Here is a 72,089-nt window from a genome sequence, read left to right as displayed (position 1 = left end):
GTGAAAGCTAGTTGTAAGCGATGAGGTTGGAGTGGGAGGATTTATAAGGAGTGTCCAGGTTTGGGGGAAAGCGTGGATGATGCATGGAATCTTCAAGTAGGTTTTCAAGTAATGACTGTGGTTGGCTCCTACTTCTTCATTTCACAGCAGAATAAAGACCACTCCATTCCCCTTTTCATCAGATGCATGAAGATGATGTGAGAACATCATGTTTTTTGCTTAATGGTTGTTTTTCCATAAGTAGAGGCAATTCATGGTTAATGATCCTTAGTTTGTTCCATGCAAAGCTGGGGCCTTTCAGTCATTGCTGTAGACATCAGTGTTCTCACTGACTCATGCTTTTTTCTACATCTTAAAGGGTCATCTATACTCATGTCGCATAAATGCTCATTCCGTCTTCCTTTTGATGTCCAGTAGCAAAGAACTTGTGGGATGATTAAATTAAACCTCTGGTTTCCCTTCTCTTCCAAGTTATATTCCTTCTATGCCTTCCCTGTCACAGTGCTGCCAGCACCACGTCCTAACGTCTGACTTTCCTTCTTCATACATCCGTTGAAGCATCCCTCCCACCTAACCTGCCACCTGGAAATGTCACTACCCTACTACATTCATCGTTACGTTCTGCTCACCATAGCCTTGACTCAGGCCACCACTGTTTCTCACATCAATCACGGACACACTCTCTTAGCTGATTTTTTTATGTTCTTGTCTCCCACTCTGATCTTCTTTTTGAAAATGTGTCATGAGATGCTCTGCCATGTCCATAAAACAGAAAGTGAGTCCCATGGTGGTCCAGGGAGGTCCTTTCTGATAGTACTGCCTCCTTCTGTTCTGTTCTGGTGCATGCCCATGCTGAGTAGTGGAAAACCTTGATTGGAGTATTTAGGGCTAGGGCAGAGAAGCTGTGATTGATGTGTGGAACTGAAGGTCACCAAAGGGTGAGTAAAAATAGAAAGAAGCAAGAGGTTCAAAGACAGATGTAGAGCCTTCCAGTGTTTAGAAGATGAGAAAAAAATACAGAATGAGACTGGCACTGGGAAGAAAGCTCAGTCAGTGAGATGTTTGCCTTACAATCATGAGGACTGTGCTACAGCTCCAGAACCCAAGTGCAAAAGGAGGGGGGGTGTGGTGGTGGTGTGTGCTTGTACTCTTAGTAGTAGGGAGTCAGAGAACTGGATCACTGGGCCCTGGTGAGAAGCTAGCCTAGCTTGTATGATAAAATCCGGGCTAGCTGGAGATACTGTCTAAAAAAAAAAGGAAGGAAAGAAAAGATCACAGCACCTAAGGACTGACATCTCTAGAAGCTCTGTAGTCTCCACTGGCACGTGTACACACATATGCACTTGTGTGCATATGACCATGCACACACACAAGCTGTGAGGCTGAATAGGAGGGTCCAGAGCAGTGCAAGGCAGCCCTGCTAATGTGGTCCTGGGAGCCAGTCGATGAAGGAGGCAGGCCCATGGGCTCTGTGGTGCAGAGGAAGGAGGCAGGCCCATGGGCTCTGTGGTGCAGAGGAAGGAGGCAGACCCATGAGCTCTGTGATGCGGAGGAAGGAGGGTGAGGACCAAGCAGCCCATCATTTTATCAGTGACAGGAAAGTGCCTGGTGACGTTTCAATTTCAGTAGAATGTAGAAGACGGTTCAGATTTGAACAGACTCTAGAGGGATCTGAAGGTTGTTGGGGATGAATGGTGGGCAAAATTTTCCCCTGAAAAGTGATAGGAAGTGGGAGTTGCTAGAGGCAGAGTGTACCCTGATTTCAGAATCTGCTCTCAAGATGGGCCATGTCTATATGTCCACAAACAAGAGAAAATTAATGACAGGCAAGAAAAAAGGAAGAGGCCAAAGGAATGTTCTGGAATGAGCAAGTGTGGGCAAGTGGAAAGGCTGGGTTATCTGAGAGCATGGAGAACCCTTGAGAATCCCTGAGAGGAGTTAGAGCCTGTGGCTCAGCAGGCCAGCAAGCCAGGGGTGGCATGGTGGGAGCAGCTAGGAGTTCTGCTCAGTTTGGTTAGGGGACATTGAAGGCAAGGCACACCGGTGGACTTGGGCCAACCTTCTTAGTAGGTTTTCCTTTTCTCTCATCAAACTGCCTAAAATGCTGCCTGCTTAGCATTCACCACTAACAACCTTTGTATTTAATTACTTGTCAAGTTTGCTGTCGTGTGAGCTTCCTGAGGATAAGGTTCATGTTCTTACTTCTGTAACCCCCAAACCTAGAAAACAGAGAGGCAAGGAAGTATTCAGTGTTTAATAAACTAACTCAAAGAAGCATTTTGTGCTCCCTATAAGCATTTTGAGATCTTTATGAAGTCCTTTAAATTTCAAGATAATAACAATAAAGAAGGGTCTAAATCACACAAGTGTGGAAAGAGTAGTAGGACTTCAGGGATACATTGTTCAGGAGCTGGAATTGACTCAGCTGCTTCCTGGATTAGAAGGAAAAGAAAGTTGGTTTCCATGGAAACCCTCCTGAGGCTGATTCAGCAAGTGGCTTATAATAACCCATAAGCTTCCAGGAAAGGAGCCCCCCTCACATATTAAAGTGTGGAAGCTTCAGGAAATAGTTTCAGACTGTGTATGTCAGTCGCAAATGCTCAGTCAGCTTCCTTCTTACCAGCAGGGAAAGATTCGAGTTCAGGAGCTCACAGGATGAAAGACTGCAGGGCTAGAGCCTGAAGAGAAACAAATCCTGATAAAAGATGGAGATCTGTGGTTGTGCAGCATCCTGTTCAGACTCCATATGCTTTTCTGCCAAGATCCAGCCCACGCCAGGAACTAACTTACAAACAAACATGTCTTGAAGATAGCTGTGTCAATAAGTTTCCAAATGTATAAAACTAGATTTTCATTTTTGTTTCAAAAAATTTATCAAGTGATAGAGTTAAAATAGATACAGAAATTCTTATCTCTCCTTTTTAATCTTAGGTTCTTGTTTTTGAGACAGTGTAATGCTATGTAGCCTGAAATTTCCTCATATTTGGAATCCTACTATCTTAGGTTCAAGTACCATGCCCAGCTTCTTGTCGTGTGTTAAAGTGTTACTACTCAGTAATTCATCCTTATAAACTGACTCTCACCTTTTCATGGTCAATGTGCTTTCACAGATCAATAAAGACATAGGCACAGGACTCTAACACACTAATATTTGAATCTGTGTTTGTTGGGAAGGTTGGGACCAGAGACACTGATCCGGGCATGATTATAATCTTAGAGAGCTTGTTGCAGGAAACGATTTTCACAGCTCTTCATCTACAACTTCCTAAAAGAGAGGTTTGAGTCATATTGTGCTGACTGGTCCTGTCAAGTTGGCCCAACTGGACATTAAGGAGGAGGGAAACTTAACTGAGGAATGGTCCCCATTTGACTGGCCTGTAAGACATTTTCTTGATTACTGATTGATGTGGGCAGTATCATCGTTGGGTAGTAGGCTTGCACTATATAAGAAAGATAACTGAGCCAGCCAGTAAGCAGTGTTCCTCCATGGTTTTTGATTCAGTTCCTGATTACAAGTTTCTGACTTCAGTTCCTGTCCTGACTTCCTTTGGTGATGGAGAGTGTCCTGGAAGCTATAAGATGAAATACACCCTTTCCTCCCCAAGTTACTTTTGGAGAGTGTTTCATATGGCAGCAGAAAGCCAACTGGGATGGCATGGATGTATGATTCCAAATGCACTAGGGTGTGCAGCTCCAGGTCCATAATGTGAGCTCACAGCATGCTGTTCTTAATTTTCTCTTTTACAGACTTTCTTTGAATCATTGCTTTCTCAGAGAGATGAGGAAATAGATTATTCAAAAGGGAATCTGGCTACCAGATCTTGTATTTGTCAAAGCTTTCATTTTGGTGACTTTCATCAGAAACAATATAAATCCCCAAACAGACTTAAAGGGACAATATTAAAAATTCATATGAACCTGAAGTGTCTCTGTAAACTGTCCATCACTTCCAGGGCTCTCCAAGAAGGCAGTGTTTGTAGCAATGGCCATAGACAAATGAACAAGTGTTTTTAGAAGAGATAAAGAGATAAAACTGAGTAGCCCTTAATCCTTAAGTCTAAATCTGTATGCTGTGAGTTTTCACAGACCTAGGAAAAGGTATTTCTGATGGTTGCACCAGTCTTAAGAGGACATGTTTCTTGACAATGAAACCTGATCTCAAGGTTAGGAAAAGGGCTCATAGGCGTGGACACAAGAAAAGGCAACATCCTTTTATTTTGTTAGTTTGAGATAATTGGAAATTTGAGGTACCTTGGTACTAGGATGATTTGAGCTCCTGCTGTAGGATCTAATTAATTCAGCTCAGCATCTCCCACTGAGCTCCTGTTCTTGGCTTTGACCCAGAGCTGGTCCCAGGATGAGACTCAGGATGCTTTTAACATCATTGCTGCTTTCAAGGGGTTTGCTCGTTGTTTGTATAAATTATGATTTAGGGAGCAAAAAATACTTAAAGAAGCAATGAATCATATGACTCACAGTAAATATTTTTATCCCCTAATTAAAGCAGACTATACAGAACTCAAATTTTGCTTAGAAGGATATTTAATTGAAATTTAAAAAAACATGAAAAATTTAACAATCAGGCCTAAAATAAAAATATGGCTTTACTACTTACTACAGTGACTTTGGAAAGGCTACCAGCTGTGGATAATATCACCTGCCCTCTAGTATTCCCATGGTAACTATAGATATATATGAGAGGGTTTGGTCCACTTCTTGGTTCCACATTCTCAAGAAGCATCGTGATTCCTTTCTTCCCTTCTTTTAAAAAGAATTGTTCTTTTACCAACATATTTTAGTTGCCCAGTTACTAGAAAGTAAATAAAATATTCTTAAAAAATGTGAATAAGCCTTCTAGATATGGAAAAGAAGTTCTACAGGACTTCTATGTCACTTCTTGTCTCTGCATACTACAAACTGAAACTGCTGTGGATTAATCAAGGGGCACTGCAGAGAGGAGACTCTCAATTTTCGATCTGAGCATTGTTGATAATGTTTTAAAAAGTGTTTGGAGGAAGCATATGTATGGTTTGTTTTCTCCTTGTTGAATTGATCTGCTGATTGACCCTTCAAGAGTAAGCTGTTCCATAGGAACCTATAGCCACAGGTCCTCCCTAAAAATCTAGATGATATTGTCCAAATCAACAGATGCACAAGTCACAATAGAAACAAGGAGCAAGGCAACATGACTTCTCCAAAAGATGACTTCTTCAAAAGATGCCTTCTCTACCATAATGGACTGTATTCCTCAAACCATGACCCCAAATAAGCCCCACCCCCTGCATCAAGCCATTTTTGTCAGGTATTTTCTTAACATCAATCATCAAAAAGAATGAGAAAATGAGCAATATAGATGAAAACATCAGCAACATGGATGAAAATTTAAGAAAGGAATTTGGCAGTTTTTTTATTTTTATTTTTTTTATTTTACAATACTATTCAGTTCTACATAACAGCCACAGATTCCCTTGTTCTCCCCCTTCCTGCTCCCCTCCCCTTCCCCCCAGCCCACCCCCCATTCCCACCACCTCCAGATCAAGGCCACCCCCGAGGACTGAGATCGACCTGATAGACTCAGTCCAGGCATGTCCAGTCCCCTCCTCCCAGATTGAGCCAAGCATCCCTGTATAAGTCCCAGGTTACAAACAGCTATCTCATGCAGCGAGCCCAGGACCTGGTACCACTGCCTAGATGCCTCCCAAACAGATCAAGCCAATCAACTGTCTCACCTATTCAGAGGGCCTGATCCAGTTGGGGGCCCCTCAGCCTTTGGTTCATAGTTCATGTGTTTCCATTCGTTTGGCTATTTGTCCCTGTGTTTTATCCAACCTTGGTTTTTACAATTCTTGTTCATATAAACCCTCCTCTTTCTCGCTAATTAGACTCCCAGCGCTCCACCCAGGGCCTAGCCTTGGATGTCTGCATCCAGATTCCTCAGTACTTGGATGGGATTTCTGGCACAACTATTAGGGTGTTTGGCCATCCCATCACCAGAGTAGGTCAGTCCCGGCTGTCTCTCGGCCATTGCCAGCAGTCTTTTGTGGGGGTATCTTTGTGGATTTCTGTGGGCCTCTTTAGCACTTTGTTAGAAAAAATCATCCTGAGTGAGGTAACCCAGACTCAGAAAGACAAATATGGTATGTACTCACTCATAGGAGGATACTAAATGTGGAACAAGGATGACTGAACTGCTACTCACATCACCAGTGAGGCCACCTGGAAAACAGGACCCTAAGAAAGACACGGGGATCACCCAATGACAGAAAAATGGATGAGATCTACATGAACAGCCTGGACATGAGTGGGAGCAATGAATGGTGAGGGTCGAGGGAAAGAGAGCAAGAGATCCCACCTGGATCAAGAACAAAGAGGGAGAACAAGGAATAGGAATTTGGCAGTTTTAAAAAATATGGAAATGTAATGAAAAAACTTAGTGTGTCAAATATACAGAGGGAAGAGTAGCACCAATAGATTCAAGCAAGGCTGACAAAGAATGTCAGATAAAGACACAGTGACAAAATACTCCATTTGAACATCAAAAAGGAAATGAAAGCAAAGGCGCATAACCATGGTGTCCAAGAGCTCTGGGGTGCAAAGGAGCTGAGATAAAACTGAAGTCATTATGAATCTTTTCAATGCAATTATAGCAGAAAAGTCCCCAAATCTAATGAGAGAACTGGACAAGCAAACACAAGAGGCATTTAGAACTACAAATAGGTATGTGAAGGGAAAAAGCTAAAACATTATAGCCAAGATGTGAAAAGTACAAGGCAAAGATACAAAGCTCTAAGAAGAAAAATGTCTACTCACCTACAAAGGCAGAAACATTGAAACAGCATCAGATCTCTTGTCAGCAATCCTAAAATACTGGAAACATGGAATGGTAGATTTCAAGCCCTGAAAATAAATATCTGCCAACTTGGTTGAATGTTAGCCCAGGAAATCTATCTTATAAAATTGTTGGTATATATATAGTAGGACAAGTACAAACAAAGAGACACAGGCTAACTGACTAGATTAAAAAATTAGGTCCAACTGCTTACTGTCTACAAGAAACACACCTCAAAGGCAAACACACACACACGGGTAAGGAGTAAGAATCTGAGGATGGAAGGCAATGTATCAAACAAGCAGAAGCTGCCAACAAGCTGGCAACCTATTTTCATAAGTGATAAAGATGACTTCCAACCAAAATTCATCTAAAGAGATAAAGCAGGCCATTACATATCAATGAAATAGTATACAAAGAAGATATAACAACTGTAAATATATGTGCATCTAACCTCAGGATCCATTTTTCAGAATACAAATACCAATAGACAGAAAGTTTAGCTAGATCCTGATACAATAGTAGTGGGTGACTTCAATATCCCATTCTCATCTCTAGATAGGCCATCCAAAATAAAAATCAATAAAACCCTTAAGCACAAAATGGATAAAATAGACTAAACATTATTGCATAATAAAAATTCTTAGCATCCCAGAGAATCTTCTCAAAGTAGGCCACATCCAAAGAACAAACCGCATTTTATGAAATTAAAAAAAATTTCTGATATCTAATAAAATTATTATATAATTGATTAATATAATAGAATGAACTTTGGCATTTATTATCAAGAAAAACCGGAGAAAATATACAAAAAACATTCAGACTGAACAATATGCATGAATGACCAGTGGGTCATTGATGAAATCAGGGAAGAAATTTGGAAACTTCTGGTATTAAATGGAAAACAAGAGTGTAATTTACCAGAATTTTTGAGGTATTATTAAGGAAGTTCTAAGAGGAAAGTTTATAGCTTGACTGTTCACATTAAAAAAATCAGAGAAGGGGCTAGAGTGATGGCTTTGTGGTTACAGATCCATAAAAAAAAATGAGATTGAAGCAATAATAAAGAACCTTATAAAACAGAAAAGCTTGGGACTGGGTGGACCACTGATGAATTCTACCAATTGTGTAAAGAAGAGCTAACATCAGTGCTCATCAAGCTGCTTCACTGAATGGCAAGCTGATCCCAAACTCAGTCACAAGAATCAGTGCTGCCTTGATCCCAAAACTAGATAAGGCTCCAACATAGGAAGAGAAATATAGATTAATTCCCCTGCTGAACATAGACACAGAAGTCCTCTAATTCTGGCAGGTTATCTTCAAGGATACATTGAGAAGATCACATGATGTGACCAGTTTGGATTCATTCCAGGTATATAAGTTTGTTTCAACATATGCAAATCATTAAGTATAATTCATCACACAAATGGACATGGGGACAAAAATTCACATGACCACCTGAATCAATGCAGAAAAGTCCTTCAGTGAACTTCAACAACATTTTAGGGTAAAATTCCTGAAGAAGCTAAAAGTAGAAGAAACTTATCTTAGTATAAAGAAGACCACATAGAACAAAACCATAGCTTGCTTATGCTAAATTGGAAAAATGAAGAGTATTTCTTCTAAAATCTGGAAGGAGACAAAAGTTCCCACTTTCTTCTAGCAATATAGTACTAAAAATAAAACAAGAGGAAGATATAAAAGTGATGCAAATATTACAGGAAAATATCAAATTATGACTATTTGTAGATAACAGGATCCTGTACTTAAAAGACCCTAAAGACCTCATGAGATGACTGGTAAGCCTGATAAACATTGTTGTCAAAGTAACAGGTTATAAAAATCAACATATGAAAATGACTGATTTTTCTTTCTTTCTTTTTTTTTTTTTTTTTTTTTGGTTTTTCGAGACAGGGTTTCTTTGTGTAGCTTTGCGCCTTTCCTGGAACTCACTTGGTAGCCCAGGCTGGCCTCAAACTCACAGAGATCTGCCTGCCTCTGCCTCCCGAGTGCTGGGATTAAAGGCATGCGCCACCACCGCCCGGCAAAAATGACTGATTTTTCAATAATGATCTTTGCAAAAAATATTTAAATTCATACTAAATTTGATGTGCATTTTGTTATCCTACTTATTAAGTAGTTTTGTTTTTAAGGCCTTTCCTATTTCATTAAGCCTTCTCTGAAGTATGTTGTTCCATTATAGAGAAGTATTACAGAATTATATAAATATTCCATTGTTGTGGAATCCTGTGATGAAATTAAATTTTACTTATTTTGAATAACACTAAACGTATCTTGGTCATTCATACACAGACATATTTTGGGGCTTTTTTTGAGAAGAAACAGTTGTATGTTTCTAGGTCAAAGTTTACTTTTGAGAGTATATGGTAAGATGCCTCAAATGTAGCATACCATCCTGAATATTACAGTTTTTAAAATATTTACATCTAAGCAATAAAGTAATGTATATTTTACAGACTTTCAGTTGTCCCAATCACAATGAGATTGGGGAGTTTTTCATATGCTTGCTGGCCATTTAGATGTTTTCTTTGGCAATTTGTCTAAAAAGAAAGTTTTTCTACATCTTTTCAGTCACTATTTCCTGAGCATTCTGTAGAGAATATGCACTAGAATAGGGTTGTTTTCATAGAGGTGTGTTAAACAACATCTCTAGGTTCAAGGATTTCCAGACATAAGGGACATATGGAATCACAAGTTCAGCCATGGAAACACAAGTGGTTTGCAGCAAAGCACAGCAATCTGAGAGAGAACAAGTAGTTCTAGAAGGAAGGATGGGACTTCCCAGGGAGGTGACTCAGGAAACGCTTTGCAGTATAGAAAGTGGGAAGCATGTACACACAAGTCTGGAAGTCTTGAGGGGCGGATATACAACACGTGGGAGTGATTGCTAAGCTACAAAGTGTATTAGAAAAGACTAGAAAAGTATGAGGCAAGAAGACAACGTATGAAAGAACCAGATGGTGGTACACCTTGCATTGACACTGAACTGCGTGACTTGGTCCTGAAAATGTACCTTAAGTCATCCCTCAGATCTAATAACTTCTGATTTCATAGATGAATAACTAGGTGTAATTTAGCTTTGTAAGTGTCTCATCTGTAAGCCGGAGCAATCTGTTTATACTTGTGCTGTGCTAAATGTGCTGTGGAAAACCCATCACTGATTACTAGGCGTTACCTTGGAGACATGGAAATTATTTTAGGAAGCAGAGTGCCTGGCCCATTGCTCAATCCCACCAGGGCCCAATTATTTCTCTGTTAGCACATCCATTCTTTATCTACTCAGTTCAAGGATGCTGTGACACTATTCTAGCCGCAGTCAAATTATGTATTAACCCTGTCAAAAATTATTCATCTTATACAGATTTGACTACCATAACTTTACCAAGTGATTGCATGCCATTCAGTTTAGGCCTGCAGCTACACCATACTGACCTTTTCATTGTTAGGATTTAAAAATACAGATGTTAATTTCATAGCAAATCACCCTTTCCCCACAAAGGTCAAGGGGGGCACTCTCTCCTGCTCAGGTTCTGTCAGCAGTAAAATCAGCCTATTTGACAGATGAGCTCTGAATGCCACAAGTACAGGGAACTGCTTAAATAAGAGCTGGGGCCACGTTCCTTTCATGCACATCTTCAAAATAAACCTTTTTTTGTGAATGTGCAAACACACACACACATGCACACGCACACATGCACACACACATGCACGCAGGCATGTATGCACACACCACACCATATTTACAGAAAAATACAAATAAGTATATACATAGATGAATTATCACAAAATAAATACCTCATGTATGATGGCTACTCTTGGTTGTCAACTTGACTACGTCTGGAATTAACTGAAACCCCAAAAATGAGTGGCACACCTGTGAGGGATTTTGCTTTACTTGAAGTGGGAAGATCCACTTCTAATCTGGATCTTTGAGGTAAGAAGACACACATTCAAATCTTATCTTGAGGTGGGAAAACACACCCTTAAGTCCATTCTTGAGGTAGGAAGACATACCTTTAATCCAGATCTTTTGAGTTTGGTCCATACCTTCTGCTAAAAGCCTATATAAGAGATGAAAAAAGGAAGCTTTTGTTCTTTGCCTGCTTGCTCTTGCCTTGCTAGCCAGTCCATTTCTTAACTGTCAATAGAGCCTACTTCTATGGGACTCCAGCATATACTGAAGACCAGCTGAGACATCCAGCCTCGTGGACTGAATTACTACTGGGCTCTTGAACCTTCCATTCATAAGCAGCCGTTGTTGAATTAACTGTACCATGGCTCATAAATCATTCTAATAAATCCCATAAATGCATACATACATACATGTATACATATGTGTGTACATATGTAGAGAGAGATTCATATACATATTTCTGCTTATACATGTGTATATATAGAGAGAGGGGGAGGAGAAATATAAGAACCCTGACTAAAAAAAACTGCTGTAACCACCAGCCATGTTACAAAATAAAATATTCGTGATTCCAGACAAGCTACACTCACACATTTCTAGTTCCAATCACTCCCTTCTTTCTGCTCAAGATATTGCCATTCTAACTTCTGTCACCGAAGATTGCCCTGCACTTTCAGTTATTTTAGTATTGCTGTTCTATATCTACCTTCTCAATACTTTCTTCCCAAGTATTCATGTTGTTGCAAATAAATATGTGGTGGTTTAAAAAGGAATGGCCCCTCATAGACTCATGTGTTTGAATGCCTGGCCCATAGGAAACAGCACTATTCGGAGGTGTGACCTTATTGGAATAGGTGTGTTCTTGTTGGAGGAAGTGTGTCATTGTGGAGGCAGACTTTGAGGCCATATTTGCCCAAGTCAGGCCTAGTTTTTCTTCATTATCATCTTCTGGCTGTCCTTATCCTTTATAACTCTAGCATCAAACCTTCCATAAGCACTGCTAGTTACTCTTCCAACCCAATTCTATGTTGTCTCAGGGCTTTTAGCCTGGCACTCCTCACATTGCTTCACTGTGCTTGTCTTCCTGATCTCCAGACTTTGAAATCAGACATGCCATATTTTTATTTGTTGGGATCCCAGCTTCTCTTCTAATGCCCAACACTCAACCAACACCACAAATATATTTGTTGACTGACGAACTGTAGCTGAAAGGAGAATTAATTTTGGATTCTTTGTAATTGATTTGTGATTTTATCTTGGATCTTTTCAAATGTCTCTCCCTGGCCAATACTCTCCCAATACTTTTATCTCTACACCACAACAGAAGAAAAGAGTAGATTTACTTTCACATTTTCAGTAGAGGAAAGTACATTAACTTTTTTTCCCATTGATTTCAAATTTGTGACAATGTAGGCAAAGACTAGTTCAAGGTTGCAAATATTTACTGAAGATGGCAAAACAATATTGTCAATCAGAATTTTTAAGTTATTCAGGAAATAAATACATTTAGCACTATTTTACTATTAAAGACTTACTTTAATTTTAATCATGTGTATGGATATGTGCACATGTGTGTAGTACCTGTGGAGGCCAGAAGAGGACAATGGATTCCCTGGATGGAATTGTGAGCCACCCAGTGTGAGAGCTGGGAACCTGGTCCTCTGTAAAACCAGTACTTGCTTTTAACTGCTGAGCCATCTCTCCAGCCCTTTAGTGTTAATGCATAAGAAAAATCCTAGGATAATTATCATCCATTTTACACATTACTTAAATTATAAAACATGGGTGTAAAATAAAATTTGCAGAGTAAGGAAGGAAACCAATGTATTCTGTTAAATGATCTTCCCTAGGTATCAGTGTGTATCTTAGAGAACTACAAAGTGATTCTAGGACATACTAGAACATCTCAGAGGTCACTGCAATGAATCCCACTATAAAGAATTACCCTTTAATTCAGAGGTGCCCTACCACACTCACCTGAAGGACAGTAGGCAACTCTAAGTACCAAATTCCTCATTAGAAAAATGTAATTTCCCTAAAGGTTTATGAAGAATTCCCCAGACAAATAGTACACCCAGTGTAAGCACAAATGCTACTCTGAGCTAGCAGATATTATTGTTATGCTAAGCTGATCTAAGTTAGTAGGCATCTTGTGTTTCTCTGCTATTCCTACATATGAGTGCAGCTATATCCCACTTACAGTAGTACAGGAATGAACCGTGATTTCCCACTTCTCAGTGCTGGGTTTTATGGCATGCTGATTTGCTGCTGGGCAGACATCTGACATCTGATGTTCTTGCTTTGTGTTGTGTCACATAGGTGGTCTTCCCTTGGTCAACTTCTTTTTTTCTAACAGGTTAAGTGGGCTCCATTCCAACTCATTTCATCCAGAGGTGTATGATCACTATCCAGATTCACTCAACAAGAAGACTCCACCCCACTCTCCCTTAGGTCCGTGATAGATTCTGAGCTAATCAAAACAGGACCACAGAGCCTTCTCTGCCATGAGAGCAGAAGTGTCCTCTTCTCAGCCCAAGAGCTACAAGGCTGACAGTGAACTACAAGGCTGATAAAAGACACCTTTTCTGGATATGTGAAAGGGTCTTTTTGGAAGAGAATAAAATGAACTCAAAACGCAAAGAAGACAGAGGTGAGTGATAGATGAATGAAGATAAACCTTGTGGGAAGACTCAGACATTATGTTTCTAGGGAACAGTACTTCTATGTTCTGTGGCATGCAATAAAACATCTCATAGTGGTAAGGAACTGAGGCAGTGGGACAAAAAACTAAACTCAGACCTGCTGGTCAGTATGGCTGCTTGTAATCCAATGCTGGTAGTTTAGAACAACATTCATCTTGATAAATAACTCAAATAACTAGGCTTTACTACCATAGAGAACAAACATTCACAAATATCTATTCTTTTTGTTATTAATTTCAAGCTATGAAAGATATTTATAGGTAATGTTGACCTCATTCTTTACCTTCTAAATTTAGTATTTCCTATTCTAAATTTACAAATGATCTCAGAAGAGCCCATGACCTCAAAGTGAGTGTCAGATTGAATATCCTAAAATGACCAGCAGTGTTTAAATCCAGGGTTCAAAGCCAAATGGAACCTGAAAATTCTCAGGAGGAACTGTTGAGGGAGGAGGAAAATGTAGCTGTTCCCTGGTCACAGCAGCATCTTCTCATGAATTGCATCATGTGTAGTAGCCTTATCTGCACAAGTTAAAATGCAGCACAGCACTAATGCATTCAAGAGTTTTGTACAAACTTTCATCAAAGGATTTTATGATCACATAACTTCCAATACTGCACATATTGTGAGATATTTCCAATGGATCCATAAGCATGTGTGCAGAGGCAGATCTCAACTTCAAGGTGACAACAGCTGCTTACCTCTTGTCTTGTTGGCCACTTGCTTTCTACCCTCATGGTGTAGAGAGCATGAGGTCTTTGTGCTCACAGATAAGCATCCAGCAAAGTTAAGCATGGAGGCTTATCTCCTCAACAGAGGAGACATGCTTACCTGTTTTTCACCCAGAAGGCTGGGAGTAGATGTAGTTAATAATAACTTGGTGACCTTTGTTCTCTGTAGGAGAACAGGCTTCACCTGAACTCCCCAGAATATTTATCCCAGACCATTCCTCCCTAGACCTTTATCTTCAGCATTGTTTCTTCCTCCCTCCCTCTCCCTTCCTCCCTTCCTTCCTTCCTTCCTTCCTTCCTTTCTTCCTTTCTTTTTCCAAGACAGGGTTTGTTTGTGTAACAGCCCTGACTATCCTGGAACTAGCTCTGTAGACCAGGCTAGGCAGGAACTTAGAGATCCCCCTGCCTCTGCCTCCCAAGTGCTGTGATTAAAGGCATGTGCCCCAACCCCAGCATTGTTTCTCAGTCAATAGAACCCATCCTTAGGGGAGATGTCACATTCGCTTTGTAGCTTGCTGACCTCAACATTATATGTATGACTATACCTGATCTTCCCATAAACCCTTAAGCTTCCCTAAGCCTTAGTATGCACTTGGGATTGAGATAATTGTTACTAAGAAACTTTTTTCCATAATTGTACTGCACGTAAATGTCTAAAACATAAACTGCCTAGTGTCAGCCCCTAGAAGTGTGATCCAACACTGGATAACTAAGTCATGCTGTACCAGATTTCCTTCTTGCCTCACACAGATTATCAATCTTCTGGTCTTAGTATTTCCAGGGACCCCCACAAACGGCACTTGGCACCAGCAGATCCTTCTTCATACTCCATGGGCTCTGATTTCCCTTTTACACTCACTATCAGAACCTTAAGAATGGGTAGTTGGTTATTCTAAGCTATTCACAGCAAATTTCTTCCTGTTGTCTTTGCTCTGTAAAAACTAGAGGTAGACATGTGGTTGTTGTGACCACTGAGACCTAAGTGCCCATGTGACCTAGGGAGGTTATGAGAAAACATTTGCTCTTAGTGAGAAGGAGATATACTCTGGGATGGTCTCTCATTATCTTGGCTTAGTCATGAATTCATAACCTGAAGAGCCATGGGATATTGCCGTCTCACGCTATGGGCATGAAGACAAAAGCCAGCTTTGCACTACTACAAGAAGACCGAACACTGAACCTCTGCTGTCACTGCTGAGTAGTTGAGCCAGTATGAAGTTGACTGACTTCATACTCACTGACGTATTAAAAACTATGAAGTAACTGTTTAATCAAACATTTCTAATTTGCAACCAGAATAGCAATACCCATGTATCGTTTGGGGTTTTTCTGCTTATAAGCCTGTCAGAAGGCTCCTTCCACACCTCACATTGCATGCCTCCGTTTCTTCAGGTCACTAATGCCAACTGTGGGTGGCCCTGTGCCCACTATGCACCACTGTCATTGAGTCTGTCTGTCATCACCACTGGACATCAGCTATTTGTTGTAATGGTCTCAGTGAAGTACAGTTGAGCCTATGATGCTAAACACCAGTCACTAGCAAGAGTATCTTCAAGGTCAGGGTGAATCTGGACTGAGAGGACAAGAATGGCTAAGATGGTCATGGAATGAGACCCATTTCATAGGATGCTCTTCTCATCATCCACTGAGACAAAACGCTCAATAAGAAAATTTAAAATAAGGAATTATTTATTTTCATTCATGGTTTAAAAGGATTTGCTTCGTGGCTGCTTGGCTACATACACTTAGGCAGATGGTCATGGCTGCTAGACCATGTGACATGAGATGCTCTTCATGGTACAGGAAGCAGTGGTAAGAATAGCAGTATTCACTGGTCATGTGTTATTATCTCTTCCATTCCATCACCATCACCAGTCCATGGGATTGTGCCACTCAGTCAATCACTTCTATACCTTCACAAGCATGCTCAGAGGTGTACTTCGCCAATCTCCCAGGGGATTCTCAATTCAGTCACATTGATAATGAAGGCTGACTATTACACCTATGAAAATGGAGTATCAATGGCCAGAAACAACTTTGAACTAGACTAAGATCTACTACTAGGTTGTGCCCCCTCCAGGTAACAATATCCATGTGTTCAGTACCAACTGAGAAGAGAGAATGAGAAACTGATTTGCTGTTACTAAAAGTTAAATATGGAAAGAAGTAACCCACTGGACTCAGTTCTACTGACTAAAACAGATTCAATCATTTTAACAAGAAAAATAAGAAAAAATATTTCCTCCTTTTCTATAGTCTTTGGATTTCCTCCTTCCCCTTCTCCTTGCTTCTTCCATTTATTTCATCTATTTTCTGAAACAGAAAAAACTTCTGCAACTATATAAAAAGATTTAACATTTGGGTGATCGTATCATATGTTCCTTCTAAATAGTCATGTGTCAAACCTTCTATTTTAGAAATTTGTACTCTAATTGTTGAGTTCAGATTCCACAGAACATTACATGGGAAAGACAGGCACCACTGAGCAGGGTTATTTTCACTTCCTCTTGGCAAAACAGAGTATAGTTTTGCAACCCCTTACCAGCACCTGTTCCTAATTTGTCTGTCATTGCCCCAACCCTTCAGAAAGGCTGCTGGTGTCCTGGGTGCTGGTCTGGTTGGCGTGCCTCTTATCATAATTATAGTCATGCTTGCAGGGGCAGAAGCAGGAGCAGCGAGGGCATCAACACTGCCCAGAGAGGATCCAGAAGAGGGCAGGTGTCGAGCTCCTCCACATGGGTGCTCCTGTCTGAGGGGAATGGGCACAGTTTCCAACAGAATTCATCATCCCCAAGAGGTATGAGCTGACTTGGGCTAGTTAGAAAAAAATTATGATCTTCAAAGTAAGTCGACAGCAAAATAACATTTCTATTTCTCCTCTACTCTGCTTCATAAACAAACTAAAATCACCAAATGCATTTATTGGGTTCTATTGCATACTGGTCACTGTTATGAAAACCATAAATACTACAGAGCACATCTCTCACAGTTACCAAGTGAATCACCAGGGCACTAAAATTAAAGAGAACATGGTGATCTCTGAATGTCGACAGAATCCTGTTGACTGTAAAACAATGACAACATCATTGAACACAAAGTAGACATGCTTTAGCTGCTATTCTACCTGCTGACTGGCTTATCTTAGATTTGGTGATAGAACCCTGTACAGCCTCTAGACAGCAGCACAGGGAATGAACAGGACTCGGGCCCATGATGTGCCCCAGAAGAAGTAAAAAGTAATGTATAATGTTTTAAGCAGTGAAATGCCAGCAACTTCCTATAACTTGCTGACATTTGGCACTCAGATATGCATGTGTTAGACCTCAGAAAATTGATTTAACTATAAGGAAAGAAAAATAAGAGACAGTTTTAAACTTGAGCAAAAATTGGAGAGGTGTCACTTTGTTAGTAAAATTTATAGTCATGGTTTTAAAAAAATGTATTTTTACCAAATTAGCTTAGACTGTATTGGGTCAGTCAGAAAGAAATGATGGTTCCATCATAAAATGATTACAAAGAAGAGTTTCTTGAGAACACTAATATTGCTGTCACACATAGACAAGGGCATCTGTCCCATGGACACCACTGCCTCTTTGACATGGAATCAAGGAAGGGATTTTGTAATGTGACATCACAAGAGAGGCCTGACTTCTCCCAGCAAGAAATGTGCACTCCAAGGGCTGGTAAGGTGGCTCATCAGGTAAAGCATTTTCCACAAGGCTTGATGATGTGAGTTCAATACCCACAACTCATGTAATGACAAGTGAGAACCTACTCAACAATGTGGTCTTCTGACCCTTACAAGGTGTACTGGCTGGTGTTGTGTCAACATAAGCTAGAGTCATCAGAGAGAAAGGAGCCTCAGCTGAGGAAAGGCCCCTTGAGATCCCACTATAAGGCATTTTCTTATTTAGTGATCAGTGGGAAAGGGCCCAGCCCATGGTGGGTGGTGCCATCCCTGGGCTGCTGGTCCTGGGTTCTATCAGAAAGTGGGCTGAGCAAGCCTTGTGAAGCAAGCCAGTAAGCAGCCCCTCTCCATGGCTTCTGTATCATCTCCTGCCTCCAGGACCCTGCCCTGTTTGAGTTCCTATCCTGACTTCCTTCAGTGATGATCAGCAATGCTGAAGTGTAAGCCAAATAAACCCTTTCCTCTCCAACTTGCTTTTTGGTCATGGTGTTTCATTGCAACAATAGAAACCTTAACTAAGACACACAGGCTCCATGGCATTTGTTCCCATATCACATGTATACACACAGTAACAATAAATACAATACAATAAAATAAAGAAGAATACAATTGTAGTAATATCCTTTGGAAAGAATCCAAAGGGAATTGCCTTTGCTAGACCTAGGAATAACTAAGAGAGCCTACTCAGCTACCAGGATAGCATGGATCGATACACATCCCCAGAGCAAGCTATCTTTACCTTATAGGACAGCTTCATTAAAATAAGACCAGACCCATCCCCTAAAAAAGCCCACACAGAGAATTTTATATTTTCCTTTTAAAAATTAGAATATATGAAAAGTCTTCAAAACATAAATTACTTATAAAATTTATTTAGTTAGTTACTATTTATTTTAGATGAAATCTTACTGTATATCCCTGGCTGGCCCAGTATTAACTCCCTCAAACTCAGCAATCCTCCTACCTCGGCTTCCTAAGATATATTGAACACCTTTGGCAACAAACCTTAGAGACCAAGTCCACGCTACGTTCACTATTATGTTTCATGAATGGTAAAGCTCTGAGTGTGATAAACTTACTCATCAATGTATATATGTTTTTTTCTGTTCCTTCACAGATTTAAAGATGCTTTGGTACCTGGGAGTTCTCTCCCATCCTTGCCCCCATTCCTGAAGCTCATATATAGTCCCCTTGCTCTTTAGGGGTTTCCTGGCCACTTCATTTAAGGGTCCCAGAAAGGGTTCCAGGGCTACTTTCTCTAATTTGGAGTTCATTGTTTCCACATGAGAATCTAGCTATGTAACTAACAGATCCCAACATTTCCACAGCTTAATTCTCTGTTGTTCTGTGCTATTTGTGGTCTGGCTGGAGGGCAGCCTTTTCTACCCCATTACTCAAGAACTCCAGCTCATCACAGTGAAAGTCTGTGTCCTCTTGGTTCAGAAGGCACACTTCCCCTTGATGGCCTTGCGTTGAATGCATCACCACACTTCTGTTCTGATATTTTCCAGTCTTTTTGTCTGCCCCTATCCAGTTATGAAGGCCTGGTCGAGTTGTCAGTCACCAGCTAGGTAGCAACTTCCCACCATGACTCTGAGCTAAAGAGAAAGACCTCGCTTCCCCAGATGTCTCTACCACTGACTTGTTACAGATGCAGACAACAGTTCCATGCTTGCCAGGGCGCCGTCACCAGCAGTATGAACTCTCACCTCAAAAGCCTATTGTAAGCCAGAGTCTTAAGTTATTTCAAATTAAGGCACTATTAAAATGTCTTTATAGCATTCCAGATTTCCCTATGTTAGCAAGTTGGTAAATTTGAGAAAATGAAAATGCTAATAGAAAAAAAAGTTAAATTTCCCCTACTACTGACATTTTGCTGGATGGACATGTTGTCAAACTGCCTTCTAGTATTTGCATTTATAATGATAATGATAGATATTTACAGCCATAGTGCTGTTCTCAGACTTTGTCTGTTTTGCAGAGGGCAGTGGTTAATGCAGAGACTCATAACATGTCAAAGTGCTAAGAAAAAGTGATTGTTGGAGACTCCTCCCTAAACAGGTTATCTGTACTACCACCTCCAAGGTCTGGGGAACAACATGAAAGAGGGATGGAAGACAAGAAAGAGCCAGAGGACAGGGAGGGGAGATCTGAAATGCTGGACTTGGGACACGACACAGCACGTATGAATACACAGCGGCTGTGGCCATCTGTGTGGATTTACACACAAAACGGTTTGAAGTGTGTGTGGGGGGGTTAGGCAGGAAGACACAGGGGTCAAAAGAAGTGAGGTAGAGACGAGAGAGGGTAGGGGCCACAGTACATTGTCTACATGCATGAAATTTTTGAAAATAAAATGTATAAAAAGGGGAGATATAAAGGTTACAGTCCTTATATTCTACTTACATAGTCATTTCCTAAAAATATTAAGTATGAAATTTTAAATGTTATATTTTAAATGATAGAAATTAGTGAAATACAATAAAATTATATAAAAATAACTATGTAGTCTGCATCTATTATGTACTAAAAATTAAATGACCTGGACTGGAAATGGTAAGGACTATGCAGGCCCTCATGCTTGTGAATAGCCCAGTGGAAAGTAAACAGACACGGGAGCCTAGAGGAAGAGGAGGGCATCTCTCTCTGCCATGTTCCTCACTGCAAACTTGCAAAAGGCCAATATTTGCCTCTGAGGCGCTAAGGACTCTGCTGTTCTGCATAAATGCCATCCTTCAAATCTTGGCACAGCCTCTACAGCAAACCTTGTGAATCTTGTGCAAATTTTAAGAGCAGGGCACGTGGTCCTCCATATCGTATCCTTCATCCGCTGTTACTTGCTGCTGTTTAATGTCAAGGTGTCTCAGCTGAGCCAAGGCTAGACAGTAGATATGGCCACATGGCTGAGCTAGCTGAAGTAGACTCCTCTCCAATGTATATTTCCTCCAGCTACCTGAAACAACAAGGAAGCACTCATGCCTCAAGAAAAGCTGACCTGATAGAATCCAGACTGCTGGCAAAGTTTTGGATGTGGTTTGCTCAACTCGGGATGGACCTTGAAGTTGGTGGGTGGCAGGTCCTAGGTTGGATGAAGTGGTCAGATCATGTATGTAAACTTGCTCAAATTCCTGCTCAGCATGTGAACCATGCAGAGAGGATGGGTTCAACATGCACTGAACTACGGCATGCCACCTGTACTTCTGTGGCAGAAGCCTTCTACATAAGCCATGGGCAGCCGCCTTCGACAAAAGCACAGACCTTGCTCTCAACGAGCAAAGCCAGACTTCTCTTTTTGCGTAATAATCATCTGGCACCCCATAAACCATCCTTCTGCTATTCTTTAGTAGTCACACAAACACTTTCCTTGGGCTACAGTGTGAAGCACACTATACACAGACCAGTATGTAAAATTGGCTCCATCCCAGCACCTCATGCAAATGATCCTTATCTCTCTGAGCCCGTTTCCCCCTGTTTAAGTAATACACAATCCTAGCCTTAGTTTCTCTCTATCTCTCTCCCTCTCCCTTTCCTCCCCTCCTCTTTGTATATGTGTGTGCGTCGGGGGGTGGGGGGAATACATTCATGTGTATAATGGGCTCACAGTGCATACTGTACATGTGACAGGCACAGGATAACCTCAGGTGTTGGTCCTTAAGAACCTTCAACCCTTTGTCTGAGACAGGATCTTTCACTGATCTGGAACCTTACCAAGCAGGCTGGCAAGTCAGGAAGCTGCAGGGATCCACTACACCTGGCTTTTGACATGGGTTCTGGGCATCTGAACTCAGGTCCTCATACCTGCAAGGCTGAGCCATTTCCTTAGCCCATGGTCTCCTTTCTAAGGATTGAGTATAAATATAATAATAAATAAGTATATAGTATTAGATAAGCATAATAAAGAATTGTTCATGAGAGTGCATTGTGAAGCATGATATAAAATGCAAATGTTCCCTTCCCCCTCCCTCCATGTGTGTTTGTCTCTGTCTCCCTGTCTCTCTGTCTCACTCTCTGTCTTTCTCTCACACTGTCTCTCACCATTGTTAATTTGTAAAGGCTCCTAGGAAAACCAATTTCATGAGAATAAAGGCCTCTCTGAAATTCTCATTTCTGGGAGACACTGCTCAGATCTATTTCAATGGCTGTGCTGTGTTTATTTAACCCAAACCCAGCAGTTTGTTCTTTCTGCTAAGAAACTGAAATGATAGAATTAAAATCAAAGCAATGTCCAGGATGGAAGCACAAGGCACACAGATATTCCTGGGTGGATATTTCCTGGGAAGCCACACCAGAGATGCCAATTAGTGAGACCTCTATAGAAAATAACTGATCCCTAAAATAACAGATAATACATTTTTTACACATTGTGGTAGAAAATACCTACTGTTAAATGATTTGTGGATCTATTTTCAATTTGAGATGAACCCATAATTCACAGAGGTTCTTCACAAATTATGAGTACTTAGACTTGTTTGCAGCTAACATTATTCAAGAACACTTTGTTGTATGTTATAACCTCTTTTCTGAGAGGGAGGAGCAAGGGGGGGCTGTGTGGCTGGCAGAACTTAAATGCCAACCCCAAGTTTACACTGGATAATTTTAAGGCAGAATATAGATTTTGCAAATCCCCTTACTTATCTTAAACTAAAGACAGATTCCCAGAATTTTTTAAAGTCTAATTGTTTCATTATTGGCAGGGTAAGCGATACCTTGATAACTTAGAATAATTGATACAGTATGTACTTTATCATCTTAAACTTAGTTTAGCCAACAGATTTTGAAAAATCATTACATTAAATTGAGAAGTTTGATCAAGGAACTGGTTGGAAGAACAAAATGAGTTATTAGCAGTTAGTGCCCAAACTAGAGAACATTCCAAATTGATTTCCCCCAGCATGCCCATTGGTGTCGCCTGGCTAAGCAGAGTTCACCAGCAAGCCAGACGCCTTCCTCCGTGCTCATTCATTTGTATGTTATAGTAAATAAATCCACATTTGTCAGCTTGTTCCCAGTTCCGTGTACATGATACTGCACAAAGTTTAAAGGAGTATTTTTTAAAGAACAAAAGATAAACCATTTACAAATAAGAACATTTCTTCTCTAGAAGTTAATTGAAGTGTCTAGTGAGATAAAGGTGATTTGAAACACATGGGCCAAGCACGTGTGAAACTGGAAAAAGAGGTAAGCACAGATCAATTTCAAATAAAGCTCCCCCTCCTTCCACACCCACCACCGATCAATCCTAAAGCCTAGAAATGTAGTAAGGTTTACAGCTTAGTCAGATAAAACAGGCTCTTACTAACTTAAAAGCCCAGAGTCCCATTATTCCTACCAATGGTCTCAAATGTATCCCTAGGTCTCCATGGTGTCTGCCCCGCCTGCTGCCATTCATGTTGGTGACATGTCCCTGCAACTTCCTCAGCTGCTGTGGCATCACGTCCTCCCAGGAAGGAAAACCCAAGGAGGTATCTGTGGTCTGAAGCTTGTGTTCAGCCCCTCTGTTGAGTTTCCTGAAGGGCACAATATCTCCCAACCTTTCCAGTCATGTGTTCTTCCTGAATCCCAACACCATCAACTAGTAGAAATGAGGACGTGACTGAACTGGATGTGGTTAGAAATGCTAACTGTAAAGCATTGTGCTGAAGCTAGACAAGGGCTCACAGCACCCCATTCTCCGGCCTATTGCTTCTGGTGGTGGAATGATGACTTTCTGTCTCTGTGTGCAGTACTTGCTCAAGTCTTCCCTTCCAGGTCCATTTCCTATTTTTATTATAGAAGAATAGACATAAAAATAGAATCGAAGGAGGTTTCTACATCAGCACACCCGAATGTCCACAGTAATGTTTTGTTCGTAACAAGAACTCAGTAAGTAGTTGTGTGTATGGGGGGGGGGCGTTGACAGTAGAACATAGGAGGGCAGCACAAATGATATGATGGGTGTCGGTAAAGTGCGGACTCATTTGACAAGTTAAGTGAGATAATCACACAGTGTGTCTGTTGTTCAGTCGTGGCTGCCAGGGCTAGGGAGGGTACTGCAGAGGGTCCCAAAGGATTCTTACCGGAATCCATGACCACTCAAGTAGAAGATCATTCCATCAAGATTTGACCCAAGTTGAGTATGGTGCAGAGTAGCCTTCCCTACTGCTGTGAGGCTCAGGCATGTGCTGCCTCTGAAGAGGAAGAGCCCTGCCTTGACTCTCTGGTCTCATCCCAGAACTCCCCAGGCTGGGCCTTCATGTTGCTACATCTGTGTTTCTACCCTCATCTCTCCTTGTCTTGGAGTGGCTATTTTTAAGGTGTTTGATTCTACCCTCCATCTACTCTATATTCTCACAGAGGTATAGCTCTCAGTGTGTAAAGTAGGGGTGTTTTCCTGATAGGACTGTGTTATTTCATAACGGTGGCCCTGTGCAGTAGGGCAGGGAATACCACTCGTCAGACATGCCACAGGAGCCACACAGGCATCAGAGGACTCTGATAAAAGACAACACATTTCTTACTAGTTATCTCAGGGGCAGGGTCACAGTCTAGGAGCTGAGTGCTATCTCTGCACCTATGGGTGAGTGCCCAAGCACTTGGTAACCAGGCAGTGTGTAACAGGGCCACATAATAACCATCTCACAGTGGTTCTGTAAACAACCACTGAGTCACCTAGAAGATACTCAGAAGAGAGCCAGGAGAGCCAGAGCCTTGGGGAAACACTCAGGCTAGGACATCACGCAGTGTGTGACTTTAAACACGAATCATATCAACCTGTGTCTTGAGGTACAAAGGGCAAGAATGGGTGGGGCTGAGTTCAGTGACAGCTTGCTTAGTGTGTACATGGCCGTGAAGAAACAAAACAACAAAAAACTAGCCAGACAGTAACAGTAACTGAACACTTCATCATAGGGAGGACCCAAGAGGCAATGTGAGGTTGTCTCAAAGCTATGAAGCTCTCGGAAGCCCTGAGGCTTTCACCAAATCAGACAGTTTTCTTTCCTATGCATTATGCCCTGGCATATTTAACTGCTTCTTTAAATACTGTTCAAGTGAAGCTGAGCTGTTTCTTTTTGTGCCTGCGATTTTTTGGCCACTTCACCTCAAGACAAGTATTATTACTTAATGAAAAACAAGTAAATAGACTTGGCTTTTCAAATTAAGGAAATTCATTAGGGATGACACAGCTTTGGATGACAGGGAGGTGAGGCTGCAAGCCAGTCTGTCCGACTTGGGAGCTGTAGAGCATTGAATTGATTCTGGACAAACCTGCGTTTTTGGATGCGCTATGAAGTCTCTTAAGGTATCTAATCTCATAAGAAGTTTGAGAGAAAAATGCCAGACTTCTGCTCTCTGTGATCAATTGCTCTGTAATCCCCGACAGTCATTTAATATCCCTGGGTTCTAATTTTATTTGCAAATCACTTGGAGGAGTCTAAGGTCCAGTCTAGGGCTAGAGAGATGACTCAGTCTTAAAGTGTAAATGTGAAGACCTGGGTTCAAATCCCTAAGACCCACTGAAAAATTCCAGGGGTGGTGGCATACACTTGTAACCTTAGGGATAAGCAAACCCCTGGCTCACTGGCAAACCCCAGGCCAACAAGAGACCCTGTCTCCAAAACAAGGTGAATAGCACCTAAATGATGACAGTCAAGGTTGTCCTCTGGCCTTCACAGGTATGCACACAATTTTGGATTCATTACAATTTTGAAAGCAAGTTTTCTTTTTCTTTATTTTTTCCTTTTATTGGAAGTACAAATGCTTGGCTAGGATTCATTTACCTAACCCAGGAAGAGGGTTCATAAAATGAAGCTGTCAAAATGAAAGAGTGACTTTTCAGATGAAGAGTATTAAAGTGCAATTGACCTTGAAGCATCCTGCCTGGACATGCCTCACAACCTCCATCCAAAGCAGCGTTCTCGAGACCATTTGACTAGTATGCAAATTAAAATCATCATTAAAAGACCAGTGACTGCCTGGTAGTTCTATGATTAATGATTTTTGCAGCCACAGGGAGAGATGGTCATTAATTGGCCTGCCTGATCTGTGGCTGCTCCTGTCTCTTGAGGTGGAACTGGCTGCTGACATGATTCCTTGTGGGACAGGGAAGAGACATCAATCACATATGCCACATTCTTCACCTGACCACAGTGGCCTCTCTCCTCCCTACTCCATCTTAAAGCTGAAGGAAGGCTGTCCCTTGAATAATAGTGATAGTAGATCCAATGACACAAGCTAGGTAGTTAGGTCACATACTCTATGACTAACACTATGGAAGGGGAAATACAGAGTAAGAACTAATAAAAAAAACATGCAAACCACATACTAATTTTTATTCCAAAGGGTGGCGTCTATGCATATTCTATGCATATTCTTTTTTCACATTTCTTCCTCTGCTTTTTTCTCTTTTTGGGGGGAGGGTGGTGATGTTCCTCTGACATCATGTGATCTTCTTTTATAACCATGAGACCATCTCTGAGACTCCATGATTTTGTATAAAAAGCATTTCTAGCTTTAAAAATTCAACACAGTGACTCTGTAATCTGTAATTTTGCTGCAAAAAGAAGACAAAATATATTCAAGGAAGTCTCAAGGTCAGAGTTGACAGTCAGGAACGGGTAAAGAGCAGAGGATTTAAGAAGACATTTAAGGTCACTCAGATTTAAGGTCACTCAGGGGTCAGAAGTCTTAACTGGGTGGCCTGTGGCCAGGCCAGCAGGACCCTGAAGAGCTGAGGCTAATTTGGGCTGTCCACACATTCACCTGCCACTACATCCTTTCACTAGACTTGGGCTTGTCAAGGGGAGAGATACATCTTATGGTGGTGTGCAAAGGTCAGAGGCCAGCTTTGGGGAGTCAGTTGATTCTCACCTTCCACCTTGTTGAAGTACTTTTCTTGTTCCTGTGCTGCCTACTCCAGCCTAACTGTCCCACTAGCCTTGAGCTGACTCCTTCTGTCTCTTGGAGATGTTTGTGTAAAGCAACAGCATGGCTGAGCACACGCCACGGCCAGCACTCAATCATTAGTTGCCATTGGTAACAGAATAATGATGTGGTCCCCAACCTACCACAGGGGTGCTGGGAGTACAGATGGGAACCACTGCATCATCTTTTACATGCATTCTGGGATCAAACCTAGACCATCAGGCTTATCTGTTGAGCCATTTCTTAGGCTCCAGGATGTTTTAAACCAATATCACACATCTGCAATTGTTGTAGAATAGTATTTTAAGGTGTGGAACATTTGTTTAGTGATGCAAAGATGTGTTGCATTTGTTTATGTTGCATTTGTTTAACTTGGAAGCTTGTGTTACTGTGCCTAATGGTTTCATAAAGAGCTGAACAGCCAGTAGCAAGGCAGGAGAAAGGATAGGCAGGGCTGGCAGGCAGGGAGAATAAATACAAGGAGAAATCTGGGAAAGAAGAAAAAGCAACAAAGATCAAGTAGTGAGAAAAGAAGGGGCCAGCCACCTAGCCAGCCATGGTGTAAGAGTAAAAGTAAAAATATACAGAAGTAAGAAAAGGAAAAAGCCCAGAGGATAAAAGGCAGATGGGATAATTTAAAGTTAAGAAAAGCTGGCAAGAAAGAAGCTGACAAGAAACGAGCTAAGGCCGGGCATTTACAACTAGGGATATGCCTCTGTGTGTGATTTGGGAGTCGGGTGGTGGGTCCCCAAAAGATAAGAGAGTAAAGAGCAAAAGCAACCCAATAACATGCAATCATCTGCATTTCTGTGCGTGGTTTGTTGAACTCTTATGGCACAAATCTTCATCAGGACCTCTTCAGTCTTTTCCTTTCTAGTAATTTCTCCTCTTAAAAAGCAGCCCCGGGTTTCCTGTGGTTATTTCTCAATTTATTTTGTTCTTTTTCACAGCCAGCTTCTACGAGAGTTGTTTGCTGCTCGGTGCTTCTCACTTTCTATGAGCCTCTTGGTTGGGCTGTCTCAGAAGCAGACTCTGGCACAGGATCCAAGAGCAAGCAGCTAGCCTGAGTGACAACCCCAGGAAACACTTTAGGGTGTAGAGAGTGATAAAGGAAAGAGAAGGAAATCAGTGCAGGGGAAGCCGATCATGCCAGTGATTCTCAAATCTGTATCCACTTCTAAGCCCATGCTAGTAAATCTGTGCTTCTTACCAAATATCTGTGTCAACTCAAACCCAGAAGCTATGTATATACCAAGCCCATCTCTCCCAGTCCCTGCACGTGTGACACTGAGTTATTTCACAACATCTCTGAGCTCTAGATAACCCTTCCATAAGGACAAGAACGATAATAGTGCCATGGATTTAAGTTGGAGTTGTTTATGTGACACAGCAAACATCATAGCTGGTCCCATGAAATGGCCAGCACTCAGTCATCTGCTGTCACTGTTAACAGAATCATGACCTGACCCACAAACCACCTTGCATTCCCTGTCTCTGTTCAAGGCACTGCTGTCAACCCACTTGTATCATAAAATTTAAAACCACCCCAGAATCTTTCTCACTCTCAACATCAGGCACCATATTCTGCCAACCCTAACTCCCACGTTTTTCTTAAATTTGTCATTTCTTCTTCATCCTTCCTCCTCTGCCTACTACCAGCTCTCATACTTTCTGACTTAGAATTTCCTTAGGGTGTTCTTACTGTATGCAGTACCGAGCATGGTGTCTAACAGGAAACAATTAACAAACATTTGAACAGCTTAACTATCAGCAAAGCATCCCCATCATCATCGATGGCACCATAGTTTTCCTAGGTGCCAAACTGTCCTTGATTTCACATTTTCCTATACTGCACACATCCAATCACAACTATCCTGGTACCTTCTTCTGTACACTGAACCCTGGGCCTAAGATCTCCTTAGCACCTCCTCCACTGGAGGTCTAATCCTAAGATTCTCATCCCCAGGAAAATGCTCCTGCTCTGACCTTTGAGCATGAATTAGATCTCACCACGCCTGTTCTTTTTACCTTCCTATGGTTCTTAGTTTTTAAAAGTACACAGTACACTTGGATATTTATTGTTCTTTCACCTCCACCCGTAGGGTGTGTGTGTGTGTGTGTGTGTGTGTGTGTGTGTGTGTGTGTGTGATATTCAGAGATCAGAGGACAACCTGCTGGCGTGGAAGCTTTTAACATGTTGGTCCCAGGGATCAAATTCATGTTGTCAGACTTGGTGGCAAGTGTCCTTACCCACGGAACTATTTCACCAGTCTCCTGTGGCTTTTAGATAAATTCTTGATAAATGTCCTCAGGACTTTGAAATCTTTTGTTAATGTTTGCCTCCTTATCTTTTTCCACCTGTCCCTTTTCTTATTCTGTTTTGGTAAAAATAAACTTTGTGTTGGAGCATGCCAAACCTGTGTTTTGGTATCAATTGTTTCCTCTTGTGGACCTGTTGTATGACATTTCCTGTGTAAAAATGAATAGATATCTATTCACCCCACAGAGGACACCACCAGCAGACAGACGATTCTACACAAATCCAGCCCAGTAACCCAGTTTACAGGATTACTTGCAGGAGTATGGGTGACTCAGTGGTCCAATGCCCACCCCAGCCCTGGCACTCCCTGAGCAACCTGTAGACAGCTTCACTCTGGTCTTCTCTCCCCAGCTCAGGGATTTTGCAATATTCCAAGTTTCATATCCTTCATTAGTTTTCTAGTCTCATGAGCCTCTATCCTCCCATTATGAGGGAGGATTTTAATTAGGAGGAAAAGACATATGAGAGGCTTCCTCTTCCTCTGGGTCTTTGTGTAGCTATATCATTTTTATCATCATGTATCAACTCACCACACTTAGCTCATCACTTGGTTTATATTTTTACATCTTATTATCTGGCCCTACTCCTAGGATGTAAGTTACTTAATGCAGAATTCATGTCTCACCTGTTACATAAATCCTAAGGTGGTGTCTAGCACATAATAAGATCTCAATAAAATTTTAAACTCTGTTTAAAATTAGGCTCTTTTGGACAGCTATAAAGGTTAAAAGATACAACATGAATATTAACAAAAAGACCTTGGATGCATATAGGTAAGGATGGAAAACAAATCTAGACACTTGAATAAAGCTAACTTATTAAGATGATACTTTTGTCTTCAATTTTTAATATTTAATCTTTTCATTATCATTAAGACAAGGAAGGGGGAAATATCTCCATATAAACAATGAATGAAAACTGTGCTGGCCAAACTCTCTTCAGCCACACTGAGAAGCAAGAAGCCTTACTACTACCCTGGGCTGAGAAGATCCACTTCTGTTACACATATCACTTAGTAGACAACTGCTTGATATGGTAATAATGAATACTTTTCTCTCATGTGTTCCCCAATATTCAGTCTATGAAAATTTAACATCATAACTGTGTTTACATTTTCACAAAATAGGATTTTCCAAAACAATGCCTCTTTGATGGCATGAGCTGAAGTCAGGGATGAGGAGGCAGATGATCATGGTGTCAGGGCCTTGGGCTGCTCAGCAAACAGCAGGTGTCTCAGCTCTATCAGAGCCTCTCCAGGCTGCATAACCTGGAAATCCTCAGCCAGTTTCCGAGGCTCCTTTGATTTCCCCTGAGAATCTATGTACCAAAAACAGCTCTTATGGTAAACTTGAGCTGAGAAACAAATTGAGCTGGGAACACTCCCATGATTCCCATCACCAGAGAAGCTGCTGCTTTTAATTATAGCACAAATTTCCAGAGTGTTATTTTGAAGAAAAACAGGGGGAGGGGAATAAGGAAAAAAAAAACTGCCAAGGTATTTTTTAAGGCAGGGCCAGAGAATGAGCTGGTCATGTGTGAGTGCCATGGTGATGGAAGTCAGAGCTGGACCAACCATGGTGTATTAGTCATGATTCTCTAGAGTAATAGAACTTATAGAATGAATCTCTATATATATAGAAAAGGGATTTATTGGAGTGACTTACAGGCTTCGGTTCAGCTAATCCAATAATGGCTAGCTGTGAATGGAAAGTTCAAGAATTCAGAAGTTGCTCAGTCCACAAGCACGAATGTCTCAGCTGGTCTTTATACAGACTGGAATCCTAAAGAAGCAGGCTCTAATACCAGTGAAGGAATGGACTTGCTAGCCAGACAGGGCAAGCAGGCAAAGAGCAAAAGCTTCCTTTTTCCATGTCCTTATACAGGTTTCCAGCAGAAGGCAAGGCCCAGATTAGATCTGGATTAAAGACATGTCTTTTCCCAACACAAAGGATCTAAATTAGAGCATGCATTCCTATCTCAGAGATCTAGATTAGAAGTGGATCTTCCTACTTCAAATTAAGCAAAAAATCTCTCATAGGCGTGTCCTCCATTTTGTAGTTTTAGTTCATTCTAAATATAGTCAAGTTGACAACCAAGACTAACCATCATATGTGGTAAAATAGTTTAGAATCACACACCCCTAACGACCTCTAATTAGCTCAATCATGATAAGGTGGGCTGAATGAAGTCTCCTGGTTAAGAACTCATATCTCTGCAGCTAAGACAAACTTTAAAATATAAAGTCCAAATAATTGCCAATAATAATATAAAGTTGGAGAAACAGTCTCTCTAAATCCCCTGAACTGATCAATGACAAATTAGAGTTTGGAGGAAGTGGATCCTTGTTTGAAATATTCTCACAAGATATTGATAATTAACACCTTCCTGCTCATAAGTGCAAGGCAGTTCCCCAATGGCAGGAATTCCCTACTGATGTCACCAGTGTTTTTCTCTTCTTTCAGGACACTTACATCTAATCTAGCCTCCAAACCCTTCAGAGTTAAATGTAACTGAACTTCTGTTGAGAGAATGAAAGTAAAAGGTTATGTCTCTCCTTCCAGGATGAACTCAGAAAAGCCCCTGAGTACAGTTCGAATCTTTGTTCCCCTTCCAGATAAACACAAGTAAAAACAGAGACCTTGAAATCAGCCTGGACGATAGGATGGAAGAAATCAGTGTTTGAGCCCTTCGGTGGGAAACCATGCCTTCAGGGTTGGACTGTGTGAGAAACAAATGTCCTTTGTCTAGTCTCTGGAAGGGGGACTTGTCTCTCATATTGTTTGGTATCACCTTGATCCATTCAACAGGTTCAACTTCCTGCTTAGAAATCAAAGAGTCTTGGTTCTGTCCCCAGGTTTTTCATTAGAAAGTGCCAAGAAGTTTCAAAGTGTTTTTAATCTCATCATTTTATACACTTTACTCTGTATCTAACTTTCCAACCATAATTCCCAAGTGGGGAAATTCTGTTTCCATTGAGTGTTACATAACCACTAGAGCTAAGAGCCTTCTGGTGGAACATTTAAGTCTTTCTGTGCACTGATAACTTTTTAAGTTAGTTAGCAATGAAATTTTAAATTGTGGGCATATATTATAAAGGAAATAAAGATAAGACAAATTCATTATGCTAATTCCAAGGCTCCAGTCTCCAGCCCCAAATGATCTGCTAAATTAAAACACTTCTCAGAGAAGTGGCTCTCCCAGTCCAGAGACCATTTTCACATGATCTGCCCTTTAAATGGTGAAAATATACATTGGAACCTTCTCAGGGCCATGTGAAGTCTTCAGACATGCTCTGGCTGAAGGAGGTCATAGATTTTTCTAGAGATGCAATCATGGCTTACAGTGCATTTCTCAATACAAGACCCCTTTATTCCCCAATTCTATAATTTTCATTTGAATGTGTGTTATTGGTTCCAAACCAAGATTCTCTTATAAGGAATTAATCAATCATAGTTCTAAAACTGTACCATGCCAATGAGAAAACAAACTGTTCCTGGGTTTACAAATTAAAGGTTATGGAAATAAATTCTAAGGTGTTGACTCATGCATGCAGTTCTGTGACTCTATCAGCACTCAATTTGTGTATGTAAATATTCATGAACCCCCTGAGGTTTACAAGTGATGTGAATGAGAATTCTCAGTAAAGAAAGGCAGAGAGAGTCCTTTCAGCAAAACTTAGAAGAAGGAATAAATTCCTAATTGTACTAAACTGATTTCTTTGGAACAGAGATAAGAGGCTCAGTCACAGTCAAGACATGACAGGTCCATTGTCAGCTTCCTTTCTTCTGGATTAATCTAACAATAACCCTGTATTCTGGGTGCCTGAACCATTAAACAAAGTAGCTGGACATTTCAGAGTCCTGAGCATTAAGCCAGTAGGTGAGACTCAGCGGCCTCTCAGGGCAAATCTTCCTTTATTTCTATTCTCTCTCCAAGTCCCTTCCTCCTTTACCAGGCTTTCTTCATCTCTCCTCATCTTATCTATCTCACCATACTTGCCACACTCCAAAAGATAGTGGTTCACAGAGTCCTTCAAGTATAGTCTATCCATGTCTAAGCTTATCTGGTGAAGTAACACTGGGGTGCCATTGGAAGGCTTTAAAACATGGTCACCAATAAATAGGTAGTCTAGATTAACTGTTCTTTGGATTTTTAAACAAATCTGCAAAATGAAATTAAATGAATCTATGTCAAAAGATGAGGTATAAAAGGAATCCCTCTTGGAAGCTCAGCTGGAGTTGGAGAACAGTAGGTGGGCATGATCTAAACACATTATATTCATACATAAAATTATAAGAGAATGCGTTTTTTAAAATTCCCTACTTCAGTGTTATAGATACAAAATGACACAGCTCTCACCTTAAAGGGAAAGGAAATAAGAGATAGTTTATCCTAGAGTCACATTTGAGTAACCATGGCCTGAGAACACAGATTTAGGTAAGCTGAAATTCCATGTTCCAATATGGAAACAGTTTCAAGAAGTTTTTATTGTAACAGAACAAAGAAAGGCATAAACCCAGACACCTTTGAAATACATTGGTGGGGACATTAGAGAGGTGGCCACAGCAACAACAGAAGCTTCCCAGAAGACCTCGGGTTATATTTGATGTTTTGGGCTCTGAGGAAGCTTGTAGCCTGCTAAGATAATAGACTCTAAAAGGATACTATTGATTAGTCACAGGTGGTAGTTCTGGCACAGAGGTGGGCAGAGAGTGGCTATATATGGGCTACAGCTAGCCCAAATGAGGTAATTAGGTTCTGAACCTGCTACATCTCCACATCACTGAAGTCTCATAATCTCTTCAGACACGGCTTCTTTTCAGGAGTCCTCATCCACAGTGTCTGTTGTCCTAGCTGCTTCCTGTTACTGTAATAAATTCCATTACCAAAGGCAACTGGAGGAGAAAATGGTTTCCTTCATCTTACTATTCCCAGTCTGTCAGGAAGGAAAGTCAGGGCAGGAACTCAAAGCATGAATCTAGAGAAAAACAATAAACACTACCTACTGGCGGCTTACTCTCCACAGCTTGTTTAGTTTTCTTTCTTATGCAACTCACATCAATCATCAATCATCAATCAAAACTTGCCTGCAGGCCAACCCAATGGAGGCTTTTTCTTCAATGAAATTCCTTTTTCCCAGGTGACTCTCCTATGTCAAGGTGACACAGAAGTAATTAGTCCAATGATACTTTCCTTTTCTGGCTAGATTAAGACCAACCTCCTCTCACTGCTCCCCCCCCCCCCCCCCAACATCAGAATCTCTAAAATACTCAAATTTAGTTGGTTTTAGTATTTGGAAAATGCTAGAAACCAAGGAGAGCAAATAAAATCATATGGCTTTCTGAAAGCTATTCCTTTCCCCAGGCCCACAAATCCCCCCTACTGATCATCCCTGGCAGCGGTGTGTGTGTGTGTGTGTGTGTTGTGTGTGTGTGTGTGTATGTGTATGTGTGTTGAAGACAGGGTGGAGTTACAGAATGCACAGACTTTTCCTTGCCCATAGTAATCTGTTGTAGAATATTATTTTAAGGTGTGTTATTTTTGTTTATGTTGCATTTGTTTAACTCTGTGAAGCTGTGTTACTGTGCCTGTCTAAAACATCTGATGTTCTAATAAAGAGCTGAACAGCTAATAGTGAGGCAGGAGAGAGAAATAGGCAGGGCTGGCAGGCAGAGAAGATAAATAGGAGAAATCTGGGAGAAGGGTAAAGAGACTAAAAAGAAGGAGCCAGAGAAGGAGGAGGACTCCAGGGGCCAGTCACCCAGTTACAAACCACGGAGCAAGAGTGAGAGTAAGATTTACAGAAGTAAGAAAATGGAGAAAATCTAGAGGCAAAAGGTACATGGGATAAGTTAAAGAAAGCTGGCAAGCAACAAGCCAAGCTAAGGCTGGACATTTATAAGTAAGAATAAGCCTCCATGTGTGATTTATTTGGGAGCTGTGTGGCGGGCCCCCCTAAACAGCCAAAGACCAACTGACAACAGTGATCTTCAAGATAGTTTTATAAGTGTTGCTCTGTCTACTGAGTGTCTATGGTAAACATTGAACTAGATACATCACGTGTTGTTTCAATTAAATCATGTAAAATGTCTTATTTTGAATAATTAACTCCAATTTCAGTTGACGTCACAGATTTAGATGTTAATTTCCACTTAGGGAACCACAGCTGATTCAAGGAACAATTTGAGCTTGGATTTATCTGCCTCAGTAGCCTGTTTTCCTCTATCTACATGGTGTAATCATGAAAAGCTATGAGTACAGGGTATGTGCTGCCAGGTGTATGCACCCACAACTTACAGGCAGGTGATTTTTGTGCAGAGTGCTATATCAGAAAGCAATTAGTTCATAAAACTCACACAAGAATCAAATGAGAAAAGAGACATAACATATGGCTGCTAGCATCATTGAATCCTCATCATCTCTGGATGGCAGACTCTTGCTTGTGCTATAAGACCAGTTTTAATGTTGCCTTCTAAGTGGACACCTTATCTACTCTGCCAGCTCAGGCTGTTTTCTCCTAAGTTCCTATGTGACTTTAGTCTTATAATTGTTCAAATATCTGTTCTCCATTAGAAGGGATGCTCTAGAAAGCACACATTTTGCCAGCTTAGTCCAAGTTTCTAAACAGGGAAGGACAGGGTTTGGAATGTAGATGCCTCCCCCCAGCTTTATCATCTGTCAAGGCAGTAACAAATAAAATGTAAGCAGATGCTGAAGAAATAACAACCTCCCAGAATGGCACACAGAAGGCTGTTGAAACATCGGTCCTGGGTTTTTAATGAGAGGATAAAGTACTGAACCAAGGCTCTGGCTTCTTTATATATTCCTTACATGATCAAATGAAGAAAACAAACTGTCGTTATGCAGGATGACAAGGCCTGGCCCTCAGCATGTGTAGTCTAAGAAGAAAGTAGAAAAAATATAAGTGAGAATTTTTTTTTCTGGCAGTACCAGGTAATGAGTTTCATAATGGGACACGAGCACAACTTATATAATCAAGTAGGTCAGAGCTATTGATCTGCTCAACAAGACTTCTTGAGTGAATTGCATTATACCAAGAAGATACTTCAATGCTAATAATGCCAGAAACCTTTGCTTGAGTTTTGTGCCTTCATTAGTATCTGGCTTGTTGCTTTTGCATATTAAAAATGTCAGATTCAAGCACCTTTGAGGAGCAATGTGGTACGTGGAGTCCTACATCACCTGACTATCCACATGAGCATGGAGTCACCATGGCAACTCCGTGGATATCATTTCTGTCATTCATATTAGTGTGTTACATCTTGATATTACATTTGGCCCGTAAAAAGGGATAAGTCAGAAGCTCAGGGTTGTGTCTGCTCAGTGCTGATGACCTGAAAAACAAAGTCACCCCAGGAGCATTGCTCAGCTCAACCCAGGGCTGCCAATGAATTTTGGGCTGCCTTGTCCCTCAATACCTCTCAATACACAAAAGCTGACATTTCCTTCAATTCCTTAGACATTTATGGGGTTGTGGTTATTGTTATTGCAAAGCACTGAATAGTTATCTGTGAGTCCACAAGTTTTCTGTCACCACTGGACAAGGTTAATCTCAGACGTTCTTCTGAATTCTCAGTGTCTCAACATGACAGAGACAAAAGCAGTCTCTAAGTGTCCAGTCATCCAGCAGTGTCACCCCCTTCTCCACCTCCCCAAAGTTGCACACGTAGGTGGACTAAACAGACTCCAATAGGTAAGCTTTTCTGAGGAGAAAGCTGCACAGGACTTTGGGCTCCCTTCCCCAGTGACCATTAATCTGCCCTTGAAGTACTACCTTTGATCTGCCTTGAAGTGCAAAACATAAGGCCATGGTAACCCATCCCCACCTTGGGGAATATCCTATTACTTATCATAATATAGGTCACCTTGGAGCTGGAGGTATATTTCTCTGCACTGTGGAAACTTGTTGAAGTCCCTCCATCATCTTCGTATCAACTCTACACTCTATTTGGGATTGAAGAGTCCGACATCTTTGATGTCTGACTTAGACTTTCTATCCTAGAAGATGCTACAAGTTGCTTAATTGCTTCATGTGAGTGGCAGGAAACACAGTCAAAATAGGTGAAGGAGCAGGCATGTTTCTGAGCACCTGTAATTCCAGCACTTGAAAGTTGGAGCAAGAGATCTGGAATAGAAGGTCATCCTCAGCCTCATGGAAAGTTCTACTAGGCCAGCCTGGGCTGTAAGAAACACTGCAAGAAACAACAGCTACAGGGGAAAAAAAGAGGGAGAGAGAGAGAGAGAGAAGAGAGAGAGAGAGAGAAGAGAGAGAGAGAGAGAGAGAGAGAGAGAGAGAGAAAGAAAGAAAGAAAGAAAGAAAGAAAGAAAGAAAGAAAGAAAGAAAGAAAGAAAGAAAGAAAGAAAGAAAGAAAGAAAGAAAGAAAGAAAGAAAGGAGAAGGACTCAGCAGGGAAGGAGCAATATGAAACACAAACAGATGGAGCAAGTTGTCAGGAAGGGGAGAATGACTCAGGGAGGGTGGGGTCACACTTGAAGGGATGCCGTGAAAAGAAATCCCTTTCTGAGAAACAAGTGTTAAGAAGGACGGAGAAGACCAGATGGTATTGACTTTGGTTTTTCCTGTAAAGTAAGAGCCAACATTTTGTTCAGAAAGTGAATAATAGTAATTTTTGAGTAGGGCAGAAAAATTTGAGAAAGTTCTTTGGTACCTGACAAGGTTGGACGATTTTTTTTTTTTTCAAAATGCCAGGGAGACTTAAGATTTATTAGATTGGAGATAGCAAGGTCCCTCCTTGGAACTAGAGGAGCTGGCTTGATGACCTTCTTTGGAAGGTAAATAGCAACTTCAGAACAACCAAAGCATGAAAACAGCCAGGGTAGAAGACAGATTTTCAGTTCATGAATCCAGGATACAGAGCTGCTGGAATACACTGGGTGCAAAGTGGTCCTGCCATCTGACTCCAGAGGTGCACAAAGAGAGGCTGTATCCATGGAGAAGGCCAAGGATACATGCCACCAGAGAAGGATGCTAAAATTAACAAAGAACATAGTGTGAAGGTCACTGTGGAGACAGATGATTCCAGAAGTTAGTCTTGTCTGGGACTGGTTCAATGAACAAGGAATTTGGTATCTACAAGTAAGATTTTTGACAGGGCCAGCTAGATGGCACAGTGGCAAAAGGTACTTGCCACTAACTAAACATGATGATTTAAATCTCCTCAGACTCCACAAGGCAGAAGGAGAAAACCCACTCATTAAGGTTGTCCTCTGGCCTCAACACATGCGTCTTTTCATGCATGCACTCTTCTCCCTCCACGTATACACAGTAAATAAATGTAAACTATGTTTAAAAAAAAGAATTTTGAAACATGTTGTACATAATGACCTCCAACAGAGAGTGTTTTTACAGAGATGAAACTGTGGTCAATAAAACACACTTTATATTTTGAAAAATGAAAAGAGGCGGCAATAGGAAGGGTCTTCCAGGGAGAGGGGTCAGAGAGCTTCAGGGAGGATGACAGAGCTCAGTAGTAAGAGAGGGGACAGCAATGTCACAGCAGGGTCCCTACAATCTGAAGAGAAGCTGTAATAGTTAGCCACCTGACACTGCACCCCATAAATGTCATAATCATCATCGGTTAAAATGAATGAATCTTGGAAATCAGAGCAAAGCTAAGCACAGGCTTGAACTCAGACAGACTTAGGTTTAACCCTGTCTGTGCTGTGCACTAATCCAACGTTAGTGGACTTTAAGAAAGGCAATAAAAGATACAAAACTAAAATTGGGGGAGGGTGCCAAAATATGAAACAGATGTGAAATTTTTATTAAGGAAGAGAAAGAAGTCCTAGTGGATGCTATCAAACTTTAAAAGTTAATAAACACCAACATCTTTATACACAGAAGACTAATATTCATACAGACCACCTGCTGGCATCATAGCCTATGTCCTCTCCTACATGCTATGCCGCTTTCTGTTTTGAGGACGTTCTTGTCCATTTGGTTGTAAGTCTTCACGTTTGATGGCTGGGCTCTCTTTCCAGCTCTTCTGAGGGAATTCTTGAGTCATATCTTCATGTGACAGAGGAGGATAGGGTTAAGACTAAATGGGGAAAAAAGGTTAGAGCTTGGAACCAGAACAATTGGGGCTGGGGAAAGCTTGAAGTAGATTGGTCTGTCAGTTCAATGTGAAGAGAATGGAAACGGGAGTCCCGATGTATAAAAATGTGTTAATGATAAGATTTATGTGTTTTCCCTCTCTTTTCCCAATCTGAGGTGTAGCACTGATCAGAATAACTGCTTTAATTCAGTGGTTCAAAATATAGTGTATACATGTGTGAGAAATCTGTACTTGAAAAACAGATGAAGAACTATTGCTTTTCTTCATAAAATGGCTCACTGCAACTTACTTTTAACCAGGCACACTGCTGTCAGAATGTTTGGAATTGGATTTATTTCACAGAGATTTACTGCCCTGAACAGGAAGGTATACATCAACCCTTGAAGTCTCCTGCGCCCTTGCCTGTCACCCTCAGCCAGAGACTGAAGAGGGAAGTGATGAAACACAGGGAGATTTTATTGCTGCCCTTTGCACTCACTACTGCTCCCCCCGCCCCCCGCCACCTGCTGCTGACACCTGACCTTTCTGTGTCTCTCTGACATAGAAGAGAGGTGGCAAAGTAAGAAACTGTGTTCTCCACAAGTGGACATGGGGAGGAGAGCTGCATGGATTTTAGAAGCAGGTGCTGAGCTGAGCAGGGAAAGAGAAGGTGAGGGAGCCAGATTAGGCCAATCGATGTTTCAGGCCATGATGCAGTCTTGTGAAGGCCTCTGTCACCTTGTGGGAGCCCGACAGAAAGTACTGGCCTGCCTTGGGCCAAAATGGATGGGAATTCTGAGCTCTATCATGATTGGTGGATGCCAGCCACTCCGGAAAGATGTGTCCCAGTTCTCTATAATCCAGGAAAGCTAGGAAGAGACCGGGGTGACAGGCTTCCCTATGGCAGCCAGAAAGATGTTCATTTCCTAAAGTGGGAGCCTCCAGCAGCATGCTGCTGTGTCTGGAACAGCCCACCCCTGTCCTCCTGGCTGCCTCTGCCATTTTTATCTGGTCCTCTGGGTGCTGATGGGCCTCTTTGTTTTGAGGGAGACTTAGATAGAGAAGGTTGGCAGACAGGTTGTCACAGTCAGTCCCAAGGTTGATCTCAGGCAACAGCTAGCTCTGATCTCTCTCTTCCTCCACTTTGCGGAGTTCCTTATCCTTAGCTCTGCCTCTGGCATCCTCCACAGTACACCAGGAGGCACAGTGTGACCCTTGCTCTTGAGTTGGAGCCCATGTGAGCATTCCTCTGGGGCCTTTCTTTTCACTCTCCTTCCCTGTTCAGTCACAAAGCCTCGGAGATTCTGTCACCTTGTCTACAAAAGGCAGATCCTGGAGGAGCAATGGTTGGCATGGTCTGATGACCACGTTCTGTGAGGACAGACCCTGACTCCATCCTCACAGGTAGACCCTGGCAGAACTTTCCATTTTTGCCATAGAGAAATGCTACACAAAGAACCATTCACAGAATAAGGAAACACAATTATACTGGAATAAAAATGGTCCATTATTCAGTTTTGTGTATTTTTTAAGAGGCATAAACTGTAGTGAATTTTAAGTCCCCGTTAAAACCACAAATCTCATTTCCTGGGTAGAACAGAACAGAAATTCTTGGCCATCGGGCAGCAGTCTGAGTCTTTGCCTCCACAGGAGGCTGTTGAGTTAAAGGACACAGATACTTTTTAGTGCCGTAAATTTTCACTTTAAGGTTTATTTTTAATTTTATTTATGTAAATGTATGTGCATGACACACATGCGCTTGTACCTGCAGCTGCTAGAAGAGGGATCAGATTCCCCTGGAGCTAGTGGTTGTGAGCCACCTGATGTGATGCTGTGGACTGAACACACATCCTCTGGAAGAAACTTGGCTACCTGTCCACTCCTTAAAAAAGAAATGAAATAATGGCCTTAAGCTAACCCATCATCAAGTCTGAAAAGTTAGGCTAAGTGAATACTGGGAATTGATGGGAGGGCAGGAGATGAGAATACAACACACTCTCTCCAGGGGAGGAGAGGTGTGAGGAATTATTTATCCAATCAATGGACAATGGAGGCAAAATGAAGTGGATGTTTAAAAAGGATTAGACCACTGTTCAACTCTGCTCAGCATGGGCCACACTGAGTCTTCCTGTGGTGGTCTGCACAAACAGTAATATCTCTCTGTCCAAGCATGGAACCAGTTAGGAGACAGAGTTCTGTGAACCAGCAGGTAGCAATGATCTATATGCAAATGATGCTTGTCTCTATCTGAGACACTGACAGTGCCCTGCTTGTGAAAGCACAGGTATGCCTAGATATGCTTTATAGACATGTGTGTACATATTGCTGAAAATTCCAATGTGCTTCATTCACAAGAAAACACAGATGCACACCTATCCAAAGACTCTGCATGTCCACAAATAAACCTATATCCATTTCCAAAACCTGAAAATAAATTGATCTTTAAAAGTACAGTGTGAAAACTTTTCAATAAAGGTTGTGAGTGGACTCTTTAAGGTTGGAGACATATCACATATCTTGTTGAAATTCCACAGTAGCACTTGGCTTACAACAGTTATTAGAGAAACATTTGTGGACTGAATGATAGATGATGAGGGATGAGAGACATTTGATTAACTTCAACCAAATTCAAGGACAGAGTCAACCCTTGACCAGCAGGATGCATGTTCTGATCTTCACCTACCTCAGGTCTATGACAGGTCTTACAGGCATTGTTCCAGTATGGTTAGACTTTGGAGTCATTTCACCCAGGAGAAAATGTAAGGCTAAAGAAGAAATGAATCACAGAAGATTGTCAAGTATTTGATGAAGGTGATATGACCCGTTCTTGACACACAGATCCGGCTTTGAATTTAGAAGCTATCAAATGATCGCCAAGAGGTTCACCTGTGTTCTGTTGCACGTGCGAGTATGTGCACCTGTGTGTGCTGTCTCAGCCTTCTTCTTGTCTGTCACAGCAATGTGTTCACGGGGAGGGTCAGCCTGGTTGCTGAGGTACGTAAACCCCCATCTTGCCCTCCTTGTTCAGTAGCTCACCTAGTATTGGAACACTTTCTTTTTGTGGAAATTCTAGAATGAACCTCATTTTAGACTCTAATAAATCCAATTCTGAAAAGAGCTCGGGTTCCTGTCCACGTGTTTTGTTCTATTTTTAATCCCTGTGCAGAGAACGATTCCATCTTCCACCAGCAGCTACAGCTATCACTGGCTGTATCACTGAGTGCATTTGGCTGCTCACTTCCCCTCTCAGGTGCCCTCTGCCGCTAACCTTCCAGCAGCCAGCCTGCCACTGCCATTAAAGGGTTCCCAGAGCCCATTACAGAATGATGACCTTGACATCTCTGTGCCTGGTGCCAAGTCCCTCTCCACAGACAGTGACAAGATTTGCTCTTCTCTGGCACCTCATCATTCAGAACCTGGAGGTGGGGTTCCATTGACCTTTGGATTTTTAATTTCAGGCTAATTTTCCTTCTCCTGGCTTTCCTCTCCTCTCAGCTTCAGTGTGCCCTGTTTTAGGTCAAGCTTAGCCTGACTTTCCCTTTCTTCATTTAACTTCTCCATTCTCCTGACAGTTCATTCTTTTCCTTTGTGAGGGATGCACTTTGAAGAATGTCTCAGGCTGGAGGTGCAGTTTTGGTTTACACAAAAGGAGATAGACTAGTACTCAAAAGAGTAGAAGGAAGACACATACTGTGCAGGAACTCCTGGGAGTTTTAGGAAAGTGGCAGCCAGCAGCAATTTCCCTGCCCAGGTGGAGCTGCTGCTGTCCTCGGAGATTAGAACCGGATGTGTGTGGGGGAGCAAAACAGTGGTAGTGCCCAAGGTAAGAAGCGGAGGGGTGAAGAAGCCATATTTCCAGAGTGGGGTGCCCCTCTAAGGATTCAAATCTAAGCAGAGATGGGAAGGAACTGGAGAGCAGAGCTAACAAACACTAGAGCAAAGGCCATGTTGGGCAGAGGAAGTAGTCATCACAAAGGTGGGGGGCGGGGGGGGGGGACAGGACAGTGTGGTCATTTCAAAGAGACACAGGGATGTCACTGAGACTGCAGAAATGGTGGGCAAGAGAACTGGGAGCAATGGTAGAGAGTTGGGGTGCTGGGTCTGGCCAGATGATACACGGCCAGGAAAGGCTCCGGTGAAGCCTCAGGGAGGCTTGGCTGGGGATTATCTGAGCGCTAAGCAGCAGGACGATTACTGAAGCTGCACAAAAGATGGATGGAGTGGCTATGAGTGAGGGAAAAATCCACAAGCCCTGAAGAAACATCTTGGTGGGATCCAGAGCCGAAGGGTGGACTCCGAATCTGGCTCTAAGCTGCAGCGGGGAGGGACAAAGCTAAGAACAAGTCCAAGTTCAAAGGCCTCTGGACAAAGGAGAAACTGTAGATGGTTCTGAAGGCTGGGAGTGAGCAAGTTCAAGGGTTCTGATAGATGTAATGTTTGATTGAGATGATGGTTAGAAAATTCAAAACAGTATAGACATTTTAATAATTTTAACATTAGTGCTCTAATTCAAAGGAAAGTTGCTATCAACATAATATGTTGGGGGTTTTTCTTTTATGAACAAGGTAGTTTGTACTTTTTACTTAGCTTTAAATCTACCCTCTCCAAATTGTAAAACTTTATTGTATTGGTGTGTAAAGACAATTTTCTGAAAAAGTTTCTCTTTATACAAACTGACAGTTTATGTGCACAGACTGAAAGAATGAGCCGATAGTACAGGGGAGATGAGTGGCCAGTGGCTACAGCTTGTGGGCCCCTCAGCCTCAAGCTACTGATGCTCAGCTTAGAGAGGCAGAGCGGGATGAGGTCAGCTGCCAAGAGCCTTTGAGGTCTGAGGACACAGTATTGATCCTTAGGCGCTTAGAGTTGCCTATCTGCTGCTTTCCCCTGGGTGGCCTAGTCCCATGGCCTCTGTGGAATTCTGCTTCACATCTTTGCAGTAGGGGAGACACACAAGGAGGGTACAGCAAGATCCTCTGGAAGATTCCTTCACATTGTGTGGCCACTCTTTAAGGCGACCAGGACAGTGTGTGTGTGTGTGTGTGTGTGTGTGTGTGTGTGTGTGTGTGTGTGTATTCTACTTCGAATTGCAAGTATCTGTCAAATTGCAGGAAGAAGTGGCTTATGATATAATTGAACTGAAAAAAGGCTCAAGAACTATGTCCATGTACTCAGCAGAGGACTTTTCTAAGTCTTCAAACCAATTCGTTTTATTCTCACCACCTAGCACTGGGTAACATAGAGCTCCCTACAATGGACACTGGCTCAGGGCTGCAAACAAACTTACCTGTCAAGACAATAAAACAGGCTTTAAAAAGATGTTATATGTATCCCAAGGCTACCCTGAAAACCAAATGCATAAGCATCACTCCACTTTCTGGTTTATGTGCTGCTGTGTTCCAGGGGGAGCTGCAGGTGATTTATGAGGCAGTAGCAGAGCAAGTGATACAAGGAAATTCCTTTAGAGGGAAACAAAGGCAGGCAGATAGCAGGCGGCGGAATGCGACGGAATGTCCTTACATGAGAATGACGCTGAAGGAACCTTGCTAGAATCTACCCGGGGTCGTTCTGAGCTTGTAGAAAGATCAGCACAAAAGGAGACCTGAGGTGTGCACCACAGTGCCAATTTTACCAAAAGCAAAGACCTGGCTGTGATGTAGATTCCTTACACAGATCCGTGTAAGCAGACACAGTCTGAGCTGGTTGAGTTTCACTTTCCTAAGAAGACACCAAACAATGCTGGAGGAAGGAATAAAAGGGCTGAGGAAGGCCCGGTGTGGTAGTGGACTCCTGTGAGACTAAAGTTGGAAGATGGAAGGTAGCCTTTGATACACAGTGGGATCCAGGCCTGCCTTGGCCACATAGCAAAACTTTGTCTCAAAACCCAAACAAGAAACTCCCAAACTCACAAAAGACGCCTGCTGTTTTTTGTAATAATGAGGAAAATAAGCTGAGAAAACAGCAGGAAACTGAACAGGTCTGTGTCCAGGGATGAGATGTGAACCAGGGAGCCAGGGCTGCTGGAGACTTTCCAACTCATGAGAGATCTTGCCGGAGATCTTACTGTTTTCCTCCAACCCAAATGGAACCCCCAATTCTCTGTGACATCTCCAAATATACATATTTTAAAAGATTTATTTACTTTTATTTATGTGTGTGAATGTTTGCCTGCATATACGTATGCATACCATGTGCATGCCTGGTGCCCGAAGGGCTAAAAGAGAGCATCAGATCCCCTGGAACTAGAGTTAGACAGTTGTGAACCATTATATGGTCCTGGGACCTGAACCTGGGTCTTCTGCAAGAGCAGCAAGTGCTTTTTAACTACCAAATCATCTCTCCAGCATGCCCTTTACAGAGCTCTGTTTCTATTCCTCCAAATATATAATTTTAATATTTTCATTAATTCTTTTTAAATTTTTATATAATATGTTTTGATCATTCCCACCACACTCCCCCAACTCCTCCCAGGTCCAACCATATGTTCCTTACCTACCCAAATCTATATCCTTATTTGTTTTTACATTACTGAGTCCAATTTGTGCCTTCCTTTGGTTGTGGAATCATCCACTGCACCATGGGCTACCTACCAGGGACGGCACCTTCAAATCCTCTCCCTCTCTCAGAAGCCATCAATTGCCCACAGCTTCTCAGCTATGAATAGGGCTTTGTGCCCACCTTCCCTTTCCACGCTGGGATTTTGTCTGGCGGGAGCTTACACAGGTCTCACGCATGATGTCACAACTGCTGACCTGTTGGGTTCAGAAAGTGGATCCATTGCAGCCACTGACCACCTCTGGCTCTCTCAGTATCTGCCCCATCTTCCTTCCACCAAGGACCTGTGGCTAGACGATTGTTCTAAGTGGACATAGTATTAGACTCCTAGTGACTTATTGCTATCCATAGATCAGTGCCACATTCAACTGTCATCAGAGAAGCTTCTTTTTGCAATAGATGGAGATTAACACAGACTCGTCCAGGTTCATATAATAGGAGACTGTGGAATGATCTAAATACAGATTTTACTTCAGTTTAATTAGAGCACACTTCTGTTCCTCAGACATATACTAGTGTGGATCACTAATGACTACCTTGCTATGGCAAGACCTCACGCCAGGTGTTCTGCATTTGCTCATCTCATTAAATGTCATTTAGTCCTTATAATAATTAATCCTACAACGTCTGTGGAGACTGAAGCTTACTGTGCTGAGGGAAGAGATACTCACTAGGAATAGCAGGCTTATAGCCCTCTACACACACACACACACACACACACACACACACACAGAGAGAGAGAGAGAGAGAGAGAGAGAGAGAGAGAGAGAGAGAGAGAGAGAGAGAGAGAGAGAGAGTCAGTCCACTGAAACAGTAGAAGTGACTGTTCGGGGGAAATGTGCACACACCAGGCCCACAAGAACAAGAGCAGTGTGACACACACAGGCACACCATAGATAAAAAAGAGCTGGACTCTAAACTGGAATTCGGAGTTTCAGCAGCCGAGTCCTCAGGCCCCAGCCCTGCTCCAAACTTTGAGGACCTGATCATCCCTCTCCCCTGTGGCCTGTAGGGGTAGCCTGGTATGTGACATAAAAGCTGAAACACACTTGTTTAGGGAAACACAGGGAATTAATAAGGATGAGGAGGAGGATAAGGGAGGTGGGAGGAACATGCTCAATGTATGGTATACACTATTATGAAAGTTTAAAAAATGAAGAAATTCCACAAAACATGAAAAAGTAATCCTGGCAGACTTGTGGAAGGGACTCTGAAGCAGCGGTGGGTGAACCTTGATGGATTCTGAGCAGAACTGCTCAGGCACCTCTTTCAGGTTTTCATCGGTGCATGAAATTGATGCTTGTTGTGTATTGGTGAATAAAAGTAAATTTTGTGGAGAATTACATACAGATATGTAGAAAGCTCAGGAGAAACAATACCAGCACTGAAAAAGACAAGAAGCAGTTAAAAACAGTTGGGGAATGGAAAGCATAAACCGTATTAAGTGACAAGGCTTTACTTTACTTTAATGATGGGATCAAAATTATGGGTAAAACAGCATTCTACTGGGAGAAAAGTGGAAGAGGCAGGGTGTGTGTGCATGCTGAGGATGGAGGTGAAGAGAGAGAGCTACAGTGTAATTTTCTAAGGGAAGCCAGTAAATAACACCTCACCCCACTGGGGGTCAGAGGGAAGGGGCAGCCTGCCAAGTCTTTTTGTCCTGGATGGAGGAGGAGGAAGTATGACATCTTGTTAATTTATGGCCCCTTTCTTTATCTGTCCCCTTTCAGGGATCTGTCTAGCTCCGATTCTTTGAAGCCGGAATCCTAGAGTGGAGACCTGGGATAGACCCACAGTGTGAGAGAGTATTGAAGGTGACTGGGAGGGGGTGAGGCACGGCAGTAGAGCTAGCCTGAGCTCAGAACTAGCCCTAGTCATCATGCCTTTCCGCTTCTCCCCTCCTTGCCCTACCTGCCTGTTCTCTCTCCTATCACCTTCACCATCTTGAGTTACACTTCCATGTTCCAAGTTTCTCCTTAAACCAGGAGCTGTCTTCAGATGCAAACATTCCTAACTCGCACCCCACCCTGTTGTTGGGGTGACTCCATCACTTCCCTCACTCTGGAATTTGGGACTCGATAAAATCCCTCTGCTTCTGGCATGCCTTGTTCTTCGTTCTTACATCTTTGTCTTTATGACATCAAGGGAATCCAGGGTTGCTCTGTAAGATCAGGAGCTGGTCCCAGGTCGTGACGCTGGTTCTCACTGGTCAACACCAGCTCTTCTCTGCATCTCTGCCCAGCTGCCAGCTGCAATTCCTAGCTCCAAAGTCAGTGAGGCCAATTCTGTGAGCCTTGTGGACTGTCTAATCTTCAGGGACCCACTTAGAGATCCAGAATGACAAAATATGGATCTGTCAAGCCTGATAGACAGTTGCACAGGGTAGATGGGCAGAAAACACCCAGCCAGGCCCAATTATGATTTCATGTGCACACAACCATTATGGAAGCAATATCAGAGTCACATGCCCTTCATAAAAATCAAAATATCTGAGCAAACATTTTTTCAGAAGTGAATGCCCACTGTAGGAAGCCAGAGGAAACTGCCAAGGTTGGTGCCCTGGGACAATGGGAAAAGGAGCCAGACTTCTTAAGTCACCACGTTCCTCCAGCTTTCAGATACTAGGAGTTGCTCATTATTTAAGGTAATCACATATATGATCCTTTTCTGGTCCCTGGTAAAGAGTGTGGAGTCTCATTTCCCTTGCTATTTCAATCTCACCCCATGTTACCCTCTAAAGAGGTCATTTCTCTCTCACCTGGAGACAGACCACATATGCCCAGCAGCGTTCTCTGACCATTTGGAAGCAATATTTGAGGAAAGAATGGTCTGCAAGGTGCTCAGTTGTTCAGGAAGAGAGCCTGAGTTTCTTCCCGAGAAGTCCTCCCAGCACAGTTGTGCTGAGTTTGAAGGAGTTTGTCTTCTGCACAGCACAAAGGTGGGACAGTGGATATTGCTCAAGCCCTATATGTTCTTGTTCTTCAAGCATGAGGACCTGAGCTACATCCCCAGAACCCACATGAAAATCTGGACATGATAGGACACACATATAATCCCAGTGCTGGAGAGGCAGAAAAAAGAGGTCCCCTAGCATCACCGGCTAGCCAGCCTAGCCTGTAAACACAGGGGGATTTTCTATCCCATCTGTCTGTTCAAATATCCAGCAGCCACTTCCCAAATTGCCACACAGAGGCTTATATTAATTATAAATATTTGGCTGATTGCTTAGGCTTGTTACCAACTAGCTCTTATATTTAAATTAATTCATTTCTATTCATCTATGTATTGCCATTGGCTGTGGTTTTATCTGTCCTCTGGCATCTTGCTTCTTGGGCAGCTGCCTCGAGTCTCTCTTGACTCTGCCCCTCTTCATCCGAATCCTCAGTTTGTTCTGCTTAACCTTATCCTACCTTGCCATAGGTCAAACAGCTTTATTGTTAACCAATCAGAGTTATACATATTCATAGCATACAGAAGGATCATCCCACAGCACTAGCCTGTTGGACAAGCTCCAGGCTTGTCTTAGAAAACAAGGTGGTGGCTCCTGAGGAACAACACATGAGGTCATCCTTCAATCTCCACATGTACATGCACATGTTGCGTGGGAGACACATGCAGACATCTACTCACCCCAAATAGGGAGCCCATAACAGACCAAAGTATGAACATCACCAAAATCAAATTTGGTCACAGTGAATTTTATTGGGGTTACTTACAGGAGTATAGGTGTCTTTTTATTGCTGTGATGAAACACCATGTACAAATTCAACTTGGGGAGATGGGTTTATTTGGCTCATGCATTCTCATCACTGTTCATCATTGAAGAAAGGCAAGACAGAAACTCAAGCAAGGCAGGAATATGGAGACAGGAGCTGATAGAGAGGCATGAAGGGTGCTGCTTATTGGCTTGTTCCTTATGGCTTGCTCAGCCTGCTTTCTTATAGAACTCAGGACCATTATACCAGGAGGTGGCCCCATCCACAATGGCTGGGCACTCCCCCATCAATCACTAGTCAAGAAAATGCCATTTAGACTTGACTACAGTCTGATCTTATAGAGGAATTTTCTCAGTTGAGGTTCCCTCCTCTCAGATGACCCCAGCTTGTGTCAAGCTGATATAAAACTAGCCAGCACAGTGGGTGAAGGGTTACTTATAAGAGCAGAAGTGACTCAAAGATAGATGTATCACCGAAGCCCACCCCAACACTGGTGACAGCTCACAAACTCTGGAAACCTGGAGCATATTGCATTGCTTACAGGTATCGCAACAGGTCGAACAGTATCCTTTCTAAGTGACTCATTTGGTCTAGACCACTTCCAGGCCCTTCCACTGGTTTCAGAGTCTTTTTGCAGTTTTCTGAGAGTGACTCTCAGCAGTTCTTCTTGCTTACTCTTGGGAAGAAGGGGTCTAGTGAATCTCGTCAGTTTCAGGGACTTTCTGAAGCTATTTTGAGTTGTTTTCATTGTGGCTTAAGACACTTCCCTGCAGGATAGACTATTTCAGTCTTAGAGGAAACTGTTATACAACAGCACAAATCAGCAGAAACACACATGTGCATATGCATGCATTCACACACACACACACACACACACACACACACAGAGAGAGAGAGAGACAGACAGACAGACAGAGACAGAGAGAGCAAACTGCACAGGGGTGGATATTTCAGTGTGTAATAGGGTTTCAATAAAATACAAAAGGAAGATGCATACTCCTTTTCTAGAAACTTGAACAAGGCACATTTCTCTAATGCAGAATTGATTTTATTTTCAGTAGTTCACAAGCACCCTTTCATTTTCTGTGCTTTTGACTACCTATGGTTAATTGTGATCTTAAATGCAATGCATTCCCTGAGGAGCAAGTGTATTGCTATAATTATTCCAGCTACTTGCAAGCTCTTAGTGGATTCAGAGCTACATAGAATTAAGTTCTGTACCCTCACTTGAGATTTATATTATTATTATTATTATTATTATTATTATTATTATTATTATTATTGGTTTTTTGAGACATGGTTTCTCTGTGTAGCTTTGGAGCCTGTCCTGGAACTCACTTTGTAGATCAGACTGGCCTCAAACTCACAGAGATTTGCCTGGCTCTGCCTCCCAAGTGCTGGGATTGAAGGCGTCTGCCACCACCCAGCTGAGATACATATTATTAAGAAGGGGGAATTTGTGGAGGCCCAAATTACTCAGGATCAGAGAATCTGAGCTTGCTTTACCCAGCAGGGCTGCATAAGGGGATGATTTGACCACGGGTGTTTAGCAGGTATTTGGAAAGGTCTACACTTGGCTGTATCTAGCAATGGGGAGGTCTTTTGCCTTGCCCCTTGGCATTGCTATGAAAAGCCCCTTTGAACAAAGTTCTGGGCTGGTGAATTTTGATCCAAGTCCTCCTGAAGCTATCCTGTATTTCTGTCTTTCTTCTCCTCATCTAGATCTCTTTCTACCTAATATTTCTTATCCCTCTCTTCTCTGCATAGGAACCCTGGAAAAGGAGGAAGCTGCCCTCCAACAGATGGTGCTCTGAACAGGGATGTAGGTTCAAGGACCCCCAAAGGGCAGCATATAGATGAATAGAAATGGGTTAAGTTCTAAGAGCTAGCTAAAAAACAAGCCTAAGCTACCAGCCAAGCATTTATAATTAATATTAAGTTTCTGTGTGGTTTTTTGGGGAGCAGCTGGCAGGACAGAAAAATCCACCTACACACAACTGTAACTCCAGTTCCAGTGGATCTGACACCCTCATACAAAGATACATACAGGCAAAACCCCAATGTACATTAAATAAACACATTTTTGTTGTTAAAAAATGTAATGCATTTTGACCACATTCATTCAGCAGCTTTGGTTTTAGAAATAGTCTCTCAATGAAGCCTAGGGTGGAGTCAAACTGTGTTTCTCCTGCCTCAGACTGCCCAGTACTGGCATTATAGGCATGCGCAACAGGGCTTGGTTCATACATTTTTACTACAGAGCATTGTCACAGTACTTCAATTTTGTCATGAGTTACTGTCTTCCTGTAGTGCATCAGCTTTGTAAGTTAACCTTTATCGCATGTACATGCATGTAAAAGAAAAAAAAATGTACGTTACCATCTGAGCAGCACAGCTTTTGAGTCCAGGACATGGAGAGTGACAAAATCTAGACCCCCAAGTTCCTTTTATAAAAATGTCAGAGTGACTGCATATGCATCATGGGAAACTCAAGCTATCCCTGGTGATTTCTATTCCCCAAACACAAATAAACAATGAGGACATGTTTGCTTTATTGCACTGTTTAGGAAGGAATGTCAAAAAATATCTGTTCATATTCATAACAAGCATAGTTTTTCATCTTTGAACATTTTCTTTTTAAAATGTTTATGTATCTGTTTGTTTATTTGTTTTTTTGTGTGTGTGTGTGTGTGTATACACATGCCACAGTGCACATGTGAAGGTCAAAGGATTACTTGCAGGAGTTGGTTCTGTCCTTCCACTATATCAGTTAAGGACTAAACTCAAGTCATCAGATTTGGTGGCAAGCACCTTTACCATCTCACTGGCCCCTACCCTTGAACATTTTTAATTTGTACCTTGTTCAGTCTTGGAGACTGAGGGCCAGCTCATAGGGTTCAATGTTCTGTTGAGTCTTGGGTCTTAGAATGTAGCTCTTGAGGATAGGCGGCTACTACTGAGTTCTGAAAGACATCTGGTTCTGAAAGAATCATATACAAACCTCATCACAGTCTTTAGGATAGTTAGGGCTTCTTAACTTTTTTGCTTGTCTGGTTTTTTGTTTGTTTGTTTGTTTGTTTTTCAAGATAGGGTTTCTCAGTGTAGTTTTGGTGCTTGTTCTGGATCTCGCTCTATAGACCAGGCTGGCCTCAAACTCATAGAGATCCGCCTGGCTCTGCCTCCCAAGTTCTGGGATTAAAGGCATGCACCACCGCCACCCAGCTTCCTAACTTTTTTTTTTTTTTTAAATTTATGCTGCGGAGCCAACCCAGGGTCTTGTTCATGCAAGACAAATGCCCAGCCATTGACCTCATCCCCTGCCCCTCTGTAGCCAACTGACAATTTTTACAATGTTTAATAATCAACACAGAATTTCCTATTCTTTTTCAGGTCCAGAATGGGAATGATGGTGAGTGGCAGATGGGACAGTCCATCTGGAGGACTCTTTAGTGCCTAAAGTTTTCCTTAGTTCAGCAAATTTGCCCAGGTTTATTTCTGAGCTCATGATGGAAAGCCTTGTTGGTCACATTTCTATTTTTTCTCATTTCTTTCTCAGTCAGACTTTTAAAAAGTTTATTTCACTGTATAATTTAAGTCTTATTTTCAACTTTACTTTTTATAAGTAAGGGCCCATTTCCTAGATAACTTATAGCTTTTCATGTATAAAGTTCATGACAATGCTACCATAAGGATTTTAGAACTATATTTTGAAATAACATACCACATGTCCTTGAAGGCAAAGTAGGAAGGTCATGTACTAAACATTCTGTTGGTCATGTGCAGTAGGAAGGAAGAATAATTCAACAGAGACAATTAAAAATATGTCATACAAAATAAGGACAATGACCCATCAAATAGATGCTTTTCATTTTGACAGTTTAGAGTGGAGACACACCAAGCGTGTCCTGGAATTCATGAGGAAAAAGAATACACTCTCAAAACAATGAAAGTTAGATCCAAGTGTTCTTCAGAATATATTGCAAAGCATTTGTGGGGCCTAAATTAAGCATGATGGGTATAAATACAGAGTGTTTGTGTAGAAACTGAAAACATTATTTGGAAAACTGAACTGTTTAAATATTAGTACATCAGTTGAAAATACAAGAGTAGATGGAGCAACTGTACCCAGAATAGTTGCTGGGGAGCATGCCCTGGCCAGATTCTAAGTTCAAAGTGCCCAACCAGCTGAGCTCTTTCAGCTGAGGGAAAAGGACTAAGGTTTGTGGGATGTGATGAATGTGTTCTATGTAGGAATGGATATGTCAGAGTTCTTTAGGATATCACATGTTTTCTTATATTCTATGACTAGTTGGGTTTTGGTTACTAAGTAACATGATCTGAAAATAAGTATATTAAAATGAATGCATAGTTAAAATGTATTCTGGATGCTCGATTAGAAAATTGAATTAGTCCTATCACAAGACTGGCTTGCATGCAATTAAACACCACACACACACACACACACACACACACACACACACACACACACCCACAATAATTCACTTCATTGTTAAATCCTTTTCTACAAACTCTACACCCTCTTCAGTCAGGACTTTGTATTCATTCTGACAATACTCCTAAGAGGTACCACTTATTTTCTGTGCCTTTTTTTTCTGGTGTGTATGTGCATCTGTGTGTGTGTGCGCATGCATGTGTGTGCGCATGCATGTGTGTGCGGGCCAGTTGTCACTTTCAGCAAAACCTGCCTGGTTTTTTTTTTTTTTTTTTTTTTTTTTTTTTTTTTTTGAGATAGACAAGATTAACTTCATGTGATTGAAAACTCAGAGCTAGTTGAATTGGGTTTAAACCAGCAGTGAGTTTCAAAAGCTGAAGTGGACAGCTTCGTAGTGCTTCTCCTAGCTACAAGGGTCTTTTATCTCAATGGCTTTGCTCTCTTGCTTTTTCCCTATGGCAGCTTTCTTTTCTTTCTCGTGACTGTGCAGCAGGCAGAGTGGGCTTGCCTTTGCAGCCTGTTATTTTCTCAGTGCTCAGCATGTGACAAACTAATCTGCGGATGTATTGTGATCCCATCAGGGAGCACCAACAGTTGTCTTGCTTATTCTAACCCTTTATCCCAGCTCCTTCTTCCTAGCAATGAAAGGCAGTGATTTTACTAAAGACCTTGTGGGTTTTTTTTTTAAAGCTCAGAAAAATTCCCCCCATAATTTTAATATCATTTCAATCATCACTGCTTCTTCCAATAAATTTTATTTTTGTAAATGAATTGCCTGAGATACTGACATTGGCTTCCTGGGACAGTACATATGTTTAATTCCTGGTTTCTATTAATATTAGCAAATCAGGGGGGTCTTAATAATATGAAATATTATTTCATATTACATCAAATAGGAAATGGGGCTTTTAAAGAGTCTATGTTAATGTAAGAAACTTGATTCCCTATTAGAGAGACAAATGCTTTGATAAGGCAAGTGTGTCTAGCAGTGAAGATGAGGAGCACAGAATATACATGGGGAAGAAGTGTAGGACACATTAGCTAAACTATTCAACATGAATCATCACAAAACTGGGGCTTCACTGAAGAGAAAAAAAGAATTGGGGAGGCATTGATCAAAGAGGCAGAAGCTGAAGACACAGGGGGATTCTGGTGACTAATCCCTGGGCAGCAGGGCCGAGGAAGGATTCAGGTAAAAGAATCTCCATGCAGGGCTTCAAGGGCATTTCCTGTGCCGCTGTGCACTGTCACACTCTTCTGCCGGACTAAAACTATAGAGAATCCCACATGCAAACGGTCGCTTCATCCTTGGGAAGTCAAGGAAAAGTCTTTGCCTCTGGCCTGTTTAAGAAGGAGATGGAATAAAAGTGAGAGAGTTGAAGGGCAGGAAATGAGAATCACTGTTGTCCATGAGACACTTCGATGGCCATCTCTTGGGAAGTGGGAAGGTGCTAAAAAAAGAAAAAAGAAAAGATGAAGAAAGAAAAAGGAGTTGCTGTGTCATTTCCTGAGTCCATAGAAGGGTTAAGTACATTGTATATCACTCTTAAAAAGCCAGGGGGTTGGGTGACATCTAAGCTATGCTTATAAATGAAGTATCAAACCTATTAAAATTCTTTTTGGAATTTTTATAGAAGATGGTCCCAGCAATGAAAATATGTTTTCATTGTTATCACCTATGTCATATATCATTCTGGTGTGTGTGTGTGTGTGTGTGTGTGTGTGTGTGTGTGTGTGTGTGTAGGCCAAAGGACAACCTCTGTGCTGTTCCTCAAGAAGGCATGTGTCTTGATTGTTTTTTTTTTTGTTTGTTGGTTTGTTTCTGACAAGGTCTTTCATTAGGAACTGGGTCTTGACTGTGAGCCCGGATCCATTTGCGTCTGCCTCCCCAGCACTGGGGTTACAGGTACATGCCACCAGGCTCTGCTTTAGTAACACAGGTTCTGGCCATTGAACTTGGGTCCTGGTGCGTTATCAACCAAGCCACCTCCCCAGCCTCAGCCTGTGTGTCTGCCTCTTTTCTCTGTGTAGGCTGTTAGAACAATATCTTCATTTTCAAAATACGGAAGCTGGGGCATGAAGAGAATCGGTGTCTTTCTGTAGGCAAACGTGCATGTTAGCAGTGGAATGGAGCAGAACCCAAACCCAGGACTCAAGTTCATGTCAAGATTGACAAACACTGTGGTTGTAACAGTCAGTGCACAGCTCCTCATTGACAGTGTGACCCTGGCCATTTCCACGGCAATAAGTAGGTAATGATATTGCAAGTTTAAAAATATGCTATATCTGAGGTGCTGGGCACAGAGCCTAGATCCAATTAACGGATTCTAGGGTTATTTGTTTACTTCTGTAAGTTATTTGCAAAATAAAGATTAACACTAGCAAAACTACTCACATTCTTCTCAAGTCCCATTATTTCAGAGAGCGTTGTCGAACGCATCTGAGAAGGATTCTGGGAAGTATTTTATAGCTTTCTGGACTGTCAAGCCCAGATCATTTTCAACTTCTAGAATGTTACAGGTTCACGCAACTATACAAGTTCTAAAAGGAAACTGCAGTGGCAGATGGACTCTGGATTGCTAAGTCCTCCTGAAGGTCATTGGTCTGGCCTCAGTGGTATTGTCCCACAGTAAAACACTGAGGAATCAGTAGAAAGAGGCCACACAGCTCCAGCATGCATCAACTTTCCCCTCGTTTGCCTGTCCACTTTGTCATAGAAAAAAATGACGATGAAGTGGCAGATAGGACAGTCCATCTAGAGGACACTATAAGCATCAGGTTTAGGATTTCTGTTTTCTTCTTGAATGTGGCTTGAGTCATAGAGGAAAGGTAATGAAAGAGACCTAGAAGCAGGTGAAAGGGCAGAGCCCACGTTAAACTCACATTTAACTTCCTAGGAGACTGCAGGACCATCTTCCCAAGTGGTTCCACCATTTTGCATTTCCATCTGCAGCCCGTGAGATTTCTGGTCACCCTATGTCTTCACCAACATTTTACACTGTGGCTATTATTTTCATCTCCTTAATAACTAATCATAATGAGTGTATTTTCAGGTAATATGTCTTCTTTGATGGAGTATCTGCTAAAATATTTTGTCAATTCAAATGAGATTGTGTTTCCATTATTGAGTTTTAAGTGTTCTTTATCTATTCTGGTACAAGCCCTTCCTTGGGGACTTTTCCTTGCTTATCACATCAGCAAGAGCATATTCTAACTACACGGTTGGGTGGAAGTGCTTAGATCAACCATCCTGATCTCGCCGTGACTTTGTTATAATTGTTTTACTCCTAACGTAGTTCCAGTTATCAGGTCAAAGAAGTGCCTTCCTGTCTATTTTAATGAAACTTTTAAAATACCATTGTGTTATTTTGAACTGTTGGTGTCACAGGAAACAGTTCAACTGTGGGACTTGACTTCCCTGCAGCACACCTCCCTGTGCACAGAGGTGGAAGTTGAGGATGTGCCCCGTGCTCAGACTCCACTGGGTATAAAGGAGGCAGCTTTGTTTCTAAGAGGACAACGAGTGTGTACCTCTGGGCCTGCATCCTCCTCATATGTCTGTTCCAAAAAGGGTTACCTGTACAGATTCCGTTGGAAGAAACTCAAATGCAGAAACTAGGGCATGACAGGAATAGCCATCACTGTTGGTACATGTGATGAATGTTTTCCGTTCTCACATGCCATATTTCCACCTACAGCAGAAAGAAAAGATTCCATTTGCGAAAGAATGTAAATGGGGTATGTGGGTATATCACAGTATCTGGGTACAGTCAATGACAGATGCCAGAGGGTCTTGGGAGGATGGTCCAATGGATAAAAGGGTTTTTTTTTTTTTTTTTTTTTTTTTTTTAGCCTTTTTAAAAACATGTTTTTATTTGAGAATTTCATATAGCATATTTTGGTCATTTGCAGTCCCTTCTTCCAACTCATCCCAGATCCATTCTCACCTCCCTACCCACCCAGCTTCAACTTCCTGTGTCCAGTTATGTGTGTCATCCCCCACCCTCCTATCTCTCTGACTCTCTACCCCCTCTTCTGACTCTCTTCCCTCCCCCTCCCTCTCTCTCTATCTCTCTCTGACTCCCTCCCTCCTCCTCCCCATCTTCTCTCATGTAGCCCTATTGGCCAGGCTGCTGTCAAACTTGTGGTCCTCCTGCCTCAGTGCCAGGGCTGGAACTGAAAGTGGGCATGACCACACACAGGTGGGCTGAGCATTCTTTGTCAATCTCCACTTTGAACAGAATTAAAGATCTCAACTATAGGCTATTGGAGTTTGTTTACTTGTTTGTTTTAGTGCCAGGAATTGAACCCAGGACATCACACATGCTAGGCAAGCACTTTACTACTGAGCTGCATTCTCAACCCTTTGTCTCTTTGAAGAGAGGATCTCAGTAAGTTGCTCAGGCTGGTCTAGAACTTACTTTTTAGTCCCCATAGTCCTTGATATTATGGTCTTCCTGCCTTTGCCTCCTAGTACAGGCCTGTACTACTGGCCTGGTGATAATAATTAGTAATAATAAATGGCCTACCAAGAAAACTACTAGGCTGCTACACTTATTTGAAGGTCAAAGTTTTTTTAAATTTAATTAATTTATTTATTTTACATCCCGACTGGTTTCCCCTCCTCCCCTCTTCCCCTCTGCTCCCCCTCTACTGTACCCCCCCTCAATCCACTCCTCCTCTGCTTCTCTTCAGAAAGGATTAGGCCGCCCATGGGTGTCAACAAAGCGTGGCATATCAAGTTGCAGTAAGACTAAGCACCTTCCCTTGTATTAAGGCTAGGCAAGGCTGAGGAATAGGTTCTCAAGAGCCAGCCCAAGTGCTAGGGTCAGCCCCTGCTCCCATTGTTAGGAGTGCTGCAAGTACATCACGCTACACAACTGTCACATATATGTAGAGGGCCTAGGTCAGTCCTATGCAGGCTCTCTAGTTGTTGGTTCAGATTCTGTGAGTTCCTATGAACCCATAGTTAGTGTTTCTGTGGGTATTTTTTTTTGTGTGATGTCATTGATCCCTTTGGCTCCTACAATCCTTCCTCCTTCTCTTCAGCTCAGCCTAGTGTTTGACTGTGAGTCTCTGCATCTGTTTCCATCAGTTACTGGATGAAGGCTCTCTCATGACAATTGGGGTAGTCACCAATTTGATCACAGGAGACAATCAATTCAGGCTACATGTCCTCTGTTGCTAGGACTCTTAGCTGGGGTCATCCTTGTAAATTTGTGTGAGTTACCCTTCTATCAGGTTTCAGCCTAAACTTGAAAAGACCATCCTTTCTAGTCACTTCTTTCAGTATTCTCTCCTCTATTCACCCCCAACCCCATCTCTCATGTTCCCATCACCCATCCCCAGTCCACCCAGGAGATCTCTTCTATTTCCCCTTCCCAGAGACTCCCTTGGGCCCTCCTTGTTACCTAGCCTCTCTGGGTCTGTGGGTTATAGCATGATTATCCTTTACTGTACAGCTAATATCCACTTATGAGTGAGTATATATCATGTTTATCTTCCTGGATCTGAGTTATCTCACTCAGGATGCTTGTATGAGAACTCACCTAAGATCAAATCCCCAATCCTATGTAAAAAGTCAGATGCATGCATGGGTGGCATCTTCCACTGGCCTCTACACGCAACTGTTTCCCTCTTCTGGCCTCTACAGATACATAATACATGCATGGTATGTCCCCCCCCAACACACCACACCACACACACACACACACACACACACACACCACAAGTCTAGCATGTAAATTCAGTGGGGTGAATGTTTGTATGTAGTTAGTTGTTTTTTTACTCTTTTGGTTCTTTGCTCTTTTTAGTGGGGGGGGGGCTGTGACCCAGCTCCCAAATAAATAAATTGAAACTTATTCTTTTTTATGAATGCCTGGCCTCAGCTTGGATTATTTCTGGCCATCTTTTCTTAACTTAAATTATCCCATTTATCTTTTGCCTCTGGACTTTTATTTTTCTCTACTGTATATACCTTTCTTTACTTCTTACTCTGTGGCTTGCTGTGTACCTGGGTGGCCCCTGATGTCCTCCTCCCTCTTCTCTTGCTCCTCCCTTCCCAGATTTCTCCTCTTATTTATTCTCTCTGCCTGCCAGACCGCAGTGGCATGGAGTTCAAGCATAAGGCCCTGCCCCGCTCTGCTTCTTTGTCTCTCTGGATCGCTTTCAGGATTTCACCACCCGAGTAAATCTGGCTCTGTAGGGTTCTTTAATTATCTTAAGGGACACAAATTAGGAAATTACTCACTACACCTTCCTTCATTACTTCCTTCTTCCCTTTTTTCCTTTCTCACTTCTTTTATTCTCCCTTCCCTCCATGCCTGCCTGCCTCCATCTCACGTCTCTCTCCCCCTTTCTAGAAAAAAGAATCCCTCTGTATTTTACTCCATTCTCTTGTTCTTCCCCCTCTTTCATTCCTCTCTTCCAGTTCTAAAGTTTAAGTCCAAGGCCCCATACTCACAAACACACATAAAGCAAGTATTCTGTGCCTATGAAGCAAGGCTCCTTGCCACTGTTACCTGCCCAACTCTACCTCTCTAATTTCATACACTGCCACTCTGTGCCTGATACTAGGCATTCCAAGATCTCAGTGGTGGGGTTACTTAGACTTGATATGTCTTGTCCTAACTAGTTTTATGTCAACTTGACACAGGAGGAAAACTCAATTAAGAAAAATCCCCTCCCATAAAACCAGCTATAAGGCATTTTCTTAATTAGTGATTGATGGGGGAGGGCCCAGTCCACTGTGGGTGATGCCATCCCTGGGCTACTAATGGTCCTGGGTTCTATTAGAAAGCAGGCTGAATAAGACATGGAAAGCAAGTCATAAGCAACACTCCTCCATGGCCTCTGCATCAGCTCCTGCGTCCAGGTTCATGCCCTGTTTGAGTTCCTGTCCTGACTTCCTTCAGTGATGAACAGTGATTTTGAAGCATAAGCTAGATAAACCTTTTCCTTCCTCAAGTTGTTTTGGTCATGGTATTTCATCACAGCAATAAAAACCCTAACCAAGACACCTTTTTGTACAGTTTGTGGTAGTTTAAATGAGAATGGCCCCCATAGGCTCATATGTTTGAATGCTTGGTTAATGGAATTGTTTGGGAAGGATTGGGAGGTGTGGCCTTATTGGAGGAGGTATGCCACTTGGGATATGCTTTAAGGTTTCAAAAGCCCATAACATAACAGGCCCATAGCTCCCCCCACCTCTCTCTCTCTCTCTCTCTCTCTCTCTCTCTCTCTCTCTCTCTCTCTCTCTCTGTGTGTGTGTGTATGTGTGTGTGTGTGTGTGTTGTGTGTGTGTGTGTGTGTGTATGCATCTGTATGTGTTTCTCTCTACTCTCTGATTAGGATATAAAGCTCTCAGTTGCTGTTCCAGTGCCATGCCTATCTACTTCCCACTATGATTATGGACTAACCCTCTAAAACTGTAAGCAAGTCCCCAGTTAAATTATAAATAAATTCTTTGATTTATAAGAGTTGCCTTGGTCATGGTGTCTCTTCACAGTAATAGAACAGCAACTTATAAAGCATGCTTTAAAACACTTCTCTTGGGGAAGTATTTCCCTGACCCTCTCAGATAGAGTTGACTTTGTTATTTGATTCTGTGTTACTATGTGCATTATTCTCTAATTGAATCTGTAGTGACAACTCACTTAAGTAGTTGTTTCCCTTCCTGCAGCATCAGCAGATTCATATCTTATTCATACTTTTTGCATAGTGAGAGTAGAATTGTTCTTGTCTACCACCACTTTCATTTTCTTCCTTTTGACTGGGTGCAAAATTTCCTGATTGACAAGCCCTGATTTCTACTGTACACAAAGGAGCCAATTCTGGCACTGTTCATAGGCATCTCCTGTACATTATCTGTAGTGAAATTACAGAGTGCCAACCAGAGGAAATAAAGTTGGTCCCTCTTGGTTGATCATGAATCAGCCTGTGCTATGTTTTTAGCATTGTGCCCAGTGATCCAGCATGACAGCAATGATCTCTGTCACTTACTCCCTAGTTTGACAGTTCATCTAAATGAAGGACTTGAGAGCTATCAATCATGTTTGTAAGCTGATTTGAGAGCACTATCCCATATCACTCACCCCCAAATCCCAACTTAAGAATATATAAGGAAAGGCATGCTTTGTTTCTCTCAGCCTTCTGACTAATGGTATAATTCTTCTATCATCTTGCCTTTAGAAGGTTTTGAACCCTGTTACAAAGCTAACAACCTTAGACAGGAGAACATGAAGTCACAATTAATTTATCACACCTTCTTCACGAAGATCCTGAGGATCAGGCTCTTAGGAAGATGATGGAGGACAGCAATAGAAAGTTGAGTGAAAATGTACCAGAAGCAGGTAAGGTATTGAAGAGTTGGATGCTGGGAAAAGAATAACTGCATTGGGAATAGCTTGCTAATTACTGCTTTAAGTGAACAAATTTATAGCAAATTATTATGAAAGGGTAAAACAATGATTATATTTTGCTTTTCTGATAATTTTCAGAAATATCTCTATTGATTTAAAAGCAAATATATACTAGGATAAGAAGTATTTTTTTTTCTTGTTGCATTAAAAACAACAAAAATATCCAATGGTAGGGCTACTGCAATGAATTATGGGATTTGTAGGCACTAAACTTTCATATAACCAGTGCAGATAAGGTCTTTGAACAGTACACAACTTATCAGGATATTGTAGGATATGTGTCATGAGTAAATATATCAAGTATGTGTCATGAGCAAAAGATCAAATTACAGAATAAATTTGATACATAATATGTATAACATCTTGTGATTATGCATCAAGACAGTATCAAATCCCTGTACTGACAGTCTTAACCTTGTGGGAGCCCAGGGTGGGGGATATTATGAATATTTATCTTCAGGAAGTTAAAACCTTTTAGTGCATCTGTTTTTAATTATAAATTAAAATTTTAAAGTTTGACAAACTTGAAAAGACTCCAAAGCAAGTTATAAAACTATAATGTATCCTGCACTACTACATGAACTTAATCATATGGGAAGCTGAAGGTAAGTACATGTGTAGGTGTCCAAAACTCAGCACCTGCTAGAAAATTTTTTTACAAAGAAGGGGGCTTACGTTGACCAGAGAATCAGGACCCACAAGCTCTTGTCTGAACAGCAAAAGCAAACAAGCAATACAGAGCATGCACGTAATTTCAGAGCTTAGAGTCAAATAAGGTTTTCAGCATCTGCAATCTCTTCCACTTGTGGGAACAAATGCCTGAGACAGGGATGAAAATGAAGGAACATTTGATGACTTAAAATACCAACAGAGGTACAAAGAGCCAGAAGGAATGGTATGAAAATTTTAGTATGATTCTAGCAATAAGAAAGAGAAAGCACATATACCATGCATGCTTCTAATTCTGGGCCTGGGGAGATTAGTCACCCAGTCAGAGCACCAAAAAGACCTGTAAGGAACAAACTGTGAGGTTTCTAAAAGACTGCATGAGAACTTGATCAATTACGGCATTAAAGCAGCTTATGTGCATTCATTACGTCTGCCTGAATTTGTCTCATTTCCCCCTCCTCCTTTGAACTCCGAAGATGAGGGTTTGGGGAGACTGTTGTTCTACTTTTCTTTCTTAATTAAGATACAGAAACAGTTGACTGAAGATGAAAATCCTTCACATTGTTCTTGGATTTTCATTTCTGTATCATGTTACTGAGGAACAATGGAACTGTAAGACACAGGAACTCTAACTTTTCCACTAACTTCTGAAATACCACTGCAAGCAAAATCAGAACTAACTGAGGAAATGGCTCAGAAAGGACACAAAGATCTCAGTGGTGCACGAACACTGGGAGGAATTTAAATGCCACACGCAAATATCAGGTGACATTTACAAAGCACATACCTTGTCTAATTCTTCTGTGAGCTAATGTGGTAATTACAGATTTATATTTTACAACAAAATCACCAGTGAGACTCCTGTAGCCAGAGAAATTTCAATCAGAGGGGATAAGCCAAAAATAATTAGAGAACTGACTGCCCACTCAGACATGCAGTGCAGCAGGTCGGCTCTGCTAATGCTGGCTAATGGCGCCTTTTTCTACTTTACAGGCATTGAGTGCCTGCTCAGACTAGATTTCTATTCACATTTATACACATATCTTTACCAGTATCCTTCTCTATGTCACCATGGCTGTACCTCTGTGCCTGCCTTCCTTGCTCCTCAGTTTGACATATTGAACACCAGCTACAGGTCCATCTAGTTATGTGACACCATACCTGGAGAGACATGAGCAAATGTCTACTTACCCCTGATGGGAAACTGATGACAGACTAAACAAATCACAACATGAAAGTCCAATTTGGTAAACCAGTGAGTTCAATGGGGAATGTGGTTGGAGGGTGACTTATGGTGGTATTGTGTTCCCCAAAATACTGTGCACGCTAATAAACTTATCTGGGGTCAGAGACAGAACAGCCACAATATTAAACATAGAGGATAGGCAGTGGTAGCACATGCCTTTAATCCTAGCATTCCAGAGGCAGAAATCCATTTATTCAAGGATACAGCCAAGCATGGTGACTCACGCCTTTAATCCCAGGTAGTGATGGTAGAAAGCAGAAAGGTATATAAGGTGTGAGGACCAGAAACTAGAAGCATTTGGCTAGTTAAGCTTTCAGGCTTTGGAGCAGCATAGTTCAGCTGAGATTCATTCGGGATGAGGACTGAGAGGTTTCCAGTCTGAGGAAACAGGATCAGCTGAGGAATTGGTGAGGTGAGGAAGCTGTGGCTTGTTCTGCTTCTCTGATCTTCCAGCATTCACCCCAATAACTGGACCCAGGTTTGATTTTATCAATAAGACTCTTTAAGATTCGTGCTACAGTGACTTATCAGAGCATGGATGGCAGTTGCATTGCTGAAAACCCACCCAAGTCTGGATGACAACTCTTGAACTCTGGGACCTTTTAGCTTTCTGCATGACTTGCTTGCAGGTTTGCAGACTGCAGGGTCACCTAGTCTCGGCATTCCTTGCTAATTACCTTGCTGAGTGAGGAGCTTATGAATCTGGTCAATTTTTGGGAACTTCTTGAGACTTGCAAGTTGTTTACTTCCTGACTCTTTAGGAGCCTTTCTCCAGAATGCAATGTTTCAGCCAGAAGTTCAAAATCAGAAAGGGCATACTCCAGAACAGTTCTATTTCATAGCACATTTTGTGATGATGAAGACAGTCTATGTCTGCACTAGCCAATTCCAGCTTCTCAATGGTTGTCAAGTGGTTGGTGTCACTGTAGAGCTGATTTCTTCAATTTTAGTTTATTTGAATAATGGTATTTTTTTTTCATTTATGTTCTTATTGGAGAATTCAGCTCCAAAATAAGGAAGCTTGTGAAACAGCAATGATAAGATACAAAGCTTGCCTCAGCTTGCCAACTGCTGGCATATGAGCATGCCAAGCTTCTTTCTCTTCTGTAGAGTTAGGCCACCCATATATGCCTCAGAATAAACTTTGGCTATTTGTGCACCACTATTCTGAAAACCAGACATTTGTACTTTTATTACTCTTCAAATAGATGGAGTCTCTTCATTACAATACCTCTGCAGAGGTTCCTTGATATCTTCCAAACTAGCACAGGAAACATAGATATGGAAAATGTCTCTAGATGTATGAACTCTGAATATATTATTATCTTCATTAATTTATATTCTGATAAGACTTCAAGTTTCTGTCCTGTTAAGGTGTGAGGGTAAGAAAGGAAGCTTATTTAATTTGTCACCATCTATCTTTAAGGAGAGTGTGTACTATTGGGGTGGGGGGAGTTCCCAGTATCCAGGACACTCTCTGGAATAAGATGAAAGACACTGTTCATTTGTGAAGTTATTCCAAGAACCTCTGCTGTTTCTGCATGTCTTCAAGTGAGGCACTACCAACTCTGTTACATATTATCCAGCCTTGGAAGATTTGGTGTCTCCCTCTAGAGCACAGTTCAGGTATGCTTTCTACACAGAACTGAAATGGTGGGAGCTCCAGATTATATGATGGAAGCAGTTGCCTGTGCGGTCATCATATGGCCCTCTTCCCATCTCCCTGTAGTTTCTGGAGCTCAAAGAATCAGTTCAAAACACTGGCAACACTGGCTGCTGCAGTTTCTATGAAAGTCCTTTGTATTTGACTCAAAAGGTTCATAAGTCTTTAGCATGCATGAAAATGTGACAGGCTAATTACTAACTTGCGAGTAAGTGAAATCACAGACTTTCCATAGTACTAAATATTCATGTGCAGCAAAGATCCACAGCCAAGAACTTTAGTCTGACTTCCTAAACAATGTACCTATTGGTATTCATCTTATTTGCTGTATTTTGTCCTTTAGAAATTGGAAATTACATCTTTCCCAGCATCAGAATGGTATAAATTTTTGGCTGTAATTTCCTTTTTAAAGGCAAAGATGTACTGCATGAGCCTTAAAGGAAGCCAGGGAAAGGAAAGTCAAGAGTAAACTACAACAGGGAGTTGGTATGTTACCAAGGAAGCTTTAGCTCATTGTCGCTATTGGAGTGAGAATCAATCACAGTCACAGAGCTGGAGAGAATACTATAAATTATCAACTTCATGTTGGATCAGTCAACATAGCAAGTAACAAGGCACTATGCACCAAAAGACAAAATCAACAATGTACACAAAGGCAACCCTTAGGCTGGGAGAGAGCATTGACAAACTACATATTTGATAAGGATATATAAATACTACATAAAGTACTCAATGACAAAAATAACTGGATCAAAAGTGGGTAGAGGCCTTGGACAGAAATTTCCCCACAGAAGAGACAAAGATGGTCAACAGGTCCATGAAAAAGGCTCAGGACCTCTAACTACAAGAAAAGCACCAGTCAAAACCCCAAGGAAATACAACATCCCATCCAATAGAATGACTACAGTAAAAACTAAGATGAAGTAACAAGGTTTTGGCTATTACAAACAATGCTGATATGAACATAGTTGAGCAAGTGCTCTTGTGGTATGATTGAGCATTTCTTGGATATATGCCCAAGAGTGGTATAGCTGGATCTTGGAGGAGATTGATTCCCAATTTTCTAAGAAAGCACCATATTGATTTCCAAAGTGGTTGTACAAGCTTGCATTCCCACCAGCAGTGGAGGAGAGTTCCCCTAGTTCCACAACTTCTCCAGCATAAAGTATCTTCAGTGTTTTTGATCTTAGCCATTCTGACAGGCGTAAGGTGGTATCTCAGAGTTGTTTTGATTTGCATTTCCCTGATGATTAGGGATGTTGAGCAATTCCTTAAATGTCTTTCAGCCATTTGAGTTTCCTCTGTTGAGAATTCTCTGTTTAGATGCCCTTCAACTGAAGAATGGATAAATAAATTGTGGCACATATACACAATGGAATACTACTCAGCAGAGAAAAACAATGAGATCATGAGGTTTGCAGGCAAATGGATGGATCTAGAAAAAATCACCCTGAGTGAGGTAACCCAGACTCAGAAAGACAAATATGGTATGTACTCACTCATAGGAGGATACTAGATGTGGAACAAGGATAACTGGACTGCTACTCACATCACCAGTGAGGCTACCTGGAAAACAGGACCCCAAGAAAGACACAGAGAAATGGCTGAGATCTTCATGAACAGTCTGGACATGAGTGGGAGCAATGAAGGGCAAGGGTCGAGGGAAAGAGAGTGGGAGATCCTAGCTGGATCAAGAAAAGAGAGGGAGAACAAGGAATAGGAGACCATGGTAAATGAAGACCACATGAGAAAAAGGAAGAAACAAAGAGCTAAAGAGGCCCACAGAAATCCACAAAGATACTCCCACAAAAGACTGCTGGCAATGGTCGAGAGACAGCCGGGACTGACCTACTCTGGTGATGGGATGGGCAAACACCCTAATAGTTGTGCCAGAAACCCCATCCAAGGACTGAGGAATCTGGATGCAGACATCCACAGCTAGGCCCTGGGTGGAGCGCTGGGAGTCTAATTAGTGAGAAAGAGGAGGGTTTATATGATCGAGAATTGTTGAAACCAAGGTTGGATAAAGCACAGGGACAAATACCCAAACAAATGGAAACACATGAACTATGAACCAAAGGCTGAGGGGCCCCCAACTGGATCAGGCCCTCTGAAATAGGTGAGACAGTTGATTGGCTTGATCTGTTTGGGAGGCATCTAGGCAGTGGTACCAGGTCCTGTGCTCATTGCATGAGTTGGCTGTTTGAAACCTGGAACTTATGCAGGGACGCTTGGCTCAATCTGGGAGGAGGGGACTGGACCTGCCTGGACTGGGTCTATCAGGTCCATCCCAGTCCTTGGGGGAGACCTTGATCTGGAGGAGGTGGGAATGGGGAGTGGGCTGGGGGGAGGGAGGGGGGAAGGAATGGAGAGAACAAGGGAATCTGTGGCTGTTATGTAGAACTGAACGGTATTGTAAAATAAAAAAAAAAAGATGAAGTAATAAGAGTCAGGTGAACCTGGAGTCCTCTTGCATGTTTGGTAGGAGTATAAAATGGTAATGTTGCTATGGTAAATACTATGGCAGTCCCTCAAAAAAGTTAAAAATAGAAAGGCCATATGATCCAGTAATTCTGCTTCTAAGCATATACTCAAAGAACTGGAAGTAGGGCTTCAAAAACATCTTTGTACAGCCATCTTCAGAGCAGTATTTTTCACAGTAGGCAAAGTGTGGTGGAAATTGAGTGCCTGGCAAACAATAAATAGATAAACCACGTGTGGTCTAGACATACAATGGAACATTATTCATCTTTAGAAAAGAAGGAGATAGGGACACAGGCTACAACAAGGTAGACCTTGAAAATGTTATGCTAAGTGAAATAAACCAGTAATAGACTGTCAGATACTGTGTGGTCCTACTTGTGAATCTCATAGAGTTGTCAAGTTCAGAGAGACTAAAAATAGAATGGCACCTTGTGGGAGAAGAGAATAGAAGGTTGTGGGTTAAATGGGTTTAGAAGTTTAGTTTTACAAGGTAATACATTTGGGATGTTGGGGCTGCACAATTATGTAATGTACTTAACACTACTGGCCTGTGTAGCTGTGGTATGGTGGCTAGTTTTTATGTCAATGTGACACAAGACAGAGTAATTTTTGGAAGAAAGAATCTCAATTGAGAAAATGCCCACACCAGATTGGCCTGTGGACATGCCTTTGGTGAGTTTTCTTGACTGATGGTTGATATGGGAGGAGCCAGCTCACTGTAGATGGTGCCATTCTTGGGAAGATGGTCCTGGGGTGTATAAGGAAGGAGTCTGGGCAGCCATGATGAGTAAGTCAGTAAGCAGCATTTCTCTTCGGCCTCTGCTTCAGTTCCCCACTCCAGTTCCTTTCCTGACTTCCTTGGAGGATGTACCAGAAGATGTAAGATTAATTAAACCTGTTCCTTCCCAAGTTGATTTTGGTCATGATGTTTCATCACAGCAACAGGAATCCTGACTAAGACGGAAATTGGTAGCAGGGGTGGGATATTGCTGTGACAGACCAGACCATGTTTTGGGAAGGATTGTGGTGGCATGTGAGCCTTGCACTAGACAAGCCATTGAGTGCTCAGAGAGCAGTGGGTTGTTTTGTGGAAGCTTGGAAGGTAAGAATGTTGAGAGGGATGCAAATGATGGAGGCCTGGCTTATGAAATAGCAGAGGGAAGTAAAGAGTCTATCAGGGCCACTGGGGTACTATTTTATAGCAATATTCGGAAGTTATGGTCAGCTGGTGCTGAAGAACCAGCTGTAATTGAGAAGAGAACATAAAGTAAAACTTTTGCTTTACTGGGACAATTGATGTCCACTAGCTTCAGGTGAGAAATTAGTAATGATTGAGAAGAGACTAGCATCACTGAGGTGGAAGAATTTTCTAGAAAGTGTGTCCTTAGGGTCAGAACACACACACACACACACACACACACACACACACACACACACACACACACACACAATTTATTAGAGTGGCTCACAGGCTGCAGTCCAGCTAGTCCAACAACAATGGCTTTCTCCCAATGGAAAGTTCAAGAATCCAGTAGTTGTTCAGTCCACAAGACTCAATGTCTCAACTGGCTTTCAGTATATGTCAGAATCTTGAAGAAGTAGGCTCTAATACCAGTGAAGGAATGGACTTGCCAGCAACCATGAGGGCAAGCAGGCAAAAAGCAAAAGCTTCCTTCTCCCATGTCCTTTGTATAAGCTGCCAGCAGAAGGAGTGGCCCAGATTTGGGGTGGATCTTCCTACCTTAAATGTTCCCATCAAGAAAAATCCCTCACAGGTTTGCCCAGCTGCTTGCGCTTTAGTTAATTCTAGATGTGGTCAAATTGGTAAGCTAGAATAGCAATCACACCCTGTTAGACTATCATCAATCCAGTCAATAAATGGACTAAGGAAAAGAACAGACAGTTCTGAAAAGATTATCATCATTATTTGAAGCCTCTTAGCTTCCCTGCCCTCAACTCAATGTAAATTGCAACTAGCTGCATATGTAACCCTGTTGTTCCTGTCCTGTGTACAGCCACAGAAAATAGGTAACATTATTTTTTGACCTTTTATGTTTTAGTTTTTGCTCTTTATTAATTAAACGTGTTCACTGATAATTTTATACATGTATATAATACATTCCGATTGTTCTCAACCCCACTCTTCTCCATCTCCCCTTCTCTCTGTTTGCTCCACACATTGCCTACTAATCTCTTTCTCACATTCCTGCCATTTTGTCTTGTTTGTGTCTTTTAGGTTTGACTGAGGACATCTCTGTGGACTTGGGGTCAAGACTTGCCCATTGGAGCCTAGGGGATATATCAGCGGGTATACAGCTAAGGACACTGCCTGACCCAGAGCCCACCAGTAGCTTCTAGCTCAACAGTAGCTGGAGAGTTCCATGAGCCCTTCCCCATGTGTGACTGGGTGTTGGAAGGTCCTGCCAGTCTTCCCCGATGTGTGACTGGGTGTTGGAAGGTCCTGCCAGTCTTCCCATGTGTGACTGGGTGTTGGAAGGTCTGCAGTCTCATGTGTGACTGGGTGTTGGAAGGTCCTGCCAGTCTTCCCCATGTGTGACTGGGTGTTGGAAGGTCCTGCCAGTCTTCCCCATGTGTGACTGGGTGTTGGAAGGTCCTGCCAGTCTTGTACAGTGTGGGTGATCACAGCTGTTGAGAGCTCATGACGACATTGGCAGTGTCTGTCCAGAGAATGAAATTTCACTGCCCTTCTTCCTTTCTCGCTCTTACATTTTTTTCTGTCCTCTCTTCCACAGTGTTCTCTGAGTCTTAAAGAGAATAGAATAAATGACTTGTTTAGCTAAGAATGAGCTCCTGTTATTCTTAGAATCTTGGGATTCCTTGAGTCTCTATATTTACCACCATTCACTGCAAACAGAAACCTCTCCGATAAGGGGTCAGAGTAGCTTTTGTCTAGAGTATCAACATAGATATTTAGAAGGCTGTTTGATAAAATGTCTATTTACCTAACCAATATGAGAAATTTCCCTCATAAGAGCCTATTACCCCCCAACACATGGGTTTGTGGCCAGACTTAGAGCACCAGGCATGGGATCCCTCTTGAGGAGTGGGCCTCAAATCCAACCAGAAAGTATTTGGCGGCAGCCAGGACATCGTGCCACTATTACACATATGGGCACATTTTTTTGTTAATTAAAATGTCACCACAGTTAATATATCATACATATTGTTTGTAATAGTAATGATGATAGTTCCCACCTCACATAACTTTAGGGAAGTAGTCCTGTTACACCTGTGTTCTAGACTTGCTGAAAAAGTGTCTTACCCTCTCTAAGTAGAAATCATGCTGGAAATGGGAGTCACCGTTCCACATCCTATGTTAGAAGATTTGGCTGCTTTAAGATGGCAATTTGATTACGTCATCCCTCAGTGCATTACTTCCTCACCCTGAGTCACTGCACTTTTCTTGGTAGATCCTATGAAAGGCATGTCCTCTTGGAGCCATTGTCAGGGTGCGGTGAGAGGCAAGTCACACTGTTCTGCGCCTGGTGGTCCCCAACCTCATAAGACACAGATCATACTTGCTCACATTGGCTTTCTCCATACAAGCACTTTCTGTCACATTCAGGAGACATCAAGGAACCCAGTTCTGTAAATTGCTCCAGCTAGACATTAGTAGAAATTCTCTTCAAGACTCATTGGAAATTTGCAAATCTTCTGTAGTAATAGGCAAAAATATTTA

The sequence above is a fragment of the Peromyscus leucopus genome, chromosome 6 (genome assembly GCF_004664715.2).
Source record: "Peromyscus leucopus breed LL Stock chromosome 6, UCI_PerLeu_2.1, whole genome shotgun sequence".
NCBI lineage: Eukaryota > Metazoa > Chordata > Mammalia > Rodentia > Cricetidae > Peromyscus > Peromyscus leucopus.
Note: the sequence above shows the minus strand (reverse complement) of the source record.